The sequence below is a fragment of the Camellia sinensis genome, chromosome 7 (assembly GCF_055761805.1).
Source record: "Camellia sinensis isolate YWXY chromosome 7, ASM5576180v1, whole genome shotgun sequence".
NCBI lineage: Eukaryota > Viridiplantae > Streptophyta > Magnoliopsida > Ericales > Theaceae > Camellia > Camellia sinensis.
Window position 1 is genome coordinate 32,863,773 of NC_138967.1, and position 71,775 is coordinate 32,935,547.

Genomic DNA, 71,775 nt, shown 5'->3' on the forward strand with positions numbered 1-71,775 from the left:
GTATTTGCTCTGAGGTATTGGTCTGTTCGACCATGGGTTCCGATAGGATAGGAGTCTCCACAGGATGTGTTATCACATTATCCTCTGGATTTGATGTCTCCACTTCTCCTTCCACACCTTCTTCCAAACGTTCATTTTCTCCTTGTCTCCTACGTCTAGCCATTTTTTTAAAATGTCCCACTGGGCGTGCCAAAAATATATGTTGGCTTTTTTGGCTTTCGAAGGTTACTTTCGTAATTATGAGCGTGCCAGCAAGGATCAATCAGTCCTTACAGAATTGTAATTGCCAAACAATTATTCAGACGATTGTGTTATGGTTCTTTCGGCCTCAATAAAGAGGACTTTTACTGGTGGCTTACTGGTAATTTAACTTCAGAAAATTTGAACATAAGAACAGTTAACTAAACTGGAATATTTCATTAGTATGAAAAACTTACAATGATCTCAGTTCCGTAGAGAATTACAGCGGCAATATACTCGACAACTACTCCTACAAATGAAGTGCAGCGCAGAAACTTAAAATACAAGAATATAAAGGACAGGAAATAACACTGGAATATGTAAAGTGATTCTTTAGATTTTTCTTCGTGCCTTCTCTGAGGTCCTTCCTGCTATTTATACTTTCCGAAGATAACCATCGAATCGTACTTCAAACCGTCGAACTGCTCCTCCCTAATTGCTGATCATGCTACCTTATAAGTAGCTCCACTACGCCTTCACTTGCAGTTAGGCTTCCCCCTTATATTCGAATTTGAATGTGAACAACCGTTGAAGCCACGTCACTGTACGTCTCTTTGTTGATCCGCTACTACTCAGATCTTATCACAACCAATATTAATTGCCACGTGTATGATCAGGATCGAAGACCTACCTGATCTCCCCATATTACCCTCATTTTGTCACGTGTCGAATTGTCATTGGCTTAGTACAAAATGTATAGCCAACACAATCATAAACAATTGTCCTAATATTATACTAGTGTCTTGAATTTCAGTGATAATTAAAAAGTCATTATAAAATTTACATAAGTATTCAAAAAAAAAAAATCACCCCAACATTCAATAATTTGTTTGTTGTTTTTTGGGTGGGTAATAATTTGTTTGTTCTAATCTTCTAAGGTTAAGTGCTTTTGGAATGTTAAAGATGTTTTTGGGTGTACGTGTTAGAAGATTTTTGTTATGCCTTTCTTGACCCCTCCTAGTGGGATAAACTCATAATAAGGTCTGTGCATAAAGGATTTTGAAGAAGGCAACCTCTATCGCGTTAAAAAAAAAAAAAAAAAAAAAAAAAAAAAAAAAAAAAAGCAGCGATTTCTCTCGAAATAATTCATAAGATCATCTCCAATTACCTGTTATAATTTTTGTTAAACTAAAATTGGACAAGATTTTTTTAAAAATTCATCTCCAATAGTATGACAAAACTATTATCAAATTATATTAAAGTTAAACAAACTTTTAAATTTAATATTAAAGTATGACAATTGCCAAAATTTGACTTTACTCTTTCTTTGGCCCCGTTTGGTAGAACTGTGAGAAAGTAATTATAACTTATAACTTAACAGCTTATAACTTATAACTGTGAACATAAGCTGATTTTTGACTTATAAATTAAGCTTCTCCTCCCCCACTCAAAGAATAAGTTGATTTTTGACTTAAAAAAAGTTATAAACTGTATTGTTAAGCTAAACCAAACACATCAAAATAGCTTAAATTAAACTAAAAGCTGAAATAAGTTGGAAATAAGCCCTACCAAACAGGGCCTTTGTATCTCTCTCGGGCTTACAAATTGCATTTTTATTTAACATTTTGACATAAAATAAAAGAAATAATATTTGTATCATTAAGGAAAATTATAAAATTATAATTTTGACAATATAGCATGTTGAAATTTGATTTTTAATATTGTTATTTTGACACCAACCACTGACTATACTCAAAGAAAAAGAAAAAGGACATCAATGCCTTCCCCCCAATAAACAAGGCACTTGCATACAGTTTAAATTTGTTACATCCTCAAAGTAAAAAAACATAAATTTTAATTGATTCAAAATACCTAAATTTATAATTTTAGTTGGGGTTCAGACAACTTTTAGATGTGAGACTCATAATTTTAGACATATCAAATTCTATACTTTATTCACATGCTCTCAAAATTTAGGAATTGAGGTGGCTGCTGTGCGAGGTGCACAGCAGTTACTGCTGTGCAGTCAATTGGACACTTTTCGGGGTCTATTTTGATAATTCAAACCGTTCACATTTTAGAATACATCAACTACAACGTACCTGTAAAAAATCAAGTTAATCGGATATCGTTTACCCATTCATCTACTCACATTTGTATTCAGTTTAATACTTTAAATTACAATTGTTATTTATTTTTGTAGATACAAATGTGAGTGGATGAATCGGTAAAAGATATCCGATTAACTCGATTTTTTACAGGTATGTTCTACTTGATGTATTCTAAAATGTGAACGGTTTGAATTATCGAAATGAGCCTCGAAAAGGGCCTAATTGACTGCACAACAGTGGCTACTGTGCATCCCCGCACAGCAGCCACCCCAATTCCCAAAATTTATGAACAAATTTATAATCCATGTGAAGGCAATGAATGCATCCTAAATTTTCTCCATGTTGTGTTTTTTAAATCCTACAGAGACGCACACTATGTGGACGGCAAGCCTTGTGGATTTCCAACTTGTAAAGATTGCATGTCTATTTGCCACTATTTTGCCAAGAAAAAAAAAAAGCAATGGTCTCTCTAGCTTGGGTCCGGATCCTCTAGAGTGATCCTCTAGAGTGATCCCTTATGGTGCAACACGTGTCCCATTAATGTATCCAACGGCTGAGATGATCCTTCTTCAAAACGGCGTCGTTTTGGTGAGCCAGACCCAAAAAAAAAAAAAAAAAAAAAAAAATTGCAGAGTTGCTGCAGATCGAGTCGAGAGGAGGAAGAAGAAGAAGAAAATGGATTTGAAAGGAGGAGGAAGAAGAAAATGTAAGAAAACTGGAAGAAGAAAATGGATTTGAAGAAGAAAAGTTTTTTTGCTGTGTTGGGTTAATGGGTTTGGTTTGGTCGCTCAAGAAGTTCATCACCATGGATGAACTTCCATTTTCTTCTGTGAGCCAGACCCAAAAAAAAAAAAAAATTGCAGAGTTTTCTTCTTCCTCAAAAAATTTTCTTCTTCCTCAAATTGCAGAGCCAGACCCAAAAAATTTTCTTCTTCCTCAAATCTTCTTCCTCAAATTGCAGACCCAAAAAAGTTTCTCTCAAACCCAGAGTTTTCTTCTTCCTCAAATCTGTTTTCTTCCGATTTCTCTCAAATCCATTTTCTTCTTCTTCCTCCTCCCTCTCAATCTGCAACTCTGCAACTCTGCAAATTTTTTTCTTCTTCTTCCTCTCCCCGAATCTGGGTTTTCTTTTTTTTTTTTTTTTTTTTTGAAAGTCTTCACCAAAACGACGTCGTTTTGGTGAGGCTTAACCACAGCCGTCCGATCATCCACTTTAGGAGATCACTCTAGAGAGTTACTCTAGAGGATCCGCTCGCCTCTAGCTTTGCTTTACAGCCCTAAAGTAGACTCCTTTATTTTTTTTAGTACATCCTAAGGAGACCCTTTACATCTAAATAAAGCTCCTTAAAATTATGTATGGTTTTATATATTTGCAATTGACTATATCTTGTTATTTGACCAAAATTGTGATGGTCTTGCTCTTTTACTTTGCCAATAGTTGATCTTCCAAGCTTTGTTGGTGTTCATTACTATTGTTTTTAAAATAAAATAAAAAACAAATAATTTATAGGCAAAAAAATTCATTGGTATAACATAGGTGAGTATAAAAGAAGTACATCAATATAAAAAGGCTAACAAAAAAAAATCAAGAAACATATCCCAATTAAATCAGTACATACTCCAAATTAACCATGTGCAAATTCAAGGTCCAATCAAAACAAAGTTGGCAAGCATATCAAAACATTTGAGAACTACCCTCACAACACAATTAAGGGACATCATTCGGCCTGAAGGTCTGTGGCTCAACCCAACCAAAGGAGGCTTGGGTTCGTCCTGCGCGTAAGGTTTGAAACTCAGCATGTGAGCTCGACAAAATATATATATTAAAAAGAAAAAGAAAAAAAGATTTAGAAACAAAAAAAACCAAAAAAACAAAAAATAGATCTCTATCTTGGCCTGTTGGGTAATGTCGTGATCCGGCCACAAGGCCTTCCCTTGGCCTGTGAAAATGGCTAGTTGGCCCACTACTAGAAGCTAATTTGACAAAGTTGTTTTTAAGTGATAAGTGAAAATAAATTCCCACCAGCCACTATTAATAGTCAACATAAGACAATGTTAGAGAAAGAAAATAGGGCATTTATTGGTATACTTAAACCATCCAACTAGTCATAATTGTCGTCTAACATTGCAAAGTCTAGTTTGGTACATGTTGATAGGTATAAGTGATAACAGAGAAGAAACTTGTATATCGATTACTAAAGTTAATGAATCAAAAGCTGAGTACAAATATATAATCTAATAAAACAAATCCTAATAATCTAAATGACTAAACTACCCTGAATGAATAATGTACGAGCACAGAAATAATCTTCTCGTATAATCCTGTTGATCAAGTTTGCACTCCTCCAAACATTGTCACTTTATCATTTGAAAACACAAACGTGAGCTAGCCGGTGGTGGTATGCTAGAAACCTCTCTCACGCCTAAGTCAACAAAATAGACAATAGACACAAAAGCTCTGTGTATTTGAGAATAGGAATTGTGATACCTGTACATAGATCCCGTTATGAGCTTTTATAGTTTCTACCTGGCATAATCCTAATGGGACCCCAACTCACCCTATGAGAGTCCTCCCAAAAAGCACACTCCCAAGGATAAATGACTATCCTGATAACGCCATACTCACTGCTAACCAAGTGAGATGGTTCAAACCTTAAACATCGGCTCGGTAGCACACTCAACTGAGCTACCATGGCCCTGCTCTACACTGGACAGAACCAAAGTGATTTTAGACCGAGACAAACTTCAGTACAGTACACTATAAATCATACCCCAATCCGAGCTACTAGTCACATCTAGTCCGGTTGTTCTAGTCCGGCTTTTCCAGTCCTTGGATCTCAAGACCAAGCTATTTGAAGCCCTTAGCTCGACCAGAAGCATGCCCATACAAACTGATGATTTTAATCAGCTTGACCCAAATACCTAAAACAAAATAGACCTAGCTCGGCCTAGTCTACGCATATAAACTACCCTCTCAAATAATATAAAATACAATAATTCACACCCCCTTCAAACTAAGGATGTGAACGCAGAGAGTATCGAAAGTTTGCCAAGAAGAAAATGAAAATGAGCAACAGTGTGAGTCTTTGTAAAAAAAATTGGCCAACTGAAAAGAGAAGGGAACTAAAGGGAGAGTAATAGTGCCAGCCTAAAGATGTTGTCTGACGAAGTGACAATCTATTTCAACATGCTTTGTCTGCTCATGGAAGACTAAATTATGGGCAATCTGGATAGCACTCAGACTATCACAATATAATGAAGTCGAATCAGAAAGAAAGACACATATAAGAAAGAAGCCATTAAAGCCAAACGATCTCAGAAGTTGCATGAACCATGGCACGATACTCAGTCTCAGCAATTGAACGAGCAACAACGGACTATTTCTTACTCTTCCAAGATATGAGAGAATCTTCAAAGAAAACACAAAGACCAGACATGAATTTGCGATCAGAGATGTCACCTGCCTAATTAACATCAGCATAGGCACGAAGAGTCAAGTCCGAAGAGGCAGAGAACAACAGACATTGGAACAAAATGCCACGAAGGTAGCGCAGAGTACGGAGTAAAACAGTCCAGTGTGTGTAACGAGGAGCAGAAACAAACTGACTAAGAATGTGCACAGCATAGGAGATATCTGAACGAGTAACGGTGAGATAAACAAGGCACCCAACCAGCTCGCAACTTAAGAGGAGTGTCGATAATTTTGTCATCGGTGAGACTGGCATGAGAAAAAATATCACAGGCATATTTAGTCTAAAAGAGAAGATTACCCAGTAGGAGAAGTAACAATCTCAATACTAAGAAAATACCAAAGAGACCCCAAATCCTTCATCTCGAACTCCTGAAACTATAACGCCCCAACTCTTCACATGTCATCGATATTGTCCGCTTTGGGCCATGCCCGCACAGATTTATTCTTCCTAGTGGGTCACCCTTTCCAGAACTACTCCAACCTAAGCACGCTTACCTGTGGAGTTTTATTAGGGATTTTACCACCCAAGAAAAGGCCTTGATACTATATAAGGGTCCAGGTTTTTGCTTTTATAGCCTAGGAACTCCTCCTTCATTCCTAATATGGGACACCGGGACTTTACAATTCACCCATTTTAGGGCTGCACATCCCCATGCAATAGCCTGCCAGCTCACAAGCCCGCCCACACGCACCAAGAGACGCTAGGGGCCTACACTCGATGCTCCAAAAAGTAAGCTTTGATACCATTTGTAACGACCAAACCCTTCACAGGTCATCGATATTATCCGCTTTGGGCCATGCTCGCATGGATTTATTCTTCTTAGTGGGTCATCCATTCCAAAACTATTCTAGCCTAAGCACGCTTAACTGTGAAGTTCTGTTAGGGATTTCACCACCCAGGAAAAGGCCTCGATGCTATATAAAGGTCCAGTTTTTACTTTTATAGCTTAAGAACTCCCCTTCTATTCCTGATGTGGGACATCGAGACTTTACAGAAACAATTGATGCTTAAGATCCTTAATAGTACTATAATTAGAGCCAATGATGATCATATCATCCACATATAAGAGAATGAGAACAAGGCCAACATAAGTGTGCCGAATAAAGAGAGCATAATCATGATGGATAGGGTGAAAACCAAGCTAAAGTGCAACAGAATGAGAACGCTCATACCAAGCACGAGGAGACTGCTTGAGATCATATAGAGCACAGCGAAGATGACAAACCACACCAAGAGGGTGAGAGAGACCCGGTAGAGAGTGCATATACACTTCTTCAGCAAGATGCTGATGTGGACCGAAAGGTACCACATTGAGGTCGCTTAAGTTACATTTATACTCTTTCAATTTTGTTTATTTGGTAGAGATGATGTGTTTTGTGCACTTGTACAGATTTGGCAAGAAATATGCAAATTTAATAAAAAATGGCACGAAAACAGATTATTCGTGCGAGAAGCAAAAAATTCGAGCCAGCCACCTCACCGCACGTACAGCCAAGCTTCACCACACGTGCGGCCCACCACTACTTGAGCAGCCCACATGGGCGCTCGAGCGGCCCACCTAGGGATGCGTACGCATAATTTTTGGTTTGTTCTGTTGAGAATAAAAGGAAGAAAAATAGGCTAACCTAGGGTTCTAAAAAATTCAAGGAGAAAAATGAGGCTAGGGTTTGGGAAAATGTGATTCTCCGACATACCAGGTGTCGTCTAGCTGATGGTTTCCCCAATCTTCATCTGTGTGGGCAAGACATAAATCATCGTCTTCCCACCACATTCCATCAGTGACCGACAGACACCTGTTCTGCTCCGGTATGATCGTACTCGCAGTACCTTCTGCCCGTATGCCTGCAGCATCTTCTATTTTTGTGCACACAGCATCATCGGCCCCTTTATGGGCTTTTGCCTTTCTGATTCTCTCGGAATCCCAAAACTTTTCTTGTTCCGCCTGTGTCAGTGTGGTTTGTTGTTCAACTTTCTGTGCATCCACAATGCTCAAGTCCCGAGCGAAATTCTTCGTACCGGCGCTCTCCGGCAATGTAACCTGACTTTCGGCCCGTCCGGCCACAGTTGATACTCTCGCCCCTGCCGGGCCCTGTTCTGGTTGGGCCTCTTCCACCACATCTAGTTGATCATCCAGCCATCTAGTGGCCTCTACCGATTCCTCATAATCAAACTAGTTGACTGCCGCGCCCCTTGATTCTTGGTCATCGAAAAACTGTAGGTTGGCAAAGTCCTCCTCCACAGCTGCCAAATCATTTGCCCCTTGCTCAAATCTATCCCCCTGGATCACAGACAGCTCTTCCTTCTCTAGCAATTCTATACCCAGCCCAATCTGGCCTGTTGTCAAGATGTACTCACTTGGATCGTAGGCTTCCTCAGCAAAACTCTCAGACTGTTCAATCCCATACTCAACAATTCCATTCTTTTCTGAAGTCTGCCCTGCCCCATCTTTGATGGTCACCACCGTCGGCTCTGGTTAGGTTGTGGAGATGTCCAACATACACAAAGAGTCGGTGCAGTCAGGAAGGAGCACCTCCGGCTTGGATAGGTGGGATGGGGTGATATAGATACTAGGATCGTAAGATGCAACCCCAGTTTGGATAAAATTGATTCTATTGGGAGGGGGAGCTTGGTTATGCGGTGAGAGAGGATTGGTTGTGACATTGGGTTTGTCGGGAGGCGCAATCACCTGCTTGTCAATAAGATCCTGGATCTCGTGACGCAATCTAAAACAACAATCGGTGTCGTGACCGTGTTGCTGGTGATACGCGCAGTATTTTGCTGGGTCATGAGAGGGAGGGAGTGGATTTGGTAGTGGCCTCGGCTCCAGGGGTTTCAAATGCTTTTTCCTGATTAATACACCCAGGGCTTTGGACAGGGGCATGTATAAGGGTGTGAAGGTTCTTTGGCCTCTAGGTTGGTATTTGGTGGTTTGGGTGTTACTTCCGGATGCACCGGAGAAGGGCGTGGCTGCCATGGGTCTTGGAAGGGGAGGGGGAATGGTGGTGACCATGCTCACCTCTGAAGCTCTTGCAGTTGCAGTGCCACTCAAGCCTGCATTGTTGTTACGGTTGAAAGTCCTCCTTGGTTGCTCCCTATCTTGGTCGATCAGACCCTGTTTCATTGCATCTTCAATCTGTACCCCCATCTCGTGCAGATCTAAAAAAGTGGGGAAGGGGAGTACAATCATCTTTTGCATCAATTTTGGCTGGAGATTGCGCACAATCATCCTGATTTAGTCTTTATCGGTGGGCCTTAAAGTCATCACCGAGGCCTTCGCCCTCCACCGGGTCACGAAATCTGAGAAACTCTCCTTGGACTCCTGCCTTGTTGTTTTGAGATCACGAGTTGTAATCTCAATTTGGGTGTTGTAAGAGTATTGCGCAACAAAGGCTTCAGCCATTTCATCCCAACTTCGCTTGACATCGTCCTCCAACTTTGCATACCAGATGGTGGCTACACCCGACAGGGTCCGGCCAAATAGTGAAAGCTTCTGGGATCTAGTTAGGCCCATTGGCTGCAGTATATCTGAGAATAGCCGGAGGTGGACCATGGGATCCCCAGACCCGTCAAAGCAATCGATCTGCAGCATTTTAAATCTATCCGGTAGTGTCACGGCCACATCGGTATATCCGTCTTCGATATCCGGAATAACCTTTACCCCTTGTGATTTCTTAAAAAGCTTCTCGAGCTTGCTCAATTTCAGCACTGTTGGGTCTATTTCGAACTCGAAGGGAGAGTCCGGTTGGTTGATAGGCGTAGGCGCCTTGGACAGTTGAGGCAGAAGTGGGGGCGGAGCCGGCCCCATTGGAAGGTCTGTGTCCTCCTGGACGTTCTGGACATTTGGCAAGGTGTTCCGGGCATTTGGCAGGACATTCTGGACAGTTGGTGTCTGCTCTGGTAACGGGATCCCTGGTGGGGGAGGAACTGGATGTGAGGCTGACGCGCCGGCTTGCTGCTGGAGCCAGGTAATTAGCTCCGCCTGCTGGGCCATGATTGTGACCTGCTGTTTAGAGAATTCCGCTTAGCGGACAGCATCCTCCTGTATTTGCTTCATGCTCTCTTGGAGCTGACGCATCATTTCCTCCATTCCGGCTACGCTTTGCTGATCCTGCTGACTGACTGGTATGTGTATTTCTATGGCAGAAACTAGAACTTCAGCCCGACTGTTCACTGCTAGGGTAGACCACTGTTCTGGTAACCTCTGCTCAGACACACTGCGTTTTCTTGGCCTTCTTCTGACAACTGGGGGTAGATAATGAAACACTGGCTGTCCGTCGACCAGATCCTCGGATCGATTGAGCCGACGACCTCTTGTCCAAAGTGCTTGAGGAATATCTACTAGGTCGGAAGCAATTGTGCTAAAACTGCCCTAGTAAAAAGATAAATAAAGCAATAAGGAAATAAATAAACAGATAAACGGACAGCATAACAGCTTAAAGTAAATGCACAACACACAGCCGGGCATAACAACACACGGTCGGTAAGCTGAACACACACTGTCCTCAATCACTGTCCCCATAGACTGAATCTGATACCCGTAGATAACTGATTCTCAAACACTGACTGATGCCCGTAGGCCTGATGCCCCAAACTTGCAAACTGATACATGCAACCCCTGTAGAGACACACTCTGACAGCACATAACAGATAATTGAGAGCCAAAACACCCCTATGTTGGGGGAGGGTTTCCCTGTCCTATTTTGTCAGGAGCTAGGATTTCACTACGCACGCAGCGGTTTCAAACAACCTATAAACGGGTAAGCAACCTGTCCTAGTTGGGAATGGTCACTATGGATCCGAATATGCACTAAGTCGAATGGTCAAAAAGGGTGCCCCGGTAAAACCGGGGTTTGTGTTCCCATACTGGCAGAGCCCATAACCGGTCAGCCTTATGGTCATGCCTTGACAAGACAAGCCTCCGGCAAACCGTTCAGGAATAGCAGATGGCAAACACGGTGTCCTAGGCGCACCAATGCAAATGCAATGCAAAGAAACAGACAAGTGTAGTCAAAAACAGATATCATGAGTTCGAGTCAAGTTCTCTAACTCCCCAGCGGAGTCGCCAGTAACTGTAGACGTCCTCGAACGCCCTGGAAGGAACGAGTCCCCCCCGTTCCGTTCGATATTGGGCTCACTACAGTTCAGGACTCTCAAATTGTCACGGTTCTTAATCTGAACCAAAGAGTCCAAATCCGGCAAGTCGTTTTGAGAAAACAGATTTTTTTTGAAGGAAATGCCAAACATGGACTGCTTTGTCAGATACAGAGTCGCCACCTAAATGTTTTATTTTGGAAAAATTTAGGAAACCCTGACACGTTTGCCTAAGGCCACGTGTCCGTCATCACCAAAGTTGCCTCGGCTCGGGAACTTGGGTACGATTGGGGAAGGTCACTTCGTGAGCACCCCCGCTCGCCCGATCAAAGATCGGCCTCTACTAACCATGATATCTAGTTTTGAAAACTTTATGCATTCTTATTCCGGTTATTAGCCTAGATTTACTATGTGATGCGCACAGCATACAAGTATAGACTGGATCGCCTGAATTGGAACAAAACATTTCATGTTTGTTTGTTTGAAAATGGTTTGATGGTGCTACCCGCAAGTAGGCTAAGACGTGGATTTGCCACCCTCAGGTAGGCTTTAGAAAATATGATTTTGCCACTATCTAGTAGGCTTAAAACTCATAGTGAATGAATTGTTCCAATCCAAATAACCCAACCTTCACCTATAGGCATTCAGGCAGTTATATCACATAAGCATATAGCCTCATGGTAAACATGCCATTCATGGCAGTCACTCACACGCATGCAAGGATGCTAAAGCATAGAACTTACCGAGTACTCCAAGCCAAAACAAAAGCTAATTAGAAATCCATGCATGATCCTAATTATACAGAAATGCCTAATGCAACACATGCAAAAATGCAACTATAGCAGGCTCGGCTATTCTAGACATGGCATATGAAATGCTACAGCTAACATGTATTCAACTTGGAATTGAAAATATAATGCAGTTGGTATGATGCGCCGAGCCCGGTGCATGCAAAACAGATGAATGAATGCAAACATGCTGTCATACTGTATGCTAATTGAAACATGCCCTAATCTAACCATCATAAGCAGGTAAATAAAAGGGAGAAAGACGTGGGGTTGGAAGACATACATCACACACACACACACTTATTACAGTTGTGCCCTCGCGCAGAGGGTCCGAATAAATAATATACAGTCCCAAATAATTACAGTCTAAATATGTACAAAACCCTAATTAATTAACAAATTAAATTAGGAAAGCAATAAATTGACATGCGAGCCAGAGACTGCCTCAAATCTGCTCCGGATGACGAATGATGCATGCTCGAGTTGCCTTGTGCAAAAATTCACTACGATGCCCCAATATGCCTCTGTTTGCAATTGTTCTTGGAATGCGTGCCAAGCTCCGGAAGGCTGCTGATTTCTGATTTGCTGCAACAGAGAGCAACAAAGGGGCATGGCAAAGTATTTTCACATATGTATGCATGACTGCTCTTCGGGGAGTGTAGTCCTCCATCCTTGTACCACCAATCACGCATATCGATGCATGATGGCTGAGGAGTCGAATTGCACGACTCAATATGAAATGAATGCACATATAAACACAACAAGACCTAAACTCCATCATGGATAATCCGGAGTGTCGGTGTCTGGGAATTGAGACACGTTCCGTCACTCGAAGTACAAAACGTCCCTCGTTTCCCGTGCTCGGGCTAACTCCTATCCCAAGCACAATGCAATACGCATGACATGCATGAATGTAACTAATATACAATCTAGCATGCACAATGCTATGAGATGGCATACACAATGCACGATGTAACAAGGCATACACAATGCTCTAACATACAACCTAGCATACGTAATGCTATGGAATGAAATGGCATACACAATGCACAATGGACTTACACCAACATGAGCGGACCTCAGCCACACTCACATCAGTAGCCATGGGATGAAAAAAAAGACTCTCGAAATACGTGCACGCATGCACGCAAACTGAGGACCGATCCTAAGGCACAAATGCCACTCTAACAAGGCATGGCGAGGCACAAAATATGGCATACAAACATGCAAGTTTCAGCACTAAAATGTGATGCAAAATGATTCCAAAACATGGAAACATGGCACCCGATGCATGGAATGGCCCCGAAACACAAAACTAGGCATACGTATTGGCCTATAGCTATACAAAACATGCATTATTTGATCATGAAGCATGAAGAAAGATGCAAGAAAGTCCCAAAACATGCATATTTCCAGTTTATAACAAGTCCCAAAAATGAATGCAAATAGGGCTAATCTATCATGCAAAAATGGCCCCAAAATAGAGATTAAACACAAAGGGACAGAATCTGGCCCCAAATAGCAAAGACCCTTTCAACAAAGTTGAAGAGGGGCTCAAAAAAAGGCACTTTACAGTTTACATCAAGCCACGAAAATAATCACAAGTAAGGCCAAACTATCATGCAAGAAAAGGCCTAAAATAGGGATAAAGAGACAAGTGGCATCTGCTGTTCTCAAACAGAGGTGAGCCCTTCAATAATGTTGAATAGGGGCTCAAAACAAGAGATTTTACAGTTTATGTCAAGATTCAAAACATCTCACGAATAGGCCTAAAGTACTATGCAAAAATTGGCCTAAAAGAGAGATAGAGATGCAAGTGATAGCAGGAGGCCTCAAATAGAGGAGAGTCCTTCAACAATGTTTAATAGGGGCTCAAAAAAAGCTATTTTACAGTTTATGGAAAAGTCCAAAACAACTCACAAACAGGCCAAAAATACTATGCAAAAATAAGGCCTAAAATAGAGTTAAAGAAGCAAATGATAGCAGGAGGCCTCAAACAAAGAAGAGCCCTTCAACAATGTTGAAGAGGGGCTCAAAAAACGCTATTTTACAGTTTATGAAAAAATCCAAAACAACTCACAAACAGGCCAGAAATACTATGCAAAAATAAGGCCTAAAAGAGAGTTAAAGAAGCAAGTGATAGAAGGAGGTCTCAAACAGATAAAGACCCTTAATCAAACATGAAAAGGGGCTCAAAATATGACTATTTACAGTTAGGGTCGGAGCCCAAAAATGCAAGAAACTAAGGCTTATATACAAAGCAAAAAAAGACTAGAAAGGGAAGAAAGTGACTCACCCTTGTAGACCAATGCTTCAACAACTTTTGAGCCAAGTTTGGGAGTTCTTCACCTCTGGAAAACAGCCTCAAGTTGCTGGAATGGAGGATGGAGGCCTTGTGCTATGAGGTGTAGGGTAAATGGTGTAGGGCTAAGGGTGTTTTGAGGCTTGGAAGAGAGGGAGAGTTGTATGCAATGGCCTTAAACCAATTTTGTAACCCCTCAAAATGCAGCTAAGGGGCTGGTTATATAGGCAAAGGAGGGGAGGAAAAAGGGGGGGAAATGAATTCAAATTTCCCCCCAAAAGGGCACCCCCCCGGATACAAGATCTGGGGGAAAAAAGAGGTCACAGCTGGAAGGAACAGGGTGTGGGGGTCATGGCCGGCCAGGTTTTGGGGGTTCAGGTGGTCGGCCGACCACCTCCCATGGCCGGTCGACCAAGGGTCAAAGGGGTCAAGCAAAATTACTGGTCGGCCACCTCATATTGGTGGTTTCCCATGTGTGCACAACACAACTATGTGATTGAAACCCAAAAAAAGTGAACCAGGAGAGAGAAAAGACCATTTTTTAGAGGGGGTCAAAAGGGTCAGGAACAATTACTGGTCGGCCACCAAATATTTGTGGCCTCTCAGGTGTGTACAACACAAATATAGGGTTTAGGGTTCAAGAAAGTGGCCCCGGGGTGGTCAACATTGACTTTCAAGTGAGGAAAATGGGCGTCGGAGAGCGATGAAGAGATAAAACTGGTTTTTCGGAACAATGGCTGGCCTCCCACCCTCCTACAAGCTTCCTAACTATGAAAATAAGGTCTCCACCAAAAATGAACCAAAACGGATGCAAAATAGAGGTTCGAGGACCGAAACGTGCGGCCCGGGGCCCCGAAAATGGGCTGTTAAGCACCGAAGGTGGCGTTCGACCACGAAGTTGGTCTCTCGGGCCACAGTGTTCCTCAAAAGGGAGGAAATAAGATGTATGCCAAAAACCGGAGCAAACGGAGGTGGTTAAGCGGTCTCGAACCGAGGCACACGGCCGTCGGCTCCGAAAAACTAGAAACCGGGCTCCAAATGGGAAAAATAGCCTACGACCATGAAACGTAGCCTACGGTCACTGAGAGATGATCTATGAGACCTCTCTCTCCCCTCGGAAAGAGAAAATAGCAAAAACAGAGCCTGGTTCGCAAACCGAGGCAAGGCATGAAAGAGTCCGGAAATCCGGAGGCAAGGCTTGCAGCCGGGACTCTGAAACTTCTGAACGAGCGCAATATGCAATATCACTGAGCGCTCAACTGGTTACGTCCGATTCTTAAGGTCGGTCAAAAATGAGGTGTCTACAGCAACTAAAATATGACTTTTGACGACTAAAAATTTAGTCGCCAAAAGCGTAATTTGTTGTAGTGAGTCCGAATCCTTGGCCGCCCATTTTTGCGGCTATTCCTGCGGTGCCCCAAAACGACAACGTTTTGGGGCAAAATTTCAATTAAAAAAAAAAACAGAACAAAAGCAAGGAAGGAAGAAGGGAGAATAAGGAAGGAAGAAGGAAAGAAGAGAGCTCTCTCTCCAGTGAATACTGGTGGTGGTAGTGTGTACAGTGCTCACCAACAATCAATCTCCACCGTCGAAGGAGATCACCCAGCTACCCCCCCTCTCTCTCTCTCCCCACTTGTTATCGACCTTCAAATTCACATTTTGAAATTGAACTATAGCAATGGTTCTCTTTGCAACTAATTCATGAGCTTTGAATAACATTGAAGATAAATTTGGATTTGAATTGGATGTGATTTTGAGAATCTTCAGATGGATCAGCCTGCGATGATCAACTGCGGTGCGTTTTAGAGTGCGAGTGCAGCTCCGTACAATTTGGCCAAGATCTGGCCATTTAGGATCAACAACGGTGACTCCGAATGTGCATTGGACTTGATGAAGGTGTGGTTTGGGTAGAGTTTGGATCAATTTGAAAATGCGAGTATGAAACGCGAAGTTTCTGGCAATGATCTGATGGTTCTGGATCACAGATTGGCTTGGAGTGGTGGTTCGAGAAAGCGGCGTGATGAAACCCACTCTTCCCTCTCTCTCCTCTTCTCCAAAACCTCTCAAACTCTGAAACCCATCTTTCTCTTCACCACCTTCCCTTCTTCCCTTCTTGCTTCCTTCTTCTCCATTCTTCCTTCATTGCTTCTGTTCAGTCTTTTGCTTTCTTTTTTAATTGAAATTTTGCCCCAAAACGACGTAGCTTTGGGGCGCCGCAAGAATGGCTGCAGGAATGGGTGGCAGAGAATTCGGACTTGCAATTTAGAAGATAGTTATTCATTGTAGCCAGGTCCTCAAGTTTCTCAATCGTGCTTGTTTCAATTGTCGAAGATTGGTCAATTTGAAGAGATCTTTGACATCACATTGGCTTGAATCAAAGTTTTCCAGTGCCTCCACGTTGCTCAAGCCATCCATTCTAAGTAATCTACCTTGTGTACAAAAGAAATCCCACGGAAGGTAAAAGACTCAACTTTTCCAACTTCCATAACACATTTGGCACACCAAACTTAATTTCTGCCCTTAAATCAAGAGTTTGCAAGAATCTTAAGTTGCCTACAGATGGTGGCTACTCCTTGAACAAGAACCTTCTCAAACTCAAGTACCCCAAATGGATTAGATATCCTGTTGCTTTTGGTAACGTGATTGAGTCCAAAAAAAAAAGAGCCAAATCCTTTAAGATTTAAAACTTTAACCAATTTGAGATCACCATTAGAGAAATGGGATTTCATTTGTTCCCAAAATGGTTCAGTACATTCAACACTATTGAAGAGCAAAACTGACCGAATGTTCTTCTCTTGCTCAAAGGAAGGACATCTATCTGCATCACAATCCATATAGATGGCAAGTCCGTGTATTTTACTAGTTGATGACATTGCTATGGATGACGAAGAGAAGTGTTCTCCTTGCTAGCCCCGTCGATAATCAATGACTCGAAATTTTTTTTGTTCTTTTACCTTTTCAAACATAACTCTCACATGAGGTCATGAAACCGTCAAGTTCTAAACCTCTTACTGCTCGTTGTTAGGTACTCCTCCACTTCTTGCACTTGAACTATACACATGTGCCAATTCACCCAATAAACTTTCAGCTACGTCCAACAATGTTTGTTCTTCTTTTATGTCCTCCTCTAATCACTACAAAAAATTAAGGTTTTGGGGATTAAAATTTAGGGACAAAATTATTTTTTAAGGCCTAAATATTTTTGTTGCAAAAAATGTCATGATTATATTTTTAGCAACGAAAATTGGACATTAGTGATGAATTATTATCTATTTGGGACCAAATTTTTTGTTTCAAAAAATAAACCATTTTGAGACTATATTATTTTATCCCTAGAAGTCTATTTATTAGTGACATAATTAAAATTTTGTCGCTAGAAGCCTTGTTATTTACTTTTCGGGACGATCTTTTAGCAACTATCCTTACGATGATAGAAATTGGTCCTTAAAGGTCTTTTGCAACAAAAGACCAAAATATTTAGTTTCTAAAACTCTTATATGTTGTAGTAAATGATGATACAATACCTTCAGCAATCCACAATTAGTATAAAGTCTTTGCATCTATCTAGAAGTCCTCTGGATGATTTCCCAAATAAAGGAAACATGCTTTCAACTGATACGACAAATCATATGATAACATAGACATAATACCTCTAATACTCTTCCACCTTGTCTTCCTTCCCATTTTCTCGTACTGCGTTGCACCATCTCCCAGTCACTCAATCTTTGTTTTGTCCCCAATTGGCTTCCCAATACAACAATGGCTAATGGTAAATCGTCACACTGTTCCACCATTTCTCTCGCTAACATCGTGTCAACTTGATGCGGCAGATTTACAATGATTTGATATTAGTGTGCCTATGTGGAACTCATTGCATTAAAGATTGTGGATATACCACGTCAAGTGGTAAGAAAATGTCGTATCATTAGCTTTACTTGTAAATATCGTTTTACCTAATTTTTTGCCATCCAACAGATAAGCTTTGACATGATTAACATTGCGTTGAGTTATTGTGATTCGTTTGCATGCTTGTTGCTTATTTTTGTTAATTCTCCTTCTTATGATTCTTTACCAGAGTTGAATTGTAGTGTGGCAATACAAGAAAAGTGGTTCCCAGCATTTTTTTTGGCAACGAAAAAGTGATGCTACAAATAGAATTAGTCGCAGCTTTTAACCCACGGTTTTCATGAAGCTGCCCCAGTACAAGAGTTTCTTTTGAAGCGGTTGATCTCAAAACACTGCAATAATAGTTGTTAAATCAGAGCCGAAATAAAGAGCTGTGGAGCACCACGCCTCCCCAATGTTTGTTGTCAATTGTTCTACTATTGAATTAATTGCTTTCCCTTCAGACTTATGACTCATTTTGATTATTTCAAGCTATACCCCCAAGGAAACATTCTTAAGACAAACCCTGTTGGATATTGGATGGACTTTTGAATAATGTTGAGTTCACGCTAATTGGGTATTGATATACCAGTTCGATTTGCAAATTGATATTCAAAGTTCTCTAAAGTTTTGAATTTGAATTTTGAAGTTTTTTTTATTTCTAGGTTTTGATTTGACAAGCAAAAGACTAGACAAAAGAGTTGTTTTAACTATTATACTTATCTTTGGAGTTGGTTGTTGTGTATCATTCCATAGAAGATTGAGTTTGTTCATTAGTAGTGGTCTAGGTGATTGGTGGAACTAAATTGCATTATGGAGGTCATGCAGAAGTTGAGAAAAAAAGGGATTCAATTTTTTTTTTTTTATTTATTTCTAGGTTCAATTTATCATTAAAGCAATGATTGAGACCCTTACAAAAAACTCCACCCCCACAAACCCCACATCATCCTATGTGAGAGAGAAAGGAAAATAAATAAATAAAAACACACATGGACCAATCACACATATTTGGGGGTCGCCAAATTGGGAGTCCTAAGCTTTTTCCTAATCGTTAATCATTTGTATCCATCAACAATTACTCTGTTTTGGTTACTGTTAATACATACTTCAAAAATGTTGATGTTTGTAGTTTTGTCTCTAAAAATGTTGATGTTTGTGTGCTTTGTTGGTTGGTACCACGATTGACAGGTGGGATGGGCCTGTGAGGTAAAGAACATTTCAGACATGGACATAGGAGGAAAGCCGAGATGGCCCATCGGTCTGCTTGCTGAATTGCCTAAACCAGGTCGCATTTCTGTTATTTCCAGATGTGCACATGAACACAGATAGGCATGCGCTTCACTCTTGAATGAGTTTAGTGAAATTTCGGGATTGAAGGTTAACCTTCATAAATCACACTTGTTTGTGTCTCCTAATATTGATAGAATAAAAGCAACTCAGTTTAGTAATATGTGTGGTATTCCTTTAACCTGTAATTTGGGGAAATACCTGGGGACCCCTTTGCTGCATGATAGAGTATCCAAAAATCATTTTATGTTTATTTTGGAAAAAATGAAGAATAAACTTACGGGGTGGAAATCTGGGATGTTGTCCTTGGCAGGGAGAGCAACCCTGATACCATCTGTCACTAGTGCTATGCCAAGTTATACCATGCAAACTATGGAGCTCCCGAGGAAAGTTTGTGATGAGATTGATAAAATCAATAGAAACTTTCTTTGGGGTGACAGTCTTGAGAAAAAGAAAGTACATCTTGTTAATTGGGATCAGGTTTGCAAGATGAAAAAACATGGGGGTCTTGGGATCCGCAAGGCTAGAGATCAAAATCTAGCTCTTCTCTCCAAATTGGGATGGAAAATGTTAATTGGAGAGAATACTCTCTGGGTTGATGTGTTAAAAAATAAATACTTGGGTCAACAACCTTTTTTAATTAAAAAGAAAGGCAAGAGTATATTGCACATTTGGAAAGGTATCCTTAATACCAGGGAGCTCCTGGTTCAGGGAGTTCGATGGAAACTTGGTAAAGGTAACAAAGTGAGAATTTGGAAAGATTGGTGGTGTGGTGATAGGGCCTTTGAATTGGTTTTGAACACACTTACCAATCAAACTCCAAATTGTGAGCATACTACTGTGGAGTCTCTTCTCGATACTCATGGTGATTGCGATTTAAATCATTTGCAAAATTCCTTTCCAGTACCTATGGTTGAAGCTATTTTAAAGCTACAACCACCTAGGTTTAATGCTGGAGAAGACACTCCCAGATGGATTAAATCCTCTGATGGGGAATTCTCCACATCCAGTGCATATGATTTAATTGTTGATCATCATAATTAGGAAAGGGATAGGGGATAGATTTGGAAGCTTAAGTTTCCTCAGAAACTTAAAAGCTTCTTGTGGCTTGTCTTTCATAGAAAAATTCTTACTAACAAAATGAGAAACCTGAGGGGTATTATTTCTGATCCCAATTGCCCTTACTGTGCTAATGTGGAAGATCTTGAACATTTGCTTTGGTTTTGTCCCAAAGCTATCTAGATATGGTGCCATGTTTATAATAAGGAGTGGTACTGCAGTAGGCTCTTGTTACATTGGAAAGATTGGATCATCCAAAATATGAAAGGAAAGAACCAAAATTCTTACTTGTTCCTTATCTCCCTCTGGACTATTTGGAAAAATCGAAATAAAATGGTTTTTGAATCTAAAACTACTAATATCCATGAGAGTGTTAAATTCATATCAGATTATGCCAAAGCTATCTTTCAAGCTTTTAGTTTGGATGTTACTCAACCACTTCAAGCTAAGAGTATTTATGTGTGGTCTTGTCCAAATGCAGGAAAAATCAAACTTAACACGGATGGTAGCACTCGCAGGCATGGAGGAGGCGGAGGTTTTGGTGGTGTATTTCGGGATGAATCCGGAGCATGGATTAGTAGATACTATGGAAGACTTGAAATATGTACCAGCTTAGAAGCGAAACTTTGGGCAATCTACAAGGGGTTGACTATAATACTTCAACGAGGCTTCAATCAAGTGATTATAGAAACCGATGCGGAGCAAGTGGTGAAACTATTGAGTGAGAATCTGGGAGAAAAATGTCCTTTCCGGGGCATCATGGAAGATGCGCGTATTATCATGAGAGGATGTGACTGCTTCATCCAGCACATTCGAAGGGAAGCTAATATTTGTGCTAATGCAATAGCCAAGCTAAGTGAATATCAACCGGCAGATTTGCTTATTGTAAACGAACCACCTGAAGAACTCCGCACCTTACTTATTGCGGACATTGTTCATCTCTCTCAGGAGAGTGGTAGGATGTAGTCCTTCTTTTGTCTTTATTTCCGATGTACCCCCCCCAAAAAAAAAAAAGAATATTTTGCTTGAATATTCTTTGAATTTGAATTTGAATTTGAATTTAAATTTATTCATTATGTTTCAAATAGCAAATTAGTATACAAAAGAAACCAAAAATGGCCACAGCAACCCTAGCTACTAACTTTGGCCAAATGTTTGAATGCAAGAATATTAATGATATTCATAAGGTGACTTAAAAAATAAAGGAATTAAATTATTTGATTAATATATAAAGAATAAAAAATCAAAAAAAAAAAAAAGAAGAAGTAGAGTATGTGGTAAAAAAAATAAAAATAAATAACCGAATTAACTTATCAAAATGGAATTGACACAGAGTCCCCAAATAAAATCATAATGTTGCAATGTGTAAACCAAAAATACTTCATCGAAATAAATAAACAAATAAATAACGAAAATCTTAATACACAAAACGCATGTAGTAAAACATGAAAGAAAGAAACATTTTGTTAACTCGTACATTAAACACACCATAGTCCCGCATACAAGAGGAAATTTAAACTCAGTCCCCAAGGCCATTAGGACATTTATTTTCTAATTAAGGCCTTACATTACATACATCATCATAGATTATTAAGTACACTTAAGCTTTTTTTCCTTTATTGGCCCTCTGAGACCTAGACCCTGGACCAAACACTGTCAATTCCTCTCTATTGAACTTCAAGTTCCTAGCTTCTTCCCTTGAAATATCATAAGAGTTCATCAACACCTCCTCCGGCATGCCTCGGATGGCCGACAACCTTCCGGCGAGCGGGCTAGTGATTGCATTGTCATTGGTCTTGAAGGCAATCCACTCTAGCCCTTGGCTACTAGCCTTCTTTATGAGTGCAAAATTTTGTGGAATGACTATGAGTTGGCCCTCTTGAACCTGCCCGTCAAACATGGATCTTCCTGCATTCCAGGCAACCTGGATGCGGCCGCTTCCTCTAATGATGTAGATTATACTGTGGGCGTTGACGTTCCAATGAGGTGCCATGATAGCATTCTGAACATTAAAATGTTAACGAGTTTTATTATCATAAGAAACAAATAAAAAGAAAAATAGTTGCCTATGCTGAAATAATAACCGAGATGTTTGACCTAATTAGACCAATCATCTCGGATAGCTTTAGCTTAACAGCTTATACATCATTTTTTCATACCTGGTAAAGGAACCCTCTCTCAGCGCTGAGTCGGAGAGCGTTGAGAATGGGGAGGTTTTGACCGTTGAGGGTGCTAATACGTCCGCCACGTGGATTATATACATCGGCACGAGTTGACCTGCCTATGTTCTCCCTAAGCCTCAATGTGCATATGGTGTTGACGGTGTTGGCGCTTCTTTCTCTTTGTCTCTCTCATTCTTCTCCTTGATATTGTGGGCTTATCACCTCGATATCTCTTTCGGCTTGGACAATATTATACCCCTCTGATCATCTCGGCCTTGTAAGTTCCTTGCTGTCTCTCTATCAATTTTGAAAACCTCGGCCAACGTATCCTCGTCAGTGCCATCAAAAGCGTTGCCAGCGTCTTCTTGTTGGCCACGACGAGGTTCTTGTCGGCTAAGGCTTTGTTGTTGGCGTTGTGGGTTTCCGGCTAGGAAGAATTTCTAGTAATGTAATGACACTCACCATCAGAATAAGTTTGTCTTACATTGTGATTTTTGTGTTTCTATCATTAATTATAAGACTTATATCAACTTCTATAAAAAGTATAAATTCTTAATTTGTAGCTCTTCCAACTACATAGTGAGAAAATTGTACATAAAAAATTTTCTCATATAATTTTCGTACAGAATTTTTTACTAGAATTAGATAGTTGTGGCATTTTTTAAATTAAAAAACTGGATAGTTTGTTTTAAAATAATACATTTCAATCCACCTACATCATTTTTTTTATAATTTTCTTGTCTTTACAGCATTATTCTTATTTATTATATAGTTTAAGTAATAAAAAAAATTAAAAATTAAATTAAAATATATAGTTTAAAAAGAGTAGTGATATAAAATAAACGTATATTTAATTAATTTATGTGCACAATGTTTTGGGATTTATTATTTTAAACAGACTACCCATCTAAATAACATTTAGTTACATAAATGCACAAAGTATATGTATATAATAAGTTGAGTATAAATATCATTTTCCATACTTAAAAATTACTTTATTAGTTTGTTGAACATCTGTTTCTTTGTGCTTAAATTTATTCTATAAAAAAATTCAATTAATTTGTTATATTGTTGTTGTGAATCAAAATATGCAAAGGTTTTTTTTTTTTTAATTTTTTGATTTTACCCTGAAGTTGAGATCGAGCTGATTGGCATCGTTGCCCATGTCAAGAAGTGAGATGCACACGAGAGGGATCTCTCCATCGTTATAAGCCCAATGGGTAACTCCGGCCGGTAGAGCGATAACATCACCTTCTCGAATCGCTCGAACCTTCTGATGTCTGTCTCGTCTCCTTTGCCTTTCCTCATCACCAGATTCTGATGATGACGATGTTGATTCAAATGACTCTGGACACCCAGGAATTGCTGTCCCTTGTTGACCTCTACCTGTAAAATGTATGAAAGTTTTAAACACAATAAAAAAATAAAAAACTAGTTATATTTTAATGTTCATGTGTTAATAGCACGGCTGTGCATTTAAACTCCAACGTAGGAGTAGATACTAGTGCCATTGATGACATTAACATAACAATACAACAAACACATCTCGACTTTTGAAACCCACATTATGATGTGTTTGTCGTATCGTCATAAATGATATTGAATAATTTATAAAACTAGCCTTGGATGACATAGAAGAGCTGAGGAGCATTGGTGTAGGAAGGCAACAAAAGCCCCCTAGTCTGAATAGTGTAGCGAATCGCCGCCACACCGGCGCACTCCAACTCATCGTTGTTCTGATCCCAAATCTCCGTCAAACCGGCCTCCGCCTCGAGCTGACGGTTGGGTTCCAAGGCATTAAGCTTCTGATCTGACAGTCGGTTCTCGCTCAGAGCCGGTGCTGGGGCTGTTGCTGCGCTCCTCTCAACCCTAGAAATTGGTACTCGTCCTGCTGTTGTTCTATTTGCTCTAACTGAGCAAAACAGCCATGGAATAAAGCAAGCAAGCCAATCCCAAGAAAGAGCAAAGAAGTACAACCCATTATTGCAAGACTGTGTGCTGTGCAGTGGTGTGTGTGTACTTTGATGTGAAGTGGAGAATTGGGTTTTGGTGGGTATTTATAGCAGAGGGAGGGAGGGTTTCGGTTTGCCATGTAAGAGATGAGTTGGTGAGTCATTTGATTTTTTTTTTCTTCTTCTTTCATGCATGTGTTTGTGTGTTGTTGAATTGCATGAATGATAAAACACTATCTTGTTTGTGTGTTGTTGAATTGCATGAATGATAAAACACTATCTGGTTTACACATGGTGTGTTTTAGTTTGGGTATGTGGCAATGATCTGACTTAAAGGTTACAAAGGTGGTGTGTTCGTATTTGCATGGTTTGTTTCTATGCTGGTGTGAGGTGTTAAGATGCACCATGCATGCAAGTGAAGGCCACATGGCATGAGTGTAATTTACTTCATGTGTTGTTTAAAATATGAAAATTGTATGTAGTTATTTTATTTTTTTATTTTTTTAAGTTTGGTTATTTTTTGCGGTGGTTGTTGGGTTTGGTAATTATTGACATGCTAATTATTTTTGGATTTTAATTTTCTTATGTAATATTTTCTATATAGGTAAATTACAAATGCACCTCTTGAGATTTGCTTAAAATACAGATTGTCTCCAGTATTTTGAAAAATTACAAATATCCCCTTATTAGAATTTTTTATTTAACAAAATTAACTAAAAAATGAAATTTATAATTGTTATCCTATACAATAATAAAATTACCTTAATTTTTAATTAAAACATATCTTTAACATCATTAAAAACTACTAATTGATAAAGATACTAACATGGAATGTAAGGGGTTTGGGAAGAAAGGAAAAAAGGATTAAAATTAAGTGTATGTTGAAAGCTAGAGGAGTTGATATTGCTCTATTCCAGGAAATAAAGAAGGCATCTTTGTCAGAAAAGGAGATTAAGGAACTCTGGGCTAGGAATAGGTTGGAATTCATGACTGTGGATGCTGAAGTATCTGCAGGTGGCCTATTATGCATATGGGATCCAGGTGTGTTTCAGGTATTAAGTTGCTGTTGTAATAGAAGATTCATTCTTCTCTCAGGTACTTTATCCTTCTCCTTTGAATGTGTCTTAATTAATTTGTATGCTCCTAATGAAGTGGGTCAGAGAAGGAAATTGTGGGAGTGTCTTTTGAAACTAAAGGAGGAGTTTTCTAATCCCTGGTGTATAAGGGGGACTTTAATGAAATTACAAATATTGGAGAGAGGAAAGGTTGTTCTAGGAGGGAGAGAGGTATGAAGGAATTGAATGATTTCATTGATAAAAGTAAGGTGAATGACTTGCCCCTATTGGGTAGAAGGTATACATGATGTAATGCCAGGGAAGGGGAGAAATAGAGCAAAATTGATAGGGTTTTAGCGGATCCAAAATAGCTGAAATCTTTCAATCTGAAGTTGTGGGGGTTACCTAGAGTTATGTCTGATCATAACCCTTTACTTTTAATGGAAGATGAGAGAGATTGGGGCCCTAGACCCTTTAGGTTTATAAATGCCTGGACTCTACATACTAATTTCCTACCTTTTGTGGAAAAGTGATGGAAGGAGCAGCAGATGGAGGGATGGGCTGGTTTTAGATTATTTCAGAAGCTGAAAGGGTTGAAAATAGCACTTAAACAGTGGAATTGTTAAGTTTTTGGTAATGTGAATACTAAGTTGAAGCAAGTAGAGGATGAACTTCATATGTTTGATCTGGTAGCAGAAGAAAAGGAGCCTGAAGAGGTAGAAAAAGCTAGAAAAAGGGAGGCTAGAGCTAAAGCTTGCAGGTTAACTAGAATGGTGGACTGGTTGTGGTTACAAAAGTCAAGACTCAACTGGAATTTGAATGGGGATAAAAACACTCGGTATTTTCATGTGATAGTTAAGTGTAGACAGGGGAGAAATGAAATTAACTCTCTAACCATTGGGGATGTGGCATTTGATGATCCATGCAAAGTTAAGCAAGAGTTCCAAGCTCATTTTCAAAAACAATTTACTGAGGTTTGGAAGTGTAAGCCTTTATTGGAGAGACCCTTCCAGCCAGTGAGGGAAAGTCCCTATTTTGATTTGTTGGAAGCAGAATTTTCTAAGGAAGAGATATGGAGTGCTGTTAAGGGTTGTGATAGTAACAGGGCTCCAGGCCCAGGTGGGTTTAACTTGACATGCTTTCAGAAATTGTGGAAGGTAATGAAGTCTGATGTGCTATCTTTCATGGTTGATTTCCATAAAAACAGTAAGCTAGTTAGAGGGATAAACAGTTCATTCATTACTTTGGTCCCTAAGAAGGAGAATCCTATGGGTTTAGCCGATTACAGACCTATCAGCCTGGTTGGGTCATTGTATAAAATCCTCACAAGGTTTTATCCTCGAGGTTGAAGGCAATCATCCCTCACATCATTAGTGTGAATCAATCAGCATTTATTGGAGGTAGGAACATCCTAGATGGTGTGTTGGTGGCTAATGAGGTTGTGGATAGTTGGAAGAAATCTAGGAAGAAAGGTTTGATATTAAAACCTGATTTTGAGAAAGCTTTTGACACACTGAATTGGGAGTTTCTGTTCTCAATGACGGAAAATTTTGGATTTGGAGAGAAATTGGTGGAGTGGATTAGGGTGCGTATAACTTCTGCGAGATTATCTGTGCTTGTCAATGGAGCTCCTACTGAGGAATTCAGTCCTCAAAGAGGTCTTAGACAAGGGGATTCCCTATCCCCCTTCTTGTTTAATATAGCTGCAGAGGGGTTGAGCATTTTAATGTCAAGAGCTTTGAATTTGGGGATAATAAAAGGGGTGAAGATTGGCTCAGGTGGGGTGGATCTTACTCACCTTCAGTTTGCAGATGATTCACTAAAATTGTGTGAAGCCAATGTTCGGGAGGTGCGAAATCTTAAGAAGATTCTGAGGTGTTTTGAGATGCTTTCAAGTCTAAAGATAAACTACCACAAAAGTATAGTTAGTGGTGTGTGTGTTCCAGATGAGGAGATGCTGGAGTTTGCTTCAGTGTTAAATTGTGAAGTAAGAACTTTGCCATTTCAGTACCTTGGACTCCCATTGGGTGCTAACCCAAGTAGGAAAGCAACATGGAGCCCTGTATTGGACAAGTTTAGAAGCAAATTAATAGGCTGGAAAAGAAAATTACCTTCATTTGCTGGGAGACTTACGTTAATTAAATCTGTTCTGTCCTCTCTGCTCATTTACTATTTGTCATTGTATAAGTTGCCTCAAGGGGTAGCCAGAGGCCTGGATAAGATTCAGGCTTCTTTCCTCTGGGGTGGATCTGAATTGAAGAGGAAGGTTCACTTGGTAAAATGGAAGGAAGTAGCTAAACCAGTGGTGCAAGGGGGTTTGGGGGTAAGGAGAGTTAAGGAGGTTAATGATTGCCTTTTGTTGAAATGGAGGTGGAAGTTTGGGGTTGAGAACAAAGCTTTGTGGAGAAGAGTCATTTGTAGCAAATATCAGTTAGAGGATGGGAGTTGGAGCCCTCCTGCTAGCCCCATTAGCAGGTTTTCTAAAATGTGGAAAGACATATTATCAGGATCTGATCAGAGTGGCAATCTGCTGGAGTTCTTTCTGAGTAACTATAATGTGAAAGTGGGGAATGGCCATAAAGTTAAGTTTTGGGTAGATAAATGGTGTAACAACTTATGTCTCAAAGATGAATTCCCACTCTTGTATAGGTTGGTAGGTGAAAAGGGCGAGACTCTAGCTGCTATGATGGAGAGGAAGGAGGATACTGGTGAGTGGGTGTTCCAGTTTAGAAGGGTATTGTATGATTGGGAAAGTTTGGAGGTAACCAGATTGAAAAACCAGCTTCAAGCAGGCTCAGTTATTAGGAACTCTGAAGAAAATACACTAGTTTGGATGGCTTCAAAAACAGGGAGTTTTTCGGTTGAATCAATGTACAGATTTATAGCAGATGGTTTTGGTAGCTTCAGCCCAATCAGTAAAAGGATTTGGGTAAAACACATTCCACCTAGAGTTCAATTTCTTGGATGGCTTACTTGGAAAAGCAAATTAAAGACTACAGAATTTCTTACCAAGATTGGTGTACTGCATGCTAATGCATCATCAGTATGCTGCCTGTGCAAATCTGGGGTTGAGTCAATTAACCATGTGTTATTGTCATGCCGAGTGGCTTGGAGTGTGTGGTCTGCAATACTAAAATGGTGGGATGTCCAAGGTGCTTTGCCAGATTCAGTGGAGGCTGTTCTTGACTGGTGGGCAGGGGTGTGGTTTCGGAAAAATGTGAGGTTGATATGGAAAGCTCTTCCTATGGCTGTTATGTGGTCTCTATGGAACCATCGCAATGAATGCTTATTTCGAGATGTTGCCCCAAGTGGGAAGGGTGTTTCTGATCTGATTAAGGTTAGAATGGCTGTCTGGTTTAAGGAGGTATTTAAGGATTGTAGGTTCTCTGTGCATGATTTCATTTTTAATCTGGAGCACATTAGATTTTGCTTGGGAGATGGATCCAGGGGTGTTTCATGATGTCACTTAGTGAGCGTGATCTAGTTGATATTTTTGTGGAGTCCGCTTTGATGCTATGCTATTAATCTGCTGCTATGCTATTAATCTACTTCATCTGAGTTGATCTGATTAATCTACTTCAACTGATCTGTTAATCTACTTCATCTGATCTAGTTCATCAGATTTGTTAATCTATTCTGTATGTTAATCTGCTTCATCTGAGCTGCTTTGTTAGTCTGGTTCATCTGGTCTGTTAATCCTAGTATGCTCTATTAGCTGCTCTATTATTCTGTCTTGTTCATTCTGGTAGAAACTGGTATATTCAAGTCCCATGCAGAACAGGAGAATGTATTCAGTGGTTTGGTTGCTATCTGGATGTCTTGTTTTTTATTGTTCTATGGCTTCTCTGCTCTCAAAGGTTTTTGGGCTACCTAATCTGGTTTGATCTGTCATTGCTGTGTTATTGCTATGTGAATGATCAGAGATGATGCTGATTGATAATGTTAATACCTGCAGTATTCATATTGCTGTTTGAATAGAGGTGATGCTGAAAGCTTGTTCCAGCTCCATAGTTGTCTTCAGGGCTGCATAGTCTTGGCTTCTGGTTTCGTGTTGTTGTTTTTTTTTTTTCTTTGTTTGTTGGTTTCTCACCAACTAGGAGGTTGGAGCTTGTTCTAGCTCCAAGCTCCTTTTTATTGATGTCTTTCATTGTACTTTGTACGTGCATCATCAATAAAGTTTTCTTTGCCGATCAAAAAAAAAAAAGAAACTACTAATTGACTTGATGATTTATTAATAAAATGGGCGATTTGTTATGAAATTAGAAACCTCAAGGGGTGGAATGTAATTTTTAAAATCACAGAGAACGATTCGTATTTTAATCAAATATTAGGGGATGTATTTTAAATTTACCCTTTTTATATTTATAATCAATCTCTTACCGATTGAATATATAAGAGAGAGAAATAATGTAATAGACACCTTCAAAAAGTTGTGTATATAATATGCACCAGACCTTTTTGGCTTTTGATTATGGCTCATTTGGTGTTAATTGTAACTTGCTTATAACTCATTATGATATTGATTTTTCTTTATTATGATTGTTATTTTGATTATAACTAAAAAAAATTAGTTATGTCTTAAGTAGTATTTGATTATAACAAATTGTGGTGTTGGGTATAACGTATTGTGGTTATAATTTTAGTTATGATTAAAGAAATCTTTGATTATGCTTTAAAGATGTTTAATTATGATCCATTAAATTATAACAAAAAGTGGTTCGATTATAATATTTTGTGAAATACTTGCAAATTATACACCCGTTTTCAGGTGTGTATTGTAGCATTACCTATACAAATATACTTTGATGCCAAATTGATTTGCTTCAAATGAATTTAGTTATTCATACTTTTTTATGTTAAGTTATTTAGTATGGTGGTATTTAATAAAACTGAAATTTAAAAATTGAATGTTGAATTTTTTAAATTGAAAAATTATTTGATACAAATTTAAGTGTTGAACTAAAAATAAATTGTTTGATATGTATAAAAATAAATTTGAAATTTATTATTTTTAAATTGTATAATTTAATTTTATATTGTGATAGTGGTGGTAGTGGTGATATTGGCATGGTGGTGATGGTGGTGGTAGCGGTAGCGACAATGATGGCGGTGGTAGTGGTGGAATGGCAGTAGTAGCGACGGTGGTGGTGGTGGTGGTAGGGGTAATGGTGGCGGTGGCATGATAATTGCAGTAGTGGTGATAAGTTTATAATAGTGTATATATTGATACTTATATTAATACTTATAAGTTCAATCAAAATTAAGTAAGTTTCATATGTCTTAAAATGTTTTTCAGTTTTAGCCTATATTTGAAACGACACTTAAAATTTAAAGTGATATCAATTGTGGTTATCAAATAGACTTAATTTGGGATAAATTACACTTTGCACCCCTGCACTTTTTACCAAATCCTAATTTGGCCCCTACATATGAAATCATGACAGTCAACCCCTTGCACTTCTAGTCAAATCCCACTTTGATCTCTACACATAAAATTGTGACAATCAATCCCCAACATTTTTGCTGAAAACCCACTTTAATCCTCACACAAGTGTCACAAGTGTCACAAATGTCAATGTCACTCTTCTGTTGCTTTATTTTTAAATCTTTAATAAAATACAATAATGTGACAAATATATGACTACGAAATGAGTGTAAGAGAGGAAAATTAACAATGTTTCTCACCAATATATTTTGTCCTGCGTGGTAAGCACGTGAGACATATATCATATAATATATATATATATATATATGTTCGTATGCTAAAAATTTGGACAAAGAGACCCCCAAAAAAAAAAATAGAGCTTTTGAAATAATAAAAAATATGACAAAGAAATCAAAGAGAAAGGAAGATGAATAAATAGAAGATTGTGTTATCATGAAAAACAGAGTTTTGTGATTCTAACTTATGCAAAACCCTAGTTCATCTTCTTAATCGTTCACAATCTGTGTTTTTTTCAAGCCTAATACAATCATAATTTGATATAAATTTTGGGACAAAGTGTGTATTGGTAAAAAATATAGATAATTTTTCTCTCTTACGTTCATGTTGTAGTTACATTCATGTCACATGATTAGATTCTGTTAAAGATTTAAACAATTGAGTAATAGAAATGAGACATTGATATTTTATGTAGGGACCAAAGTGAGATTCGACCAAAAATACAAGAGGTTGACTGTCGTAATTTCATGTGTAATTAAAGTGGGATTTTGACTAAAAGTGTATGGGATTAACTGTCATGATTTCATGTGTAGGAGTCAAAGTGAAATTTGGTGCAAAGTACAGGGGTGCAAAGTATAATTTACCCTACTTAATTGATTATCACTTAATACATTCAGTTTTATATGTTGAATCATATTATCAAATACCCCATATGTTTGAATTATAAAATAAAAAAAAATAAAAATAAATTATTTAGTGGTGGCAAGCATATGTGATTTCTAACTTGTAAGAACAATTTATTGATTAAAATAAAAAATAAAAACATATTTAGTGTATTTGGTTTGAGTTTTCTGGATTAAGTTTTTTGAAAATTGACTTTTTACTTTTTGTGTTTTTTGTTTTTAGTGAATATTTTTTAAATTTTAAACATTTTTTTTTACTTTTTTAGATGCACCTTACTTAGATGTATCTAAAAAATAAAACATTTGTGAAAAAATATTTTAAAAAATTAATAAATACATAAAAATACAAAAAAAATGTACTGAATTCTTGTATTTTTTTTTTTTGTATTTTTGGTATTTAGTGAATTTTTAAAAGATTTTTTTTACAATTTTTTTTTACTTTTTAGGTGTATTTATGTTAGGTGTGTCTAAAAAGTAAAAATATTGCTTAAAATATTAAAAAAATTCAGTAAAAACAAAAAAACACGAAAAATAAGAAAATAGAATTTTCTGAAAAGTATTTTTTGAAAAGTAGAAACAAGCAAGGTGATTATTATTTAGGAAATTTTTTTTTAAGATCCTTGACATTAAGATTTTAAATGATAAAGGACATACAATATTTTTATAATGGTTGGAGTCCCTCAATATTTTTCTAGAGAAATTTCAAAACACAAAAAAATTTGTCTAAAATTTCTCTAATTTTCTCTATGTTTTCAAACCAGAGAAATTTCAAAATACAAAAAAAAAAAATTGTCTAGTTTGAATTTTCTCTAATTTGTTCACAATTTTCTCTGATTTGCATCTTTATAAGCATGTTAAGATTCAAACTTTCAATCTTTCAGACAAAACAGAGTTAAGCATAGTATCAGAATATGCAAATGTATAACTTCAAAATTTCACTGATTCAGTCCAAATGTCATGCTTTCTCTCTATATTCTTAAAAACCAAAATTAACATTTAATAAATCAGACAATTAAACACAAAACCTAGATTTTTACACATAATAGAGAGAGAGAGAGATTTTGTTCTTTACTATCCTGAGTAAATCTAAAGAAAAAAAAATGATTGTTATGATCAACATTTAGATCAAAACTTGAAATATATTGTGCATATATATACATATATGTATAGTGAAGGTCATATACAACTTTGAATACCATGGAAGCTTGAGTCATTGCCATCAAAACCTTCACAAACTCCAACTCTCTGTTTGCGTCATACAAATCACAATAATGTAATGTTGTCTTGATAGTTTGCAATCTACAAGTTGCCCTGAGTATGTTCTTCATTACCATCACTAGTCTCTCTCTCTCTCTTTTCCTCCCTCCCTCTTTATAGCCTCTGTCGCCCTATCTCCGATTCTTACCGTCACTAATAGAAGCACCACGGCGGCTATGTGATGTGATTTAGATCTGTTAAAGAATGAAGAGATCTGATCAGCGTAAAGCTTAGAAAGAGCGCGAAGCTACGGATCTAGCCAACGATGATAAAGCTGTCCAAGAGGCAATTCTCTCTCTATTTAAATGTATTGATATGGATGTATAATATGTGGGTGTGTATTCAATCAATGTGAGGGACCTAAACTAATAAATATATATATATATATATATATATGTTGGATCTATTACACTATGAAAAGTTAGTAAGGGATGTTTTATTAATTTTTTTCTTTATTTTTATGTTGGTTTATAAAAGGCAAAAAAATAATAATAAATATATCATATTAAATAATATAAAATATTACTTTAAGACTACAATATATATATCTCATTTTAAAGTATAGAATACTTGAGAAGATGACTAGTGAATTTTTTCTTCTCTTTTCTTTTTGAGAAAATAACAATTCAAGATATAAAATAAAATAAAAATAATAATGATTAGTAAAATATAGTTATGCAATTCTTTCTATGGCAAGATGCAATTTAAAAGTTGTGGAAGTACAAATTTTGAGTTGCAACCCCATATTTGTATATATATTTTTTTTAATATGTTTTATTGAAAAGTAATTCTTCTTTTCTTTTTATCTTATTTTTATTGTCTTTTTTTGGCAACACATTATAAAAAATTTATGATGTTACACATATAACAACTTTCATAATCCAAAATCGTGAACTATCATAATTTTCACAAATAATAACTGTACGAGGAGCAAATATTCCGGCAAGCCCGTACTCCTTTCTTCTAAGCTCCTGCCTGTCCGACCGACCTACGAGCACAACGGCGGTGAGCTACCCGGCGGTGTGTGGCCGGAATACCCCTCCGACAATCAAGTTAGACACACATAGGGATAGAGAGAGAGAGAGAGGATTGAGTGTTTTGTGTATATCTCACCAAATGTTCATTTGTCCAGCATGGGGGGCACAGACTCGCTTATATACCTTCTGTGCCCCAAATCTACTCCCATTAGTCTCTCGACACGTGGTGCTGCTATCCCATCTGCCAGCGCAAATCTAGCTGAACATCACCTAACCAAGTTGCCAGCCCACACTACTGGGAGCTCGGCAGCCGGGCTGCAGCATCTCGGCTGCCAAAGGCCGTGCTGTGTTGCTAGCCAAAGCACTCCGCCCGCCAAGCTCAATGACGACCAAGCTCGGTTGCATTCCGGCATAGCTGAGCTCGGGACAGCTCATGCTGGTTAGCAGTCGGCCTTCCTACCGGGCTAACCTACAAACCGTAGAACCCAGTGAGGCAGCGGACATCTCGGCCAAACCATCACTCGACCGGTCTCTGCACCCTGAAGCCAAGTAGCTCAGTTCAACCATGCCTTGCCTTAACCGAGCGAAGCCTTCCTGGGCAGGCCCATGCTACCACGGCCCAACTGTGTTTGGCCCAAATCTGCCCGGTCATTACCACGGCCCAGTCCAGATCATAAATCTCCCTCTCAATTGCCCCTTAATTCCGTCTGCGCAAGCGTGACTGGGATTACTTATTCGGACCGGGTTAACCCTTCCTCGGTACTCAGTTTGCAAGCTGATGACCGGGCTAGTTGACATGCCTGTCTTCAAAACTTGCTCGGTCGACGCCTCATCTTGCCCTCCTGTCTCGTCAACTCTGACGCTGCCGTTTCTGGGGACACGTGTCTCTCGCCTATTGGCCTCGAGCAGCCAACCATCACGTCCCTTCATATTCGAAACTTTTGGCGCTCTTTCACCCCTACAAACATGCCATAACTCACTTTCTCTCGATCTTACTGACTCTCCTGCGTTCCAGTTGTTCTAGAGCTCCTGTGCCTCTTGCAAGTTTCGTTCCTGCCCTCCCTTGCATTCGTGTTCGAAGAACAAGCTCCTGCCCTTAACTGGTGAGTCCTTCGAGCCTCCTTTTTTTGCTTATTTCATTTGATCTTTCACATTTTAGGGCACTAAATCCATAGGTTTTAGGATATACCCCCCCAAAAACCCTCTCTTGCCCCTATTCTCTTCAATGTTCTTTAGTCCCTGTGATGAACACATGAACACACCAAGAACTGGAGCGGACCGGGCTCCCAATCGCTTTTTGATCCAAAAAACAATTAGACCGAGCAATTTACAAGTTTGCCAAAACCTTAGTAGAAACTGAGGTAGACAGAAGACTTGGCCGCTCAACCGGGCCAACAACTGGTCTGCTTGAGCGACCGAGCTCCTTGGTTTGCCTTCGCGACCGAAGTGGTCTGGTGCTCTTTATGACCGGGCTAAAGTCAAGCTCGTTTTGCGCGACCGCGCTTCCACTTACACTTGTCATCCTTTTCCTGCAGAGTCCAAGGGGACCACTGACCAATTACCGAGGCTCTCAAAGACCGAGCAGCCATTAAACTCCAGTCTGTGCCAAACCAATTCAGCCGAGCTAAACCAGCCGGCTACACATGGGGCGATTCCGCTTCCTTGTTGACACTCTGGCCGCCTTGGCTATATTCCGGGAGGAGTATGGCATCCCGGCCAACGTCCACCTAGAGCTAGGCGAAATTGAGACAACCCCTTGGGGCAAATTAGACTAGTGCCCCTTTACCGTGCTATCTATTATTGAAGGAGGCCTCCGCTTCCCGGTCAACCTACTGGTGGCCGAATTCTTGCGCTGCACCGGGCTAGCACCCACTCAAGTCTCAACCACCACTTACCGAATAATCAACGGGGTCCACGAGTTGAACAACTGACTAGGAACCAACTTAGGTTTAGCCGAGATACTCCGTCAATACACCCTTGGGCACACAGGCAACGGCTTTGCCTATTACTTAAAAATTAGACCGCGCAAAGAGAAAATAGTGACCGGCACCCCAAACAAGGAATTACACGATGACGACTTCTTCTGGGTGTCTGGTAACTATGAAGCAGCTGACGTACCGGGCTGGTTCATTAGCAAGAACTTTGGCGAGACATGTAAGCCGTGCTAACTGCTCGGTCAACTTATCTTCACTATTCTGTACTTGACACTTCTCTTCTTTCCTTTGCAGCGATCCAAGCCTTGCAAGCTAACTACTACAATCCCAACAAAGCAGCCATCAGGACCGTGCTCCGTTACCACAACCGGAATTGTAACGAGCTCCTCGGCTACACTCCAACATACCGGTATTCTGCTCCACGCCGGAGTAAGGTCATAGATTTTCTCCGTGCTCCATCACCTCCTCCAGATCCCACACTGCCAGACGTCCTCTTCATCTGTTTAACCGAGGCAGAAGAAATGGAAAAGAGAAGCCGTATCAAGAATTTACTCACAGCAACCTCCACAGAGATACCGAGCATACCAACCCGCTCTCCTGCTACCGGTCAATCCAGCGAGGCCGTGGTGGCGTTGGCATCTCCCGTCCTGGGCAAGCAAGCTAAGACATCCACTGCGCTGGGAAAAGGCCTCGTGTAGACCCATCTGCCGAGCTGGTTGCGGAGCTTAATACAAAGCAACCTACCGTCACGGTCGACCCCATGCCCGCATGGAAACCGTAGCTCAAACACCGGGGCAAAGAGATCCCGGCAACAGCTTCTGTCAAAGGTGACAAAGAGCATCTGCTCGCCTTTAACCTCACCAAAGCGCTCCTGCTACCGAGCGACGTGGTTGGCAGTGACCATGTGCCAGACACCCGGTTGGTGAAGTCATCGGTCAAATCCATGACCAAGGTAAGAATCTCAAACCTCTCTCAAAATTTCTCAAGTGTTTGTTCGGTTTCCTTTCTAACCAAACTTTATTCTTGTAGGCCATCCAGAAGCAGCATTTGGTCATGGAGCGCATTCACCGACTTCGGCAGAAGGCCAATGATTCTGCCAGCCAGGTTGTAAGCCTCCAAACCGAGCTCGGACGGGCCAAGTCTTCTCTGCAAATCGCAAATGCAAACAACAACAAATTGCTCGGCCAGCTAGGTGCCACCGAGCAGGAAAAAGATGCAATAAAGGGTGAGCTGGAGGCCTTGAAATAGTCAAGAAAGAAGGAGCTGGAGGACGCCAATAATGCCGGCTTCAAGGAGGCCGAGGAGAGCTACACAAAGCAAGTTTATGCCACCCAAGATATCTACTTCAAGGTGGGTTGGAAGACTGCTTGTGAACAGCTTGGCCAAGGACTTGGGACCGACATATTTGACTCTCCTCTAGCTGTCTTCTTGCCGACTTATCTTATGCCATACGCCAACAATATCTTTAGTGCATTGCAGGCTGAGGCCGAGGAATGAGGAGAAAAAGAAGCCGAGGATAATGCTCAACAAGAGAACTGTCCAGAGCAGCCCGGTGCCCAAGACCAAACAGCAACAATCGACCTGGAGCCAACCGGGGACGAATTCACTAATCTTTCTCCCCTAGTTTAGTTTTCTTTCTCTTGTTGCCTGAATATGTAACCGGGCTAAGTGCCCCACCCTTTGTACTTATTTTTTCATCAATGAAAAAACTCAATTTCCTTCAAGTGTTTGTACGGTCTTCAAGAGAAATAGCTTCAACCGAACAAAATACCTCGACGAGACTAGCCAGCTTGAGTAGCATCCCGGTTGAAGTCACGAATTTGAATAAATCATCAACTCCTTCGACCGGAATAAAACATCTCAATTTTTAACTAAAAGTTGAGCAAACCATCGACTATATTTAACCGGAGTAAAACATCACGGTTTTAAACTAAAAGTTGAGCAAATCATCAACTCATTCAACCGAAGTTAACATCTCGGTTGAGAATCTAAAAGTTGCACAAATCATCAACTCAATTAACCGGAGTAAAACATCACGGTTTTAAACTAAAAAGTTGAGCAAATCATCAACTCCATTAACCGGAGTAAATCATCTCGGTTTTAAACTACAAAGTTGAGCAAATCATCAACTATATTTAACCAGAGTAAAACATCACGATTTTAAACTAAAAGTTGAGCAAATCATCAACTCATTCAACCGGAGTAAAACATCACGGTTGAGAATTTCAAAATTGAAAAACAACAATCAGAATGCTAAGGCAAAGATGAGACACTTCTATATATTGACGAAAAGAATATTACATTCTGAAGTGTAAGGCAAAAAATTCCTTTGCACAAAAAGAAAACAAAAGCTAAAAATAGTACAGTTTGAGGTTGGCCGCATTCCATGGCCGGGGTATTCCTCTACCTTTCAGGTCCTCCAAGTGGTATGCCCCCTTGCCCGCCAGACCGATTATCTTGTAAGGTCCTTCCCAGTTTGCCCCTAGTTTGCCTTCACCTGGCACCAGGGTATTGCCCATGATCTTTCTCAAGACCCAGTCACCTACTTTGAACGGTCTGGGGTGCACCGTTTTGTTGTATTTCCTTGAGAGCTCTTGTTGGTAGGCGACCACATGGATGAGAGTCTTTTCCCGGCGTTCTTCCACGAGGTCCAATTCCAGGGCAATGGCTTCGGCGTTCAGCTCGGGCTCAAAACTTTCACTTCTGAGGGTGGGCATTCTAACTTCCAAGGGTATAACCGCCTATATGCCATAAGCCAAAGCAAAAGGTGTTTCCCTGGTAGATCGCCGCGGGGTTGTTCGGTATGCCCAAAGGACATTGAGGAGTTCCTCGGCCCATTTTCTCTTGGCTTTCTCAAGCCTCTTCTTCAACCCATCAAGGATGGTCTTGTTTGATGCTTCGGCTTGACCATTAGACTGGGGGTAAGCCGGGGTGGAGTTGTAGAATTCAATCTTCAAGTCTTCACAAAATCCTCTTAATAAGCGACCGTCAAATTGGGTGCCGTTATCAGAGATCAGAATTTTTGGGACGCCAAACCGTGTTACCACATTCTGCCAGACAAACCACTTGACGTTTTTCTCCTTGATTGTTGCCAAAGGCTCTGCTTCAACCCATTTGGTGAAGTAGTCTGTGGCCGCGATGAAGAATTTCTGGTTACCTGGTGCAGTTGGGAGTGGCCCCACTATATCGAGCCCCCACATCGCAAAGGGCCAAGGGCAGGTGAGGGGAAGAAGTTCTCTGGCCGGTTGGTGAATTTGGTGGGCAAACTTCTGGCACTTCTTACATTTGCAAACATACTTCTGCGCGTCGGCTTGCATGCACGGCCACCAGTAGCCTTGCAAAATAGCTTGGTAGGCCAAAGATCTATCCCGTATGTGGCTGCCACAAATACCTTCGTGAATTTCGTACAGGAAAGCGTCCACGCTGCTCGGGTGCACACACTTTAGATAAGGACCGGTAAAAGACTTTTTGTATAAAGCGCCTGACGGAGAGAGCCAAAACCGCTCTGACTTCACCCAGACTTTATGTGCTTCCTTCTTCTCGGCTGGAAGGGTCCGGTCTCTGAGAAAGAGGATAATAGGGTCCATCCATGACGGACCTAGCTTGGCGCAAAGTACTTATGTCTGCCCGGTTTCCTCAATGCTGGGCCACGAAAGGAATTCAATCAGGAGAGGGTTGGGAGATGTGTTATCGACCATGGAAGCAAGGCTGGCCAATTCATTTGCTCGGCCATTTTCTTCTTGGCCAATCTGTTGGACCCTTATTGCCTGGAAGCGCTTGATATGATTTCTGACCATAGCCTGGTACTTCATCATTCTGTCATCCCTTGCTTCGTAAACCCCAGAAACTTGGTTAACCACAAGCTGGGAATCACTGTAAACCATGAGCTCGGATGTGTGCATCTGAAGCACGCTCTTGAGCCCGGTCAAAAGCGCTTCGTACTCAGCCTCGTTGTTTGAGGCGGAGAATCCAAGGGTGATAGAATGTTTGATAGTCAGCCCATCTGGCGAAATCAGAACTATACCTAGCCTGGCATCGTAACAGTTCGAGGCTCCATTAACAAAAAGTTTCCACATTTCGCCAACAAAGAGCTTCCAACAATCTGAGGGGTCCTAAGAGGCCCGAAGGTTGATGGGATCACGGTTGTTCGGCTGTTCGGCTTCAAGTTCTGTGTTGAGCGGTTCCACTTTAGCCCCCCTCGGCGATTCAGCGCCAGACTCGGCAAGTTGATCCGTAATGCCTAAGTCCGGAGGCAAATCGCCGGGTTGCAGTATTATGCCGGCTGCAGGCGCTGTGCTGAGTGGTTCCATTTCTTCCTCCCTTGGTGACGCGGTACCGAACGGAGCAGGTTGGTTAGCGATACCCGACTCTGTCATCGCATCGCCAGGCTGTGGTACTGTATTGACCGAAGGTTCTTCGGCGGGGCGTGCAAGTTCCGCGTCGCCGTCATCGCCTAGCTGTGTTATTGCAATCTGGCCTGTATTCACCTCCTCATCTGCCGCGGCAATATCCACCGGGCATACCAGATGAGTTCTAGGTGAGAATTCAACAATGAAGTCTGCCAATGTCTGGGCTTTTATGGCAGTGCGTGGCTGAAACTTGACGTCAAACTGTCCTAGTTCGACCGCCCACTTGAGAATTCGACTGGAGAAATCTGCCAGTGTGAACAAAGCTTTGAGGGGGAACTCGGTCAAAACGATGATGGTATGCGCATGGAAATAGTGCGCCAATTTCCTGGAGGCTATCATCAACGCCAACGCAAGTTTCTCCAGCAGCAAGTATCTCGACTCTACCGGTAGCAAGGTTTTGCTGACATAGAAGATAGGGAGATGCTTGATTCCTTCCGATCGGACAAGTACCGCACTGACCGCATGCTGTGAAACGGCCAGATAAAGGTAGAGTTCTTTGCCAGGCTTTGGTGTTACCAACAGTGGCGCTGAAGAAAGATACTCCTTGAGCTCGGCCAAAGCCCGGTCACATTCTTCATCCCATGAGAACTTTGATTTCAGAGCTTGAAAGAAGGGGAGGCAGCGATCTGATGACCGGCTTATAAATCAGTTAAACGCGGTGGCCATTCCGGCCAAATACTGCACGTCCTTAGCCGAACTCAGCTGCTTTAATTCTTGTACGGCTCTGATTTGTGTAGGGTCTGCCTCGATGCCTCAGTTCGTGACTAAGAAGCCTAAGAATTTTCTGGATCCCACGCCAAAAGCACACTTGGACGCATTCAGGCGTAGCTTGTGTTGTTTGAGAATGGCAAACATCTCGGCAAAGTTGGACAAGTGGTCTACTTGATGCCGGCTCTTAACTACCATATCATCAATATAAGCCTCCATTGTCCGACCTAGCAGAGGAGCGAACGTCTTGGTCACCATCCTTTGGAAAGTTGCCCTGGCATTCTTCAAACCAAAAGGCATGACTCGATAGCAGAAGAGCCCCCTCGGTGTAATGAAGGCGGTGATCTCGTGGTCGGGGCCATGCATGGCAATCTGATGATAACCGCGGTAGGCATCCAAGAAACTGAGCCTGCTATGTCCAGCCGTTAAGTCCACGAGCTAGTCTATTCTGGGTAGTAGAAAGCTGTCTTCAGGGCAAGCTCGGTTGACGGCCTTATAGTCGACACAAACTCACCACTTCCCATTCTTCTTTGGTACAACAACCGTGTTTGAAATCCACCGAGGGTAGTGCACTTCCAGAATAGCTCGTGTCTCAAGCAAGTTCTTCACTTCCTCTGCAACTACTTCGGCGTGATGCCGCGCCGATCTCCTTGTTCACTGAATGACCGGCTTGGCTCCGGGGAAGACGTTTAGGTGATGGCAAATAAAACTCGGATCAAGGCTGGGCATGTCATAAGGCGACCATGCAAAGACTTCGATATTGGCCATCAAAAACTCAACCATCTCGGTCCTTTCCTATGCGGTAAGGCTGGAGCCGAGCAAGAAGAACCTGTCCGGACTCTCTGCATCAATTCGCACTTGGACCAATTCTTCAACGACTTTGTCCTCGGCCCTAGTGCCTACATCGTCAAGGACTCCTCGGTCTTCTGGTCCCTCTATCATTTGGACGAAGCCCTTGGCAGCTCGGTTCGCATTGATTGCCACGAAGCATTGCTTCGACATGACTTGATCACCCCAAATGTCCTCAATTGCCCCCGTAGCCGAGGGAAATCTCATCACCTGATGGAAGGTCGACGCTACGGCTTGCATAGCGTGAAGCCATCCCCTTCCAAGGATCAGGTTATAAGTAGATGGCACCTGCAATACCCAGAGCTCCACTTGCTTGACCACGGATCCTGCTTTGACCGGCAGGATAATTTTTCCTAAAGGCCACTCAGGTTGTGAGTTGAAACCAACCAGTGGCGAAGTTGCCGGAGCCAAGTCTGTATCCCGGAGCTTGAGCTGTTTAAATGCGTCGTAATACATGATCTCGACCGAGCTTTCCTGATCGATCAAGATGCGCTTGACATCGAATTCTTTCACGTGAAGTGTGACTACTAAGGCATCGTTGTGCTGCGTCTGGATGCATTCTAGGTCCCTTGTAGAGAAACTGATTACGTCTTTTTCTTCGGTCTTGCCCCTTTTGATCGCGGGCTAGACCGACAAAACTTCCCTCATGTGCTCTGCTTTCTTGATCATACCTCAGAGTTCACACACACGCACCGGTTCCACAATGCCGTGGATAACATTAACAATGCCCCGAGGGGGTGCCTCCAAGTCATCCGGTCCACGCGGATCAACCTGGGCTTGATTTGCCTTCATGCCCCCGTCAATGTAAAGGTCCAGGTGTTCGGCTGCGACTAGCTCTTCCAAGTGTTGCCTCAAAGGCAAACAGTCCTCTGTCCGGTGGCCGCGCTCCCGGTGAAATGTGCAACGGTACCGCGAATTGAAACCCTTCTGTCCGTTGCCCAACTTAGTAGGAAACCAGATATAATCCTCATCACGGATTTCACTAAGTATGCGATAAATTGGAATCTTAAAGACCGTGGTGATGCTTGTCCTGGCTTTCAACCTTCTGTTCACATCAGCTACGTCGTCGCGAGGGTATTCATCTCGGTCATTTCGTCGACCCCTACCCCGGTTTCGACGATTTAGACCTCGGTCAAATTCCTCGGCGTAATCATTTGAATGGTTGGTCTCTTAACCGACCGCGTGCACCTTGCCAGCTGACCTCTTGTCTGTTGCTACCGGAGTTGCCTTCGTGGTAGATGCTGCCGCATCATCTTCTACTCGGATGTGCTCGTTGATGCGCTGCATTAATTGGCCCATGAATGTTGGCTGGTGCATAGTAAGCGAGTCCCGTAGTCTATGTCCGACCGGGAGACCACGCTTATACTGCGTGATTGCAAGGTTGACCGGGCAATCCAAGATCTCGTTGAAGGTTTCCCAGTATCTGGAGTTGTATGCCTTGAGCGTGTCGCTCGGCTCCATCTTGACACTGAGAAGGTGGTCAACTTCCTTCGGCGTCTTAGTGTTGGTTTTGAAGCGCGTCACAAAGGCTTCCACCAACTGTAGCCACCCTTCGATGCTTCCCTTCGGCAACCTCTCGAACCATTTCAAGCCCAACTCGCCCAAACTTGACGGGAAGATTAGGCACATAAGAGCGTCATTTCGCCTATGTCCGGCCATGACCTGTCGGAAGTGGCTTACATGCATATATGGATCAGTTTTTTCGTCATAGAGCGTGAACTTTGGTTGGTGGAAGCCTGTTGGAAGTGGTGTTGTTTCTATCTCCAGGGAGAAAGGAGTGGTGCTCAGCCTCGCCAAGTTTGTGTCTAAAAGGAGGGGCGCAGTGAGGCGGGGTGGAGGCATTCCGACCTCTTCACTGGCGTGAACCCCATAGGATAGCCGCTGGAACGCCGGCACCCTCTGAGCCTCCTGCCGGCGTGCCCGTTCCTTCAAGACTGCCCGCAAATCCTCTGAATGAGCGAAATAAGAGTACCTCGACGTCATCGCCGAACACGAGGGTTAATAGGTGCTATCTTGCGCGCTAGACTTCTCTACGTGCTCGTCAGAATCTCCAACCTTGTAACTTCTGGTGATTGAGATGGACGGAGTACGCCGCTAACTCTGACTACCTGAATGGCGTGGTTGGGTGCACTCACTGTGGTCGCCCACTCCAGCTATACCCTTCCATTTGACATGCCGCTTAAGATCCTCCATCTCCGCCGTCATTCGACGGATGACAGCGTCTTGGTCCCTTTGCTTATGTTCCAGTCGTCTGGCGTACGATTCCCTCCGCCGCCGGTGACCGTCTGGACTCCGTGAATGACTAAAGCTTCTTCCGCGCTTATCCCGCGCGTCTCTTGAATGTCCTCCTGGAGAAGTCTCCAGGTCTGCCATCGGAGGAATGATGGTGGGATGCCCTTCTCTCCGTCTGCCTGACTTTGGGGTAACTCCGTCAATGGCAGACAACGGAATCTCATTGTTGTTTGCTATGGTCGGCAATCAGATAAGCCTGGAAGATAAGGTTTTGTCTGTCAACTTCCCACAGACGACGCCAATTGTACGGGGAGCAAATATTCCGACAAGCCCGTACTCCTTTCTTCCAAGCTCCTGCCTGTCCGATCGACCTGCGAGCACAACGGCGGTGAGCTACCCAGCAGTGTGTGGCCGGAATACCCCTCCGATGATCAAGTTAGACACACACAGGGATAGAGAGAGAGAGAGGATTGAGTGTTTTGTGTATATCTCACCAAACGTTCATCTGTCCAGCATGGGGGACGCAGACTCGCTTATACCTTCTGCGCCCCAAATATACTCCCATTAGTCTCTCGACACGTGGTGCTGCTATCCCATCTGCTAGCGCAAATCTAGCTGAACATCACCTAACCAAGCTGCCAGCCCACACTACTGGGAGCTCGGCAGACGGGCTGCAGCATCTCGGTTGCCAAAGGCTGTGCTGTGTTGCTAGCCAGAGCGCTCCGCCCGCCAAGCTGAATGACGACCGAGCTCGGTTGCATTCCGGCATAGTCGAGCTCGGGACAGCTCATGCTGGTTAGCCGTCGGCCTTCCTGTCGGGCTAACCCACAAACCGTGGAACCCAGTGAGGCAGTGGACATCTCGGCCAAACCATCACTCGACCGGTCTCTGCACCCTGAAGCCAAGTAGCTCGGTTCAACCATGCATTGCCTTAACCGAGCAAAGCCTTCCTGGGCAGGCCCATGCTACCACGACCCAACTGTGTTTGGCCCAAATCTACCCGGTCATTACCACGGCCCAGTCCAGATCATAAATCTCCCTTTAAGACTACTATATATATCTCATTTTAAAGTATAAAATACTTGAGAAGATGACTAGTGAATTTTTTCTTCTCTTTTCTTTTTGAGAAAATAACAATTCAAGATATAAAATAAAATAAAAATAATAATGATTAGTAAAATATAGTTATGCAATTCTTTCCGTAGTGAGATGCAATTTAAAAGTTGTGGAAGTACAAATTTTGAGTTGTAACCCCATATTTGTATATATATATTTTTTAATATGTTTTATTGAAAAGTAATTCTCCTTTTCTTTTTGTCTTATTTTTTATTGTCTTTTTTTGGCAACACATTATAAAAAATTTATGATGTTACGCATATAACAACTTTCATAATCCAAAATCGTGAACTATCATGATTTTCATAAATAATAACATAGTGCAGAAAATAAATAACATACTCGGATCAATTATGCGAAACCTTCAAGTGACCCAAATTTAATTGAACATAAACCTAATAATAATATTAGTGGAAAAAGGTTTCTCTCTCTTAACTCTCTTTAGAATACATTGAATTCATAATTAATTTGATGGGTAGTTTGAATGCCCTTTTATAGGTAGAGAGAGTACCAGTTTCCTTATCCAACAATGATTCCACTTTCCCATTAAAGTAGGATATTTGGAAAACACTCTTCTTTATTTACCAATTAATTGTAACAAAAAATATGGAATCATAATCCTACTAAATCTCTAATTCATATTACCATGTCATGTGGGTCAATATAATGACTAAATAAATAATTTAGTCTTACATTCTCCCACTTGGCCCATATGATAACTGACATCAAGATTTAACAAGGTTAACATTAGGCGCGCAATAAACCATATTCAATATTACCTTTAATTTGATCATCATCATAATGCTATAATTAAATAATTCACTAATATGAGTCATAGCAGTTCTATACCAATAGTGTGATATAGTCCCTTCCATGTACTACAACACTAACAACTAGTTTAATATAGCTCTTTAAGTGAAGAGTATAAAGGGGTCCAACGATAATGTCTTTTATGAATGACTATTCATGTTGTCATTTATTCATTCTCATATATGTGCATACTCATTTCATAACAGGAAATATATCAGAAACACAATTAATGAGTTCTCAATGGGTCAAATAACACAATCAATCATAAACAACTGTTATGGATTACATTCAAGACCCAATTGACAAGTTTCTTAATTGTCTTTAAGATTAATCCTTTCATTAATAGATCTGCACTTAAAAGCCATATACTTATGTGTTTTTTGGCACTTTCTGTTTCTGAAATTCTTCTTCAACGACAAAGTATTTCAATTCTATGTGTTTAGCATCATTAGAATACTGGTCATTCTAATAAAATAATTGCGAAATTGTCATAATAAATTCTCAATGACTTGACAACAAAAATTGACAATCCCAAATCTTGAGATAAAGTTTCGCAATAACAATTCATGAATTGTGATCTCAAAGCACACCACAAATTCAACTTTCATAGAGGATACTTATGATAGTTCGTTTTACACTTTTCTTAATATTGCTCCTTCACATAATAGAAATAAAGAACCAAAAGTGAATTTTCTACTATCAATATATCATCTAAAGTCTAAATCTAGGTAGCCAATCAATTCAAAATTATCAGACTTCATAAATGTGAGCAACTAATCTTTTATTCTTTATGATTACTTTATCACTTCCTTATTTAAACATTAAGCTTCTCATAGTAAATATATAAATAATCATTTCCATTCTAATTGATTTTATAAAAAATTTGCATAAGACTGGACTTATTTCCTTTCGGAATATGGACAACTTTATGTGAATATTCATTCATTCTGAATCTCTATAGAACTTTTAATATATACATTATTAGACAATCTTAACAATTCATGTGATTCATTCAAAAATATTTCAATTTCTATCACATAGATTGTCTTACTAATATATTTCATTTCAAAATTCTTAAAGAGAAATTTCTTAACTCGTGCAATAAATCACGTACATTTTGACAAGCAAAATATCATCAACATACAAAATCGTAAATTAAACTTGCTCCCACTGATCTTTGGATATGTACACTAATCAAAAATGTTTTCTTTAAATCCAAAGGGAAAATAGTATCATAAAACTTAAAATACAATTTTTAGAAAGCTTGTTTAAGTCCATAAATTGATTTCTTAAGTTTGCAAGTCACATTTTCATTTTCCTCAATAGAGAAACTTTTGAGTTGATCTACACAAAATTCTTCTTCTAAACTCTCTTTCAGAAAATTAATTTTCACATACATTGAATGCAACTCAATATCATAATGAGTTGCTAATGCTATAATGATTCTAAATCAGCCCTTTAAGATACAAATGAAAAAAAAAAAAACAAAAACAAAAACAAAAAAACAAAAGAAGAAGAAGAAGAATATCTCATTGTAATCAATGTCTATTTTCTAAGTAAAATCTTTGGCCACATATCTAGTATTATATCATTTTATATTGCCTATAGAACAATAAATATTTTTGTATCATTAGGCAATTCAATGAAATCCCAAATTTCATTCTGGTCCATTGATTTCAACTCATCATTCATGACATCAATTCATTTAGTAGAATCAATACTTTCTATGGCTTGTGACAATAACACCAAGTCTTTACTTATCCCAATATTATAATAAAATTGTTATAGATATACCACATAATCATTCGAAATGACAAATCTATTTATCTTATAAGATCTTCTTAATATTATTTCTTGTGATTCTTCTACAACTTTTCATTGGTGATAATTACGTTATCGAGTAATTGATTATTCATTTGTTGTTCCAAGACATTAAGTTGTTTAACAACTATAGGAACAACAATTTCCTTCAAATTATGGGTAATGATACTTGTACACAAACTTATTGAATAATCACATTTCATGATTTATCACTCCCACTGACTTCACCATTCTTATTAAATTTGATATTATCAGTTTCTGCAATTCTTGTACTATGACCAAGATAGTAAAATTAATACCTTTTGAATTTTCAACATAATCAACAAAATAACCACTGATTATTCTAAAATCCAATTTCTTTTCATGTGGATCAATAATTATAATTTTGTAGACAACCTCAAACATGCAGGTGTGTTAAGTTCGATTTCCATCTTATTCACAGTTCAAAGTGAGTGCTTGAAACTGCCTTGCTAGGAACCAGATTTTATATAACGACATACATCCACAATATTATGGGTATTTAGAAATTATTTAACATACTCTTAGCCATATTTATTAGAGTACAATAATATTTCTCAATTACATCATTCTACTGAGGCATTATGCCTTTCATAGAGTTTAGCAAATAGACTAGTGTTTTGCATTATCTTTATGTTTTTCACATTTTTGTTTAATTGCCTTTCTTCCTTAATAATGTACACATCAATGTGTCCATTTGTTAGAGATTTGTTATGCAATAAATAAACAAAATCATAAGGTGAAAATTCATCAATAAAAGTGATAAAATAACTTTATTTACCAAACATGAAGTGTCAAAAGGGTACATTAATGTCTATTTGGATAATATGAAGAAGCCTGTATATCTTATGGCACTTACTTAATGTGATTGAATTGTTTTTCCTTAATGCAACTCATACTCCCACTAAAAGCAATAAAATTTAAGTTCAAAACAATTTAATCTTTATTAGTTTTTATAACTTTTTTCAAAAAAAAAAAAAAAATGGTTCAATCTTTTATGCCACAAATTTGAGGAGTTTTCATTTATCAAGCTATATTTAAGACCAACAAAATGATGCAAGATAAATTAAATTGTTGAGAAATTATTAAACTTTAATTTATACAAACCATCATAAACAATACCAAAATTAACAAAAGATGTATTTTCAATAAATTAAACTTTTATTCTAAATTTTGAAAATAACCATCAAGGTTAATTAAGTTTAGACAAATCAATAAATAATTTTCAAAATTAGAATCAACATAAATTTTTTGAAACAAAGTCTAAATAATGATCGATGTTTAAAAAAAAAACAACAATAAAGCCCAATAATTTCAATTGGAGATTTAACATAATTGGTTTGAAAATAATCTTGCACTATATTAAAAACATGAGTAGCCATTTTCTTTCTTACGAAACTGAAAATCTTGAGCAGACTCATTTTCTTTATGTGGCTATTTCTTTATGCCATTATATAGACATTCTTCCTTTCTTTTCGGCTCCTTGAATTACAAGACCAATAAATGATATCTCAATTACTTAAGTTTTGTCTCTTCTTAAATAAACATACTAGCCAATATAAATGACCCATACTGAAAAGATAAATAACTCAAAACTCATTGCACGAAACAAATTTGGGAATTATATGAATCTTCCTTCATGGTGAGAAAATTTTTTGACAGGATTATGGAAACTCACTTGTTGAATTTAGATAAACCTCGTGCGGTACAGTATAGAAAAAATAAAATAAAATAAAATGTTCGAGCAACAAAAATGAAATGATAAACGAGACCCGAATTTGATGTGACATATGGTAAGAGAAAATTTGTACTGACCCAGGAAAAGGTACTTAATATACTTTTACTGTTGTGACTGATTATCTGTATGTTACTTGACTTTGGACTTCCAAATATGTTTGCTCAAAATGCTTGATGTATACTAGTTTTTGTTGCTAATTATAAATCTGTATGCCTACATAGAACTGCTATAGTGAATATGACATGGTACTTATTGATGCGGCCTTGATATGAACCATTATGACATGATTTAAATATAATCATGAGAATTGGTGGACTTAAAATTGTTGTGAAATTGTCGACTGTCTATTCAAGCAAATTGATTGTGACCTCTAAATGAAACCGTGATTAAGATTGATGGGATAGAATCATCATCTGATTTAATTGTTTATAACAAATGTCCAGAATATATAACGAAGAAAGGTTGAATTGTCTAACTGCTTACCTTGACCTTTAAACTGTTAACTGATTTAGTTTCATTTATGAGAGGCTATGAATTGAATATGAACAAATGATCGGATTATATATGCTAAGGGAATGGTTAGAACTTGAATTTGAGACCTCACCTCCTTGTTAAGTTGTATGTAGATTATCAAGAACGAATTATCTTGCTTCTGACTACTTATCTCTATTCGGCCTCGATGTTACAAGAATTATTAACCATGAACTATATTGATTATGGATACTACTTGAGAGTAAAAACTTTGAACATCTGAAAATATATGAATTCGATATGTTTTGTGATTGATCGCATCAGTAGCACATTGGTTGTTAAGGAGATAATTTCTAGATTTACTAGATATTCTTGATGACTACAGGAGCATGTTGAAAGGCTATAATGAAGCATGGCATTGAATATTGACGTAGACTATGACCTGTTGATTGGTTAAGAGCATGAGAGGGTAATTTAAATGAAGATTGGGCCGAGCTGGGTAATGGGCCGTCATGGGCCGCAATACAAAGGGCTGAGTAAAAAGGCTTTAAAGTTAGTCCGGTCCAAGAGCCCCGAAGCTAGTCCGGCCGGAGGAGACTTGGAGTTAATCCGGTCTAAAGTCACTTTGACGTTAGTCTGGTCTCGGAGTTAGCCTGGTCATGGCGTATTGTGGATAGAACGGTCAGAACCTTACTATTCGGTAGTTCGGTCTAAACACACCATGGTTTGTACATGAGAGAACCGAGATAAGGTGTAACAAAAGGAAGAACCAGACTAAGGGTAGTTCGGCCTACTCTGCGGCTCAGCATAGCCATGATTACTTCGGTCATGTTGGAGTTCGGCCATGGTAAAAACCATCTCATTTGGTTTAAGCAGTGAGGGGGGTGTTGAAGGATAAGTATTATCTTTCAGGAGTATGAATCCTAGGAGGACTTTGCATGGAGGAGTAGAAGTCCTACTAGGATTGTGCCACACAAAACCTATAAAAGCTCACAAACATCACCTTTGAAGAGGTAACACACAACTTTGCTTTCTGAATACACAGAGCTTTTGTCTATTTGTCAAGCTTACTGACTTAGGCATCGGAGAGGTTTCCGGCGCACACCCACCGGCTAGCTCACGTTTGTGTTTTCAGGTGATAAAGCGACGACGTACGGAGGAGCGCAGACTTGATCAACAGGATTATACGAGAAGGTTTATTTCTTCCCGTACAATTGGCGTCGTCTGTGGGAAGTACAGACAGGACAAAACCTCTTGATCAAGCTTTACCTCTTTAGGAACAATGGCGCACATTGAAGAATTACCACAGTCCGCCATCAACGGACAAACACCAGATGGGGGTGCAAGGCATGAGGGATCACCTTCTATCCCTCCCATGGCAGACTTAGAGTCCCAACGACATAACTCACGAAGAGATACTAGGGGGAGGCAAACTCACAGCCCCCGTCACTCTCATTCACCAAGTCTTGACAGGCAAAGGCGGAGGATTGATCCTCAAGTTTTGGAGGACCGCGTGACGGAGCAAGACGAATTAATAAGGAAGATGGCGGCAGACATGGAAGCCTTAAAATGCTAGATGAAAGGAAAAGGAGTGGCGACAGGAGAGGGGCGCAAAAATAAGGCGCCCCCTCGCCACTCAGAAGACCATGGAAGGCATTCCACACCATCACAAGCAGAGAGTAGAAGCCTCAGGTCAGGCGATACTCAGTCTAGAACCTCTAGAAACTCGTTACTCCAGGTCTGAGAGAACGAGATCATTAAGGTCTTACACAGAGGGAAGTACCTACCGACCCTCGCACTCGCACCAAACATCATCCAAACAGACAGAGTTGCCCAGATCATCCGATTTGAGGATCATGCTGGAAGAAAAGGCACGATGGAAGGAGGACACCAGGGCGCGCGACCCTCGCAGAGTTTCTACCCTTCAACGATTGGCTCCTCGATCGCATGGAAGTGTCGAGGTTGGAATGCCATTACCACACCCTGCCTACGAACCGACGGACAAAACATTAGCAAGGCTACAGACCTCGCCGTTCGTTCCGGCAATTGAAAACGCGCCCCTACCTACAAGCTTCCTTCAGCCCAAATTCACTACGTACGAGGGGAAGACGGACCCCTACATTCACCTAAGCCACTTCCACCAGGTTATGGCGGTATATCGGCGAAACAAGGCTCTAATGTGCATAATTTTCCCGTCAAGCCTTGGCAATCTAGGCTTGACTTGGTTTGAAAAACTTCCAGAAGGCAGCATAGTCTCCTGGGCGCAATTGGCAGAGGCGTTTGTCACAAGATTCAGAACAAACACCAAAACCCCGGTAGAGATTGACCAACTACTCTCCATCAACATGGGCGAAAAGGAGACGCTAAGATCTTACAATAGTCGATACTGGGAGACATTCAACCAGATTGGGGACTGCCCCACCAATCTCGCCATTGCACAGTACAAAAGAGGCCTTCCAGTCGGGAATAGGCTAAGGGACTCAATCACCATGACGCCACCCCTCACCATGGAAGCCTTGATGGAAAGAGTGCATCAGCACATCAAGGTAGAAGAGGATGGCGCACGTACCAAAATAAAATCTGGCACGACCACAGTACCAGAAAAGAAGACCTCAGCAAAGGTCAATACGGTAGATCGTCAGAACAAAAACGAACGTGGTAGGTGAGACAACGGAGAGGACCCGGATAAAAGATGGTTGAGGGTCCGCACGGCCATAACCACGGTATTCAAGAAACCGATCTACCGAATTCTAAGTGAAATAAGAGATGAGCCTTTCGTCAAATGGCCAGCCAAACTAGGGGAAGCACAGAAGGACTATGACGAAAGATCACGGTGCACCTTCAATAAAGAAAAGGGGCACCGCACTGAAAATTGCACGCCATTGAGACAGCGCCTGGAGGAGTTGGTGGCAGCAGGTCACCTGGACAAATACATTGAAGGAGGGGCCCAACTAGCCCCCCAGGACCATAACAACCCCAACGGAATGCCAATCGACGCCCCACCTCAAGGCGTTATCAATGTGATACATGGAGTCTTTGAACCTGAGCGTGTATGCGAGCTCAGGGGATCAATCAAAAAGGCAGAACACTTAAGAGAGGTGCTAAGTGCCCAACCTGCCACTAAGAAGGGGAAGACGGAGGCCACAAACGTCATGTCTTTTTCGGATAAAGACTTGGAACGGATATATTGTCCTCACAATGATGCCCTGGTCGTCACTCTCCGAGTCAAGGATTTTGACGTCAAGCAAATTCTGATTGACCAGGGTAGTTCATGTGAAATCATGTACTACGAAACATTCAAACAATTGAAGCTACAAGACAAAGACTTGGCGCCAGTCGTATCTCCCCTAATTGGATTCAACTCCATGCCAAAATGGCCCGTCGGCAAAATAATTCTTCCAGTCAGAGCAGGAAGCGTGACGAAGCAAGTGGAGTTCTGGGTATTGAAGGTCCCCTCCACTTACAACATCATCTTGGGCAGAACATGGTTGCATGCCATGCGATCGGTGACATCATCCTGCCACCAAGTAATGCGGTTCCCCAACGATACCGGGGTAATTGAAGAAGTCTATGGAGATCAGATCATGTCGAAGCAATGCTTCGTCACGGTGAATGGCAGTCGCGTTGCCAAAGGATACGTTCATTCGGTAGAAGAACCTGAGAGCAATGAGCTATTCGCAGATGTCGGCAAAGCGGCTGACCAGAAAGTAGTGGAGGACTTGGTAGAGGTAAGAATAGATTAAAAGAACCCGGATAAGTTCTTTTTGCTCGGTTCGTCGTTGTCCAGCACTGAGAGATTAGAGGTCTTGGAATTCTTAACCTCTAACATCGAAGTATTCGCATGGACGCCCTACGATATGCCACGTATTGATCCAAACTTCATCTGTCACCAACTCAATGTCCACCCATCCGCCAGACCAGTCATCCAACGCACACGCAGATCAGCACTCCACCATGCCGAGATAGTGGCGGAAGAAGTAGGTAACCTGCTAGAGGCAGGAGCAATCAGAGAGGTGCACTACCCAAGATGGATCTCCAATACAGTTGTGGTGCCAAAAAAGAATGGCAAGTGGTGTGTCTGTGTCGACTATAAAACAGTCAACAAGGCGTGCCCAAAAGACAGCTTCCCTCTACCACGGATAGATCAACTGGTAGACCTAACGGCGAGGCACAACCGACTTAGCTTTCTGGATGCATACAGAGGCTACCATCAAATCGCCATGCATGAACCAGACCAGGAGGTCACATCCTTTACAACTCCAAGAGGACTATATTGTTACAAGGTCATGCCCTTTGGCCTAAAGAACGCAGGGGCAACATTCCAACGGATGGTCACCAAGATGTTTGAACCATTGTTAGGTAGAACAATGGAGGCTTACATCGACGACATGGTAATCAAGAGCAAGGATGAGAATGACCATCTCAAGGACCTAGGCGAGATGTTTGAGATCCTGAAGAAGCACAAGCTGCGCCTCAATGCATCCAAGTGTGCATTCGGAGTAGGATCTGGCAAATTCCTGGGCTTCCTTGTGACCAACCGGGGTATAGAAGCGGACCCCTCCCAGATCAAAGCAAATCAGGATTTGAAGAGACCAAACTCAGTAAAAGAAGTGCAGCATCTCACCGGCATGGCAGCCGCGCTCAATCGGTTCATAAGCCGATCGTCAGACAGACTACGACCATTCTTTCAAGCTTTAAAAGCCAAGTTCGAATGGGACGAAGAATGCGACCAAGCTCTGGAAAGATTGAAAGAATACATGTTTTCTCCACCATTGCTAGTCACCCCAATACCTGGAGAAGAACTCTTCCTGTACCTGGCAGTTTCTCAGCACATAATTAGCGCAGTGTTGGTCCGTGCGGAAGGAATTCAACATCTGCCCATCTATTATGTCAGCAAGACATTGCTGGGAGCCGAAACAAGGTATTTGCCACTGGAAAAACTGGCATTAGCCTTGATGATGGCCTCCAGGAAATAAGCACACTACTTTCACGCCCACATCATAGTCGTCCTCACAGCTTTCCCACTAAAAGCTTTGTTTGAGAGGGTGAACTTTTCTGGGCGAATCTTGAAGTGGGCAGTAGAGTTGGGACAATTCGACATCAAGTTCCAACCCAGAACCACAGTAAAGGCCCAATCTTTGGCAGACTTCGTCGCAGAGTTTACTCCTGGAAGTCATCATATCTGCCCAGCCGACCTAACTGACACAACCGAACTATGGATATAAGTTGACGCCGGAATAGCGCAACCCCTAGCAGAAAGTGCTCAGTCTAAAGACAGTAAGGAAGAAGCAAACCAAGCTACACCAAACCAAGACTCACCAACAAATAAAGACTTGGTACAATCAGATAGCGAGGGACAGGCAGCAAGCATGGACCTCGAAGAAAACACCGGCAACATTCTTGACCCCACGACATCATCCGACCCTTCCACTTGCTGGAAGCTGTTCGTTGGTGAGATGTGGAAGCTCTTTGTGGATGGAGCATCCAACCGACATGGTGCGGGACTCGGCATAGACCTCATCTCACCAGATGGCCTGGTTGTGAAGCAAGCAATCAACCTTGGCTTCCCAACATCAAACAACGAAGCAGAATATGAAGCACTTCTTGTAGGACTCAAATCAGCATACTACATGAAGGCCACCGAATTAATGGTCTACAGCGACTCACAGCTGGTGGTAAACTAAATTTCTGGCGACTATGAAGCAAAGGATGATAGGATGGCCAAGTACCAAGAATTGGTCAGAACAGAGATCAAGAAATTTGAAGTAGTGAGGATAGAACAGATTGGCAGGGAGGAAAACAGCAGAGCAGACGAACTAGCAGGCTTTGCTTCGATGGCAGATACATCCATCCCTCATCCATTGCTCATCAATTACTTACCATGACTAAGTATCGAAGACCCCAAAGCGGAAGAAGTATGCTGCGCCGATCTAGGCCCCTCATGGATGGATCCCATCATACTGTTCTTAAAAGACGGCATCTTACTAGAAGAAAAGAAAGAAGCTAATAAAATTCGAGCAAAGTCGCAGCGATTTTGGCCCTCCCCATCTCTGGCATTATACAAAAAGTCATTCTCAAGACCCTATCTAAAGTGTGTCCACCCCAGCAAAGTAGAAGCATTTTTATATGAGATACACGTAGGGGTGTACGGAAGCCATCAAGGAGGAAGATCACTAGCTTACAGGGCCATTTCGCAAGGATACTGGTGGCCATACATGCAGGCAGACTCAGAGAAATATGTGAAGAAGTGCGAGAAATGCCAAAAATTCGCACACCAAATACGTCAACCAGCTAGAGAACTCCTACCATCGACTAGCCCATGGCCTTTCGCAATGTGGGGCTTGGACATAGTAGGACCACTTCCAACAGCACTCGGCAACAGGAAGTTCTTTCTCGCAGCAACAGACTACTTCACAAAGTGGGTGGAAGCAGAAGCATTGGCATCAATCAAGGAAAAAGATGTGAAGAAATTCGTCTGGCAAAATATCATCACTCGGTTTGGCATACCAAAAGCCCTAATCTCAGACAATGGCACTCAGTTCGACGGCAGAATCTTCAGAGGCTTTTGTGAAGAGTACAAGATAGAGTTCTATAATTCTACACCGGCATATCCCCAAGCAAATGGACAGGTAGAAGCTTCAAACAAGGTAGTCTTGGATGGGTTAAAGAAAAGGTTGGAGAAAGCCAAAGGCAAATGGGCGGAAGAGCTTCCTCATGTTTTATGGGCTTACCGCACCACACCTCGGCGGTCAACAGGAGAAACACCATTCTCCTTAGCCTACGGAATGAAAGTAGTAATCCCACTGGAAGTTGGCCTCCCCACAATTCGAAGCGAAAATTTTGATCCAGACTTGAATGGAGAAGCCATAGCATTGGAGCTCGACCTTGCGGAAGAAAGAAGAGAAAGAGCACTGGTTCACATTGCCTCATACCAACAAGAGTTATCCAGGAAATACAACAAAACAGTGCATCCAAGACAATTCAAGATCGGAGATTGGGTACTGCGCAAAGTGATGGGAAACGCCTTGATACCAGGAGATGGCAAGTTAGGGCCAAATTGGGAAGGACCTTACAAAGTGGTTGGGTTAGCAGGCAAAGGGGCATACCACTTAGAAGACAAGGACGGCAAAGCAATCCCCAGGCCATGGAACACCGCCAATCTCAAGTTATTTTATTTTTAGCTTTCCTCTTTCAAACATGTGTAATTTTTTTCTTTCTTTCCTCAATAAAACAAATCGATTCTTTTCAGCATAAGTTATTCTCTGTAAAAGTTAGTTTTAGTGAAGTTAGGAACATTGCAAACATTTTATTCTAAGTTGGCTGGAAAAACTAACTTAGAGGTTGGCTGGATTAAACCAACACCCCTCCTAAGCCCAGGATAAGGATCCAGGTTGCAGGACGTTTGGTTGGAATAACCAAACATTTTATTCTAAGCTGGCTGGAAAAAACTAACTTAGAGGTTGGCTGGATTAAACCAACACCCCTCCTAAGCCCAGGATAAGGATCCAGGTTGCAGGACGTTTGGTTGGAATAACCAAACATTTTATTCTAAGCTGGCTGGAAAAAACTAACTTAGAAGTTGACTGGATTAAACAAACACCCCTCCTAAGCCCAAGATAAGGATCCAGGCTGCAGGACGTTTGGTCGGAATAACCAAACATTTTATCCTAAGTTGGCTGGAAAAACTAACTTAGTGGTTGGCTGGATTAAACCAACACCCCTTCTAAGCCCAGGATAAGGATCCAGGCTGCAGGACGTTTTGTCGGAATAACCAAACATTCTACGTTGGCTGGATTAAACCAACTCTTAGTACTCTTTAGCCGAAGTGAGGACATCGGCTAAAGAGTGGTTGGCTGGATTAAACCAACTCTTGTTACTCTTTAGCCGACGTGAGGACATCGGCTAAAAGAGTGGTTGGCTGGATTAAACCAACTCTTGTTACTCTTTAGCCAAAGTCAGAACATCGGCTAAAGAGTGGTTGGCTGGATTAAACCAACTCTTGTTACTCTTTAGCCGAAGTGAGGACATCGGGTAAAGAGTGGCTGGCTGGATTAAACAAACTCTTGTTACTCTTTAGCCGAAGTTAGAACATCGGCTAAAGAGTGGTTGGCTGGATTAAACCAACTCTTGTTACTCTTTAGCCGAAGTGAGGACATCGGGTAAAGAGAGGTTGGCTGGATTAAACCAACTCGTGGTACTCTTTAGCCGAAGTGAGGACATCGACTAAAGAGTGGTTGGCTAGTAAGTCCAGACAGATTGCTCAGCAATAAAGTATCTCGGCCACACTACTATTAGAAAGCAAGCTCAAACAGGAATTTAAACCGAGGTAACAGTTGGAAGTGAAAAGATCATGGAAAAGTCATTATAAGTATAAGCATACAGATCAAACCGGAATAACAGTTAGCACAAAGGAAGATGATTTTCATTGATCAAGTTCAAAGCAATTACAAAGGGGGGGCCATAGCCCGGTTACAAGAGCAAAAAGTAACAAAGAAAAGAAAGTACAGAATCAAGTAAAAAGGTCTTCAAGGTCGGCGTCAATATCAACTTGAACACCGGTTGCAGATGGAAGATCAGTCTCAGTAGCAACTGGCAGAACGATGTCAATCGACGGCTCAACAGTCAGGTCTTCAACTGTTGGCTCCAACCGAGTTGATTGATCGTTGCCTTGCTCGTTGACTACCGGAGTAACAGTTGGCTCATTTTCTTCATCTTAATTATCTGAACCCTGCAAAAATTGTTGTTGGATAGAAGCAGCATACTCCGCTAATGAGGCCGGAATGAAATACTGTGGAGCATTATAGACCTTGGTTTCGGGCCCACAGCCGAGCTGCTCCACAGCACTTCTCCAGCCGCACTTGAAGAATAAGTCTTTCGCTCCCTCGCATTGTGGAATGTAGAGGCCCTCCGCCTCCTTGAAACCAGCGTTGGCATCACCCACCTTCTTCTTCAGTTCGACGATTTTGGCGTCCTTTTTCCCTTTAAGCTTGACTAGCCCACGAAGGTACTTGTCTTTCATCACGATCAACGCCTTCTGTTTGTCAGCCTCAGCCGAGGTAACCAGTCCGGTTAGACGAGCTACCTCAGCCTCTAGCTCGGCTGTTTTTTGATGGGATTTTTTCAGCTCGGTTGTTTTTTCTTCGACCTCTGCCAAGGCCTGCCTAGCCGTTTTCCTAAGCTCCAATACCTTTTGATGGGCAATTTGGCTCTTCTGAAGAGACTGAAATGAATGGAAAGAAATCAATGACGAAACCGAACTGAAAGTTAGAAAAAAATTTTTACAGACGAAGGGCATCTTACCAGGATCATGGATTTAGTGGCCGATCGGATAGCCTTTAGCTCGGTCAGGTTCTGGTGGTGTTCCATGTCTGCTGGAAGGTAGACACTCTTGGCAAGATTGAAGGCCATCAAGTGATCCTTCTTAGCAACCACCGAATCGGTATCTTGAATAAGGCGGTTCTGAAATTTCAGCTTCGGTGCCCACCTAGAAGAGCCAGCCCGGTCAGAAGGTTCTGGTTGTGGAATCGGTGGAGGCGTGGTTTCGTGCTCGTCCACTAGACGCTGCTCGGTTGGGGTAGACCGGGCGTGCTTGGATAGGCGTGATGAAGAAGGCTGTTGAGAAGGAAGGGCCACAACGGCCTGTTGCGTTTGGCTTGATGGCGGTATTTCGGGTCTATTTGTTTCGGTCAATAGCGCCCTGACTCTATTTCTCTTGGCCATTTCTTCTTCAGCGGTCAGTGGGATTAGTCTAATTTCTGGCAAGGTTGGGTCCGGTTCTGGGGCCTCCTTTAGCAGAAAGTCGGTCACTCTCGTTTTTCGGCGGCCACTGTATCTATAGGTCGGTTCGAACTTTAGCAGCTTGGCCCAACTGCGTTCTGGATACCATAGTGCGGCGCGCAAGGTCGCTAGATTTGGGTAGCTGTATAGAGAATGGAGGTGGGCAGAATCTACGAAAGAAGACAACTGTTAGTTCGGCTGAAAAATTGAAAACCGAAATATAGTAAAGCACGCAAGAAAATCGAAGTAATTATACCAGGTGTTCCTTTTTTCCAATTAATGCTTCGGCCAGGAATCTGGGCTTGGTGATCCTCAAAGTTCCCAGACACCCAGAAAAAATCGTCGTCATTCAAGTCTTTATCTGGTGTGTTTTTTATTATTTTCTCACGTCGACGGCGTATTCTAAGATAGTACACCCAGCCGTCTTCCTTCGAACCTATGGAATACTGGTGGAAGATTTCGGCTAGACCAAGGTTGATGCCTGCTTGGCGGTTTAGTTCGGCTATACCCATTATTATACGGTAGGAGTTGGTGGAGAGCTGGGTTGGGCATAGTCTGGTTTGCCTAAGGAATTCGCAAATAAGGGGTTGGACTGGGAATCTTAGCCCGGTTTCTATTATTGAAAGAAGGGTAAAAGGTACAAAGCCCTGGTTGCCCCAAGGTATGACATATTTTTCGGCTAAGGTTAGGTGGACGTCGTCGGGTATATTGTAATCTTTTCAGAATTCGGCTAGACCGCCCGGAGTATTTACTAAAAATCTATACTTCCCCATTTATTTAATAAGTTATGAATAAGTTAGATCGATGGCAAAATTGTGCTCAGTAGCTCGGTATGGCGCGCAATGGAGTGCATGGGCAACCTAAGTCTGCAAAGTGGAAAACAAAGGGGTTAAGCACAGATCATTGGACCGTGCTACAAAATAAAAGCAAAAAATAGGAGTCCTACTTCGGCTATGTGGATGCTACAGGATCTGACTCGGTTTCAACAAGATGCTTAGTAGCTCGGATTGAGCAGGGGGTTCGATATCTCGGTCTTGGCAAGCGATTCGTTATCTCGGTTAAATAAAAGGCTCAGTCAGACCGGTTAAGCCTCTAGGGGCAGCTTTTTGAGTTCGGTCTAAAACTTAGAAAGCTGGCTTGGCCCCAAAAGTCCTAGCTTGGTCGAAAGATGAGGTTTCAATATGCTACGTTCGGACTTAGTTCGGCTCATTTACCTCGGCTAAGGTCTATCAAAAAGTGGTTGACTTATTGAAACTACTGGTACCTACATGGAGTGCTAATTCGGTTAAAGTCTGATAGAAGGACATTGACTACAAACTACTTTTTAGTTCGGTTATATGGTAATTATGGATCAAACACTGCTTTATAGATTACTTCATGAAGTTCTTATGAAGTTTTTCCTAAAAAAAACGCATGATAGAGCAAGAAAAAGTGTTTTGCAAAAACACCCAAAACAAAGTACGAAAACGAGGAAAGCAAGATAAAGGAGCAGTGCTTACCAGGTGAAGAGGCAAGAACTAGAGATGAGAGCAGCAGCAATGGAGAACACGAGCTCAGAAGTTGAAAAAGGAATGGAGGTTCAGAGAGAGAAGTTGAAGAATGAATGGCATAAGTGATTCTCTAGCCAAGGGTTGTTTTGCGGAAAGAGAAGGGGCAAAAGGCGGGAACTGTTCAAATTGTGCGAAGTATGAGGGTGGCGTGATAGCTGCGATAGGCCAGTAGGGGCGTGCCATGTATCCTGGGAAAGAGAAACGATTCAGTTGCTGTGATTGAAGAGACGTTTTGACCGGACAAGTAGAGCCCGGTGCAAAATTAGCTCGGCTGGAAAGGCTTAAGAGTTTTAGCTCGGCTGGAAAGGCTAAAGGGTTTTTAGCTCGGCTGGAAAGGCTTAAAAACCTTAGCTTGGCTGATAAAACAGGTAATCCTTATCACGCTACGCAGATGGAATTAAGGGGCAATTGAGAGGGTAATTTAAATGAAGATTGGGCCGAGCTGGGTAATGGGCCGTCATAGGCCGCAATACAAAGGGCTGAGTAAAAAGGCTTTAAAGTTAGTCCGGTCCAAGAGCCCCGAAGCTAGTCCGGCCGGAGGAGACTTGGAGTTAATCCGGTCTAAAGTCACTTTGAAGTTAGTCCGGTCTCAGAGTTAGCCCGGTCATGGCGTATTGTGGATAGAACGGTCAGAACCTTACTATTCGGTAGCTCGGTCTAAACACACCATGGTTTGTACATGAGAGAACCGAGATAAGGTATAGCGAAAGGAAGAACCGGACTAAGGGTAGTTCGGCCTACTCTGCGGCTCAGCATAGCGATGATTACTTCGGTCATGTTGAAGTTCGGCCATGGTAAAAACCATCTCACTTGGTTTAAGCAGTGAGGGGGGTGTTGAAGGATAAGTATTATTTTTTAGGAGTATGAATCCTAGGAGGACTCTGCATGGAGGAGTAGAAGTCCTACTAGGATTGTGCCACACGAAACCTATAAAAGCTCACAAACATCACCTTTGATGAGGTAACACACAACTTTGCTTTCTGAATACACAGAGCTTTTGTCTATTTGTCAAGCTTACTGACTTAGGCATCGGAGAGGTTTCCGGCACACACCCGCCGGTTAGCTCACGTTTGTGTTTTCAGGTGATAAAGCGACGACGTACGGAGAAGCGCAGACTTGATCAACAGGATTATACGAGAAGGTTTATTTCTTCCCGTACAGAGCATATGTGTGATGTTAAAGATTGATTGTTTCAGGAATATCGAATTCTATTACTAGCATCATGGGGGAGATATGAAGTATGTACATCAAGTAAATAATTGTTTCAATGTTATATTACCATGGATGTATACGGGAATTTGATCTATAAATCTGATAACTTCTGAGTAGCGAATGGGCAACTTAGCGAATTGTTACGTTTGTTTCCTACAGTTACTGCTGATTTTAAGGAAGTATGTGAATTACCTGTATCATGTATGAAATTGCTTTGATATTACCGTGACAATTTGATTCAAAGCCTGGTTACCTTCGTGTTACCGTACTGTGAATGTGATGTTATAATTATTTGGACACACATGAACTGAACATGTCCTACGATTGACTGCGTTGAGATTACAATAGTATACAGTTAAACCTGTGGAAAATAAGAATTATGGACATCATGTGGTTGCTTACGTCAATATTATATTGATTATCATTGGATTATTGTATGGATCTACTTTGAATACTTGATAACTTTTGACTGGTTTGACCAATTATGATGGATCGTGGAACTGCTGATTGATTTGAACAGTGAATTGTTGAATGGCGTATAATATAGACTTAAGACATTTGATTTACATCTGAAATATATGTATAACGTAAGTTTGAAGGACCAAACTTTTTAAGGTGGGGAAGCTGTGACGACCTAGACTTGCTAATCGTGATTTTAATTAATTGATTATGTGTTAATTCTAATTGAACTGAGAGCCTAGTAATTTAATTTGTACATATCTGTCCAAATTGAAAACTTGCCTGTTGAGGCTACAACTTTGAAACTGAAATCAACAATCTTATTGAGTGCACAAATTGAAATTGAGTACATGGATGGGCTTATGGGAATTTTAGAGCCATTTGGAAGATTTAATTGAAAATTGATTCAATTTACTGAAATTGTCTGTGATTGAATTGAACCTTAATTGGAATTATTAATTATATTCCTATATGTTAATTATGTGATTAAATGTTATTGATTGTTATGAGATTTGTTGACTTGTATTGTTTGAATAGATAGGTTAGAATGAAAATTAAACCTGTCTGATTCGTTAATCTTAACAAGTTAGAATTAAATAATTTGATAAGAATTAAAGCCTAATCCACATTAAAATTAATTTAATATAGTGTAATTGAGATTATGAGATATAATTTAATTAGAAATAATTGCATGTAAATTAATTTAGGAAATAATATAAAAAGAAAATAATTAATTAATTAATTATAATTAAGTAATGTGTGAGTTCTACTCATCAACTAAGTGAATAAAAAAAATGAAGATAGTGACCTTTAACACACACAGGTAGAGAGGGAGAATCAAGAGAGAGTAAGAGCTCATCAAGAACACCAAGAAGAAAGAGAAGAAAATTGAAGAAGAATTTAAGAAGAAGATAGAAGATTGTCTTGAATTCACTCTAATCATCAAAGCAAGGTAAGCTTTTCTTTCTAATTTCTTGATATAGAGACTTGTATATCCACCATCTTTAAGATTAAAGCTTAAATTAGGATGAATTGATGATTAATTAGAAGGTTTGCTCATGTAATTAAGAGTTGAATACACGCATGTTTTGGTATGGAAGAATTGATTTAATTAGCTCCTAAATTCACCAAGCATGGCGTAATTTTAGTTCAAACACCTATTACGTTGCATGATCATTCCATGCATGTAATGTTTTCAAGAATCCATGAACAAAACAATTGTTTTCTAAACTTATTTTCAAACATGGTTCATGGAGTTTGAGAAAAGATTAAACATGAATTAGAGTTTGGGTTCAAGAAAATGGATGTTTCATGAAATTGAGTTTCAAAAATGGAAGAATGAGTTTAATTTGATATTTAGATCCTTATAAGAATTCAATTAAAAATCTGATTTAGGTTCGTAAAATTAGAAGTAGTCAAATTAAGCCTTAATTGAGAATTAATTAAATTCAATTGAAATTGAGTTAGGCTTAAGATTATGGAAATAAATGTGAACATTAATTATTTGGGCCTTAATTTGCTTGAAAATGAAGTTGAAATTGCAAAATGTACATATTTATGAGTTTCTGATTCAGTAATTTAAACATGACTGAATAATTGTAATTTAATGTGTATGAGTCTAATTTAAGCTTGATTATGTAATTAGTGAACTTAATAAGGGTTAGTATATGATTAGATTATTTATATTTAATTAGTTTGGTTAATATATAGCTAAATATATTTTAATTGGAGGTTAATAATCTAATTTATTCCTAATACTAGTCATCCATATTTAAAAGGAATGGAAGAAAAATAAATAGGAATAACCAAATGAAAAATTAAAATCAAATGAGAGAAAATGAATAGAGATCGAACGATCGAATTGAATAGAATTGTAAAAGTGTGATTGTAATTGTGTTGTGTTTAAGTTTATTAGTTTAGGTCGGACGCCGAACTATTAGTACGTGTATCGAGGAACCTACTGTGAGTAACAATGTTGTAAAGATATGTTCAAATTGTATTTATTTTCTGAATGATAAATTATATCGTTTCTAAACGGTTACTTTTTATAGATTGAATGATGATCCTCTTTTGAATTGTATTCGTGACATCCATAGCGTATTGTTATTATTGTTGATATTGCTATTATTACAAAGATCTCTGTCAATTCCAAATCATGGAACTATTGTTATTGTTTGATGACCATCAATTGATTGTTCGGTCTTTATAAGACCTATTGTATTGTTGATATTGGATGTACCACGTATGACTTATATGAATATGATTGATTGAATTGAACGATTGAACGATTGATTGACAAATGATAATGATTGAAATGTTCTAATGATACTCGATTATTTCAAAGACTGTAAAGATATCATTCTTAACCTCTTTACGTATTTGTTATTCATTAGGCTCTAACTCACTGTTTATTATATATATATATATATATAGGTGATCGAGCACCAGATCAAAGCTAGTGGCGTCGACCCGAACCCTTGTTTTGTCAAGCCAGCTATTGTGCCTCATCGCGAGGTTCTAAACCAACATGTGTCAAGGCTTTTTGGGTGGTTCAAATTCACCCCTTTGATATTAGTCAAGTGAAATGAATGTTTTATAACTTTTGTTAACACTGTTTTCGATAATGAGATTTAATTATTTACATTGTGTTTTGTCTTGTATATATGAGCTTTATAGACATAAGTGTTTGTGTATATAACTATGTATATGAAAGTTTATTTCCATTCAGGTCCTCATAACTCATTGGATGATGTATATTATTATTGATTGGCTTCCGCCAGCCCATTTATATTGTATTATTGTCATTATTGTTAAACAGGCCTTCGGTAATCACGGATTACTGATCGGTTACAACGCTAAACCTATAGGGGCAAGTTTGGGTCGTGACAAAAGCACTCTTCTTTATTTACCAATTGATTGTAACAAAAAATATGGAATCATAATCCTACTAAATCTCTAATACATATTATCATATTATATGGGTCAATATAATTACTAAACAAATAATTTAGTCTTACACATTGCCATTCACGTGCATCATAATAAATAAATAAACTAAAATTCATCTGATGGATTACTAAAAAACAAACAAAATTAATCATTGTTGTTCTTATAATATCAATTTGTTTATACATAAGTAAACATCTCTTCATTTTTTTTTTTGACAAATTTGGGGCCGGTTTTCTTGTGGGAGGCTTTTGCACGAGATATAATTTCGATTTTTTAATTTCAATTTTATACTATTAATTAGATTACAATTATTTAATTAGGTAGGAGAATTAATCCTTTTTATTCGTATTTATGAAGTACAAGGGTTTGATCATCTCATGGTAGATTAGCAAATTATTGGATTGATTTGGATCTTACTTAATTTCTCTTGTAATATTGGGTCTAATTGGATTAAGTTGGTGCAACTCAGCCTAATAGCAAAGAAAATTAAGAAAAATCCAACTCGGCCAATAATTAAGAAAAATTCGAAAGGAAATTTTTTACTGTCTCCCTAATATCTTAGTCCAACAAACTGATACAAAAAAATGAGGAACATCATTTGATTAGTCCTAATCACAATGAAGGGATGCCGAAAATAAGGTTAGGGACAACATTGGTTAACAAAGTAACAATAATATGTGATATTTGAAAGCACATACTAATTATGGGTGTTAATTCCCGACCACACAACTAAAAAAGGGGAACTTAGGTGGAGAGCACCGGCAGAATAGATTAAGCCCAAACAACCTGTCACAGAAAGATAAGAATCTCGCGGTGGTTCGTCCACCCAGGGGCACTCCGATGATCAAATCAATAAAATATCTCTCAAAGATAACCAATAGTGCTTAATTCACTAGACAAAGCATAAAAGACATACCTTAGATCCATGGAGGTGCCTCCCTTTTATAGCCAACACAATCCTAGTCCCAATAGAAGCCTAGCTCTAATGGACTTAGGATTACTGCTAATCTTTGACTCCCAGTAGGATTAGGATAAACTCTCTTGTTCCTTATTCGCTTATCTCGGATTCCGATATTCTCGCAGATAACCTCGGCCTAGCCGAGATCATCTCAGCATTATGACCAGGACACGTGGCACCCCGGCTGGCACTTCGGTGACACCTCGACCACGTGTCGTCATTCAAAATTTATGTCCCCACAACTGCCCCCTAGGTTCTATTACCTCGACATCCTGAGGTGATAGAACCTATATCATTTCTTCTATTTAGTACATCGGCTAAGCTCACTCCATTATTCATTACCGAGATCATCACTCGTCGGGTCAATATGACCAAGTCCTAGAGTCTGCTTTCATCAATACTTTGAAACCAACAACCAAGTTCGTTCAAGTTTCTCAGCTGAAACCGTCCTCCTAGCCAAGGTATTTGTTTCATTGAATCAAGAACTCCAAGAGTTCCAGCACGCATATGAGCTGGCATGCACAGTATTTCAACCGTTTTTACCATGCATCTTTCCCCTACTAGACCGTACCTGATACATGCCATCAAGTCGCATCACTTTTGCGTGCGCCGTCTGATAAACACGTCGTCCAAGGCACCATAATTTCCATTTTGCCGCCATTTCATGCGTTTGATCAAAATCAACTCTCTCTCTCCGTCTTTTCACTTCTGCATCTTCGTTCTTGTTCAAACTTTCTCTCTCAAATCCTCCATTGCTGCTTTCGCAAAGCTTTCTGCAACCAGTTTCACTCTCTCTCTCCGGCGAGGTTTTCATTGCATTTCTTTACTACCGTCTGACACCGACGTACTTCATACCGGCCTTTTTGTAATCTAAATAATCATTCTTCAATGTTAGGCTGAAGTGCCTTCTTTCCTTTTCTGAATGCATTCTTTAATTTTTCTGTCAACGTGGTTGTATGTATCTTCTTTTTACTCTTGTATGATTCTATACTTAGAATAATTTGCATGTCTTCAAAATACACCTTAACTGTGCAATCTCCTCGGGGTGTAACACTTCAGTTGTACCCACTAATTGGTTTACCTCGGCTTTGACCTAATACTTGAAAATATTTATCATAATATTTCCACAAGTGTTACTCACAACCTGCCACTTTACTCAAGTCCTCTGTCTTCTATTATTAAAGCATAATCTTGGTTTAACTTTAACTTGTAATTTTTTCTCAAAATTTCAACAAGTGTTAAACCATATTCCTTTAATATAACATCGGCTTAACTTCAACTTGTAAATTTTTCTCAAAATTTCAATAAGTGTTAAACCATCTTCCTTTAACATAACATTGGCTTAATTTCAACTTGTAAATTTTTCTCAAAATTTCAACAAGTGTTAAACCATCTTCCTTTAACATAACCTCAGCTTAACTTTAACTTGTAAATTTTTCTCAAAATTTCAACAAGTGTTAAACTATCTTCCTTTAACATATCCTCGGCTTAACTTCAATTTCAACAAGTGTTCAGCCAACTTTAGCTTGTAAATTCCAGCTCTCAAGCAATCATTTCAGCCCTCTGCCCCCTAATGTGAACCTAAGTTCCACTTGGGTTCTCATTAAGCATGGGGTTTTTGACCTTGTTGCCGAGGTCAGATTCAAACAAAAACTGGCCGAGGTTACCAACCTTGGTCTCTTTGTTAATCTGACCAACATGTACTTAATTCCAACCTGTGTCTGGCTCTGCTGATATGGCAAGTCCAAGTTAATCCAACTTAGTTCAACTCTATTATATGCAAATATAATTCAACTCTGCCATATAATAAGTCTAAGTTATTCGTCATGTTTCGCTTAGAAACATCGCCAACTTAGTTTAACTTTATTATATGTAAGTAAAGTTTCTACTCTGCCATATAATACGTCTAAGTTATTCATCATGTTTCGCTTAGAAATATCGCCAACTTAGTTCAACTCTATTATATGCAAGTAAACTTTCTACTCTGCCATATAATAAGTCTAAGTTATTCGTCATGTTTCGCTTAGAAATATCACCAACTTAGTTCAACTCTATTATATGCAAATAAAGTTTTTACTCTGCCATATAATAAGTCTAAGTTATTCGTCATGTTTCGCTTAGAAACATCGCCAACTTAATTCAACTCTATTATATGCAATTAAAGTTTCTACTTTGCCATATAATAAATCTAAGTTATTCGTCATGTTTCGCTTAGAAACATCGCCAACTTAGTTCAACTCTATTATATGCAAGTAAAGTTTCTACTCTGCCATATAATAAGTCTAAGTTATTTGTCATGTTTCGCTTAGAAACATCGTCATAGGACTGGTCGGTCCTATCGCACAGATTTCAAATTCACAAAAATCAAACTGGTACTTTTATTATTACTTCAGCTGATATGCCCTATTACCGGCAACCTTTCTTAGGATGAGGTCCCTATCCTTGAACTGTCTTGGGCTGATCTTCTTGTTTGTAAGCCCTAGCAAGTTGTTGCTAGTATGCCCCTAGCCGAATTGTTGTTCTATTGCACGTTGTAGGTGGATTTCAACAACATTTTCACGCTTTTTTACATAGGCTTTAGCTTCCTTTTGCATGTAAGGCCAAAAGAATCCCTACGATATTGCTCTATGGGCAAGGGATCTGCCCCCCTGCATGGCTTCCACATACTCCTTTGTGGACCTTATATAAAAATTCTTTAACTTAGGCCGAGCTCTTCTCTTTTCGGACTTAATCATCTAGGCCGAGATTTTGTTTTCTAGGATTTGGGATCCAAGATCTGGAATCCGAGATCTGCTCACTTGGGCTGTTTGGTAAAGAAATGATGTGATCTAAAATAGGTTAAAAATCAAAAATTAATTTTTAGCCAATTCCCAAAACAGTTCATTGTTTACCATCAACATTGGGACTGTTTGTTACAATTTTCAGGAGGTAATTATAGTTTATTTTAACTTGAAAATCTGTGCTAGATTGTTTGGTACAGTTTTTGTTTATAGGCTATTAGGTAGAAAATAACTTAAATAAATTGAAAAAAAAAATATTATTTAACAGTTGGGAAAAGTGTACTTTTAGCTTTCGTTTGGGATGTGAGTTGACTTTTCAACTTTTTGACTTTTTTACTATTTTAGCCTGGGGCTAAAAAGTTTCGTTTGGGATTGATTTTTTAGTTTTTTTTTGACTTTTGTGAGAGAAAAAATAAAATAATTATGGTTTGAATGTGATATTTTGTCTTATTGACTTTTAAATTTATTTTGTCTTTTTGTAACTAAAATAACAAAAAAACCTTATGCCAAACGAAACTTTAGTTTCTACTTTATAATTATTAACTTCTAATTTGAAAATGTGTTCCACCAAACAGGGCCAATGATTACACTAAAGAGTTCATTTGGGATGTGGGTTGGCTTTTGGCTTTAGCTTAGAGCTAAAAAGCCTCGTTTGCGATAAGTTTTGGCTTTTTTTTAACTTTTGTGATAGAAAAAATAAAATAATTATAAGTTAAATGTGATATTTTGGGGTTGTTTGGCAAGAAGAATTTTAGCCTCTTTTAGGCTAAAATTCATAAAAAGACAAAATAAACTAAAATAGTTAATAAGACAAAATGTCACATCAAATCCATGATTATTTTACTTTTTTTCTCACAAACATCATATCCAACTATAAAAAAATCCAATCACCTTTTCTAACACAAAAATTTTAGCTTGCTAAAATAGTCAAAAATAAAAATAGCCTACTAAAGTAGCAACTTTCCAAACACATACTTTGCCTCCGTTTGGGAAGTGGGTTAGCTTTTTGGTTTTTGGCCTGAGGCTAAAAAGCCTGGTTTGGAAAGAGCTTTTTGGTTTTTTTGACTTTTTTATGAGAGAGGAGTGCAATGATTATGGATTGGATTTGATGTTTTTTTTTTTGTGGTTAAAATAGCCTATTTTATTTTTTTGTAGCTATTTTAACCCCTAACCCACCAAAAACAACTTCCCAAACTATGGCTTTGTCATGTTTGGCTAAAATAATCTATTTTGTTGTATATGACTATTTTAGCCCCAACCTTTGTCCCAACCGGGGGCCTAAATAGTGAGTTTTGGCATAAAAATAAAAGAAATTCTATTATACACCCCTTAAATAGGTGTATTATATGTACTCCTAATTATATCATTTTTTCTTTAATTATGATATTATTTAAATTATAACTAATAATATTTTTAGTTATATCTGATGTTATATTTTGTTATGAATTTTTTTTTTTTTAGTTATAAGTTAGAAAAAATATAAAGTTATGACAAATTTTTTTTTAGTTACAATGCCATGTTTGAAAAAAAAAAGTTTTGAGCTAAAATAGTCAATAATAACCAATAAACCAAAGATTATTTTTAAACTATAATTGTTTTAATATTTCTCTTGCAACTTTCAAATTATTAAAAAATAAATAAATTATCTTCCTAAACATAACTCTTTTTTCACTAGATTAAAATAAAAAATCAAAAGGCTTATTTGATTTTCAACAATGATTGAGACTCCATTTTTTTGGGACTTTCACAATTTCCTTTAGATCTCACCTATTGATGTATGTGTAAGACTCACTTATATATATATGTAGGACCCACACCATCAATAGTTAAGATCTAAAATGGATTATAGGTCTCAAAAAAAAGGAAGTACCAAGCATTTTTATTTAATTTTTTAAACTAAGGCCTTGTTTGTCGTGTACTAAAAAAGTTAAAAAGTCAAAAAGTTACTATCCTATTTAAGTGATATCATCTTATTTAAGTCGCATCACCTCTCTACGACATCACTTCAAACCCAACTCAAATCTAACCTATATTTCATAAAAAGTAAAAAAAAAAAATGC

At 40.0% G+C, this 71,775-nt stretch overlaps 1 protein-coding gene and 1 pseudogene across 1 annotated transcript; one reads left to right on the top strand and one right to left on the bottom strand.

Moving 5' to 3' along the window:
• Window positions 1-21,776: 21,776 nt before the first annotated feature.
• Window positions 21,777-24,319, bottom strand: LOC114297767 (11S globulin seed storage protein 1-like; annotated as a pseudogene).
• An 849-nt stretch (window positions 24,320-25,168) lies between these two features.
• On the top strand, window positions 25,169-37,106 carry LOC145795718 (uncharacterized). Its single transcript, XM_082880588.1, has 7 exons — window positions 25,169-25,342; window positions 25,996-26,502; window positions 26,676-28,709; window positions 29,095-29,202; window positions 29,301-29,388; window positions 36,153-36,493; window positions 36,888-37,106. Exons 1-7 carry the CDS (start codon window positions 25,169-25,171, stop codon window positions 37,104-37,106), a joined length of 3,471 nt encoding a protein of 1,156 aa, XP_082736714.1.
• The last annotated feature ends 34,669 nt before the right edge of the window (window positions 37,107-71,775 follow it).

Bases quoted from the DNA above. Each gene is read 5' to 3' on its own strand.
- LOC145795718 (XM_082880588.1), top strand. From the start codon at position 25,169: ATGTTGAAAGCTAGAGGAGTTGATATTGCTCTATTCCAGGAAATAAAG. The intron at 26,503-26,675 runs GTAATGAAGTCT...AATCCTCACAAG, and splicing joins GCTTTCAGAAATTGTGGAAG to GTTTTATCCTCGAGGTTGAA. The intron at 29,203-29,300 runs GTTTTTGGGCTA...TAATACCTGCAG, and splicing joins TGGCTTCTCTGCTCTCAAAG to TATTCATATTGCTGTTTGAA.